Here is a 72,089-nt window from a genome sequence, read left to right on the forward strand (position 1 = left end):
GATATAGTATGATATCAAAAATTAATCATATATTTTTCTCAAAGAAATTAATAAATATGATGGTATGATGATGATAATGATGACAGCTACAGCTCAGTTTGGATGATAGGACCTAAGGCATGATAACAGGTAGCTCATTTTGATTGCATCTCCAGGGAAGAGAGTGAGGGAGATTGAAAGAAGATAATTGTTCAGAGTTCCCTGAATAAATACATTAATGTTCTGAGAAAGAAGTTTTAATATTTCTAAAGTATCATCTGGAAACAAGGAAGACATTCTTTTTCTAGAAAGTAAGTGGTATTAATTTATTTTCTACTGTAGTCCATTGGTTGTAATTTACCTACAGATCCCCCACCCCCATTCCTGTGTGGATAGGTGCACAGCAGAGTAGATCTCAATGCTTCACTGAAAACCTCCAAACAGCTAAAAAGGCACATGAGACACATGTGGAATACCACCACATGAAAATCTCCACTATCACAGCACTGGTGGCAAGAAGACCAAAGGAATGTAGCATTAAATGATGATTTCCTGAGTCACAGTGCAAATATACTTCACATGCTGCATTACTTCTGAAACCCATGCTATTTATTTTCTTTAGCAATAAATACAATTCTTGTATTGTTGCACTCTTTCCCTGCTCTTTAAATGAATGCCATTGCTCACTCAACTCCTTGTGGAAATGCATTGCATTCCTCTTATGAAGATGTTTCTCCCATGTTTGTTTTAATCTTATAGATTTGGGAGATTATATTAAGGTAATAAATAATGTTACTAGATCTCTATTATTACTGTTTTTGAAATATGAACTTTATTTAATTCAATAATGTCTTTCTGGAAGGTATGTTAACGGGAGTAGGAATGGAGCATCTGTCATGATGTGAGTTCCTCACTGTAGCCAACAAATATCTATACATTCAGCTTGGTTCCCATCAGCACTGGAGATAAAGCGTGGTCCTTCCCAAGGCCTTAGAAAGCCAGGCTCCTCAGCAGAGACAGTTCAGCTTTGTCCTGAGCTCTCTCAGCAGGCAGATCTACGTAGGCTTGGGTGTTCCCCATGGCTCAGTGTGGGTGGGTGATGCAATGTTACCACTTCCTAGCATCAGTGATGGGTGTGCAGTGCTATTTGGATTTGTCTTTTTTTTTTTTTCTTTCTCTCTCTCTCTCTCTTTTTTTTTTTTTTTTCTGAACTAAGCTTCTAGGGATAAATTTACACTCATTTCCTACAGGAGGATAGGAAAGGGTGTTTGAAGGAGGAATTTGGACAGTTTTTTGAGAGTATGTAAGGCCATGTAGTGTCATTGTAATGGTTCCCAGAGCTCTGTTGGCTAAATTGCAGGGGGGAAAACCCCTGGCTCCTTTCCAGACCACAAATAGCAACATCCTAACACAGAGGTATGTAGCAGAAGCTTGGACAAGCACAGGATGCAATGGGCTTTTTCTCTGGGACAGTGAGATGGTATGGAATTCCAGGAAACTTCCAAAATTTATCTCAGGTCCTGAGTGGTTTGTAGATTTCTCCAGCCACAAACACTCCAGGTATCTGTGGCATTAGTAAGGGCAGCTAGGAGACTCCTGCATGTCTTTGCCTAACATGGAAAGTCCTTCTCTTCTGAGATGAGTCAGATGAAGAAATGATACAGTGCTTGGTCCACTCTTTGTGAGGCTGGTGTGAGCTGTTGCCAATGTGCCACATAACTGTTGAATTCTGGAATTCTGCCTTACTTGTTCCAGGGTAATAGCAGTAGTTTCCTTTTTCTTGAGGGGCAGAGGGCTCTTTTCTATGGAATTGCATTTCAGGAACCTCTGGTTAGCCATTGTGCTGGGCTGGCAAGCCCTTACTTGATCTGAATATTAGTGACTAACAGGCTCCAGTCCCATTACCCAAGCATGTGATGTGGAGCATGTTGATCACCCCACATTTTCTCATGTCCTCCTCCACAATTACTGATCTGATTTATATCATGATACAATAGTTTCCCCTATTTCAGAATTTCTTCATATAATTGAAACCATAAGGTATATATTTTGTGTCCATGGCATATTTCATTCACAATAAGAGCAAATCCTTTTCATCCATTTATTGCTTATACCAATCATCAGTTCTTTTCTGCTTCTTAGTGGTATGTATATACTGCAATTTATTTACTCAAGCACTTGTCTTGAAAGTAGGAGGCTTTCAATTAGTGGCACCAACCTTGATTAGGAAGCAATGAGCTCTTGTTCTTCCCCTAGTGACCCTCTGCTTACATTTCCAGGATGTGGAAATTATTATTATTATTATCATTATCATTATTATTATCAATTTTGTTTTTTCTGAGACAAGAAGCAAAAGTGGGGGCCACAGTCAAAAGTAAAATTGATTTATATTTTGTAAATTTAAAAAAAACCTCTTCATTTAGGTTTCATTACTTAATTCAGTTATCTCTTGTGTATACAAATATATGTATGCACATGTATGGCAGAGGGAACATCCCCCCCCCCGCCACACATGGAGGAAGAGATAGACATAAACAAACATGTACACACAATCTGTGTTCTCTACTAACTGGTTTATGATAGTCTAATAACTACCTGATAATAATTGACTATTCTAAACATAGACATTGATATATTGAATAAATAATGTATACCTATTCTTATTTAGTACACATTCCATCAAGTATATCTGCAAAGCAAACTGGCCACTTTGGGTTTTGTTCTGGGATAATCAATTGAACATGCATTTATAGAAAGCAGTGACCTCTCTAGGCTTTCCCTTGGAGAGATGATTAATTTTCACTGCACATTTAACAGTATTAATAATTAGTTAGGAGACCAACTGCTTGGTTCCTTAAAGGTTTTGTTTAGGAGAGTATGTTCAACCTGAATATGGATGGTACCATACCATACACTGAGATCTTTGGCTAAATATATACAGAAAGGGAGAAAAAAAGCTGAGCTAGCATTTATCTTTTTGCTTCTGACTACATAGGTGATGGGATCAGCTGCCTCATATTTCTGTCCCCTGCCTTCTTCACCATGATGGATAATGAACCAGAATACCTGTTCCTTAACTTATTTTGTCAGATATATTATGTACAGATTCTGATGTCTTCCAAAATTTTATTTCTTACTTAGCTAATTTCTTCTTCTAAGCACCTCATTTCACTAACAGTCTGAACGTTCTTAATACTTATTGGGGTCCATGTTGATCTACTCTTGAGCATGAGGTAATTGAGCCAGTGCTCCAGGGACTTTTCCTACAATCTCTTGACACCTATAAAGAATTGTGACTTGGAATGAGTGTGTCCTTTTTGTACATTTGCTTGGATGAGGATTAAAATAAAAACAAACAAACAAAAAAACCTGTGTAATTTACAAATATCTAGGTGCATATTCCATTGAGAAATGTTTCTGTGAGAAACATACTACTATGTATTATCTGATTGGTATATTCCAGAAAATGAACCACACATTTTTTTCACTAACTTATGTTTAATGCAATGTGGTTTTTTTTATTGTTAATCTAATATCTTTCTTTTATTCTTTTATTTATTTGAGAGGAGGGTGGAATAGGCAGAGAGAGAGAGAGAGAGAGAGAGAGAATGGGTATTCCAGGGCCTCCAGCCACTGCAAACAAACTCCCAGATACATGCACTACATTGTGCATCTGGCTTACATGGGTCCTGGGGACTCAAATTGAGGTCCTTTGGCTTTGCAGGAAAGCACCTTAACCACTAAGCCATTTCTGCAGCCCTAATGTAATATCTTTACCAAAAAGATTAAAGGTGGCTCCCGCGGGGGCTTCCCCGGGGATGTGGACCCTGGCTCTCAGGGTCCCTAGCGTGACCACCTCCTTCCCGCCCACGCTAGTCACTGCCCACTCTACTGGGCTGCTCTTCCCCGAGGGCCCGAGGCCTGGTTCTGGCTCCAGCATGCCGTGGCGGAGTCCTCACGCTAGTACTCTGTCCCTGTGAAGACCCCAGCGGGGACTGCAGCCCCGCCACCATGAACGGGACCCTGATCCCACACATGCCCATTGCCGTGGACTTCTGAAGCCTGCGCCGGGCCGGCTCCGCGCGGCTCTTCTTCTTGTCCCACATGCACTCGGACCACACGGTGGGCCTGTCCAGCATGTGGGTGCGGCCCCTCTACTGCTCCCCAATCACCGCCCACCTCCTGCACCGTCACCTACAGGTGATTTTCATTACATGCCATCCATGCTGAAGGAGCCAGCCCTGTCAGTGGGGAAACAGATCCACACTTTATACCTGGACAACACCAATTGCAACCCAGCCCACGTTCTTCCTTCCTGACAGGAAGCTGCACAACAAATTATCCATCTCATCCGAAAGTACCCACCACATCACATAAAGATTGGATTCTACAGCCTGGGAAAGGAATCACTACTGGAGAAACTGGCCCTGGAGTTTTGGACCTGGGTGGTATTGAGTCCTCAGCATCTGGAGTTGGTACAGCTCCTGGGCCTGGCAGATGTATTCATGGTGGATGAAAGGGCCGGCCGCATCCATGCTGTGGACCATACCGAGATCTGCCATTCTGCCGTGCTTCATTGGAACCAGACCCACCCTACCATTGCTATCCTTCCCACGAGCCGGAAGATCCGCAGCCCCCACCCTGACGTCCACATCATCCCTTACTCTGATCATTCCTCCTACTCTGAGCTGCGTGCCTTTGTTGCGGGGCTGAGGCCTTGCCAGGTGGTGCCCAGTTATCAGTCGACAGCCCTGTGGAAACTACTCCCAGGACAGCCTGAGTCCTAGGCTGCCTGTCCCCCTCATTCCAGACTCTGTGCAGCAATATATGAGCGCTTCTAGGAAGGCGACCGTGTTCTGGCTGTTAGAAAGGAGGCCAAGGAAGCCAAAGATCCCAGGGGTTGTGTTTGAATCTCCATAGAAAAGTGCTGATAGAGACACAAAGAAGCACAAGAAAGAAAACCTTTTCCCCTGGCCTGGAGACCTTGAGAAGCTCTCCCTCCGTCCTTGTCCTTTGCAGGCCAAGAAGCAGTTACTCCCAGACTTTGGCTGCAAAGAATGGGATGAGCCAGTCTCTTTCTGTGAGTCTCAGGAGGTAGTGACTACCTTGACTTCCCCCTTAGGCTTTTCGGTACAGTTAAAGTCTACAGATGAGGAGTGTATCTCTCCAGAAACCACAGAAGAAATTGGCTTAAAGTCCACTTTGATATCTAGAGATGATGGCTCCCCAGATTTGGGGAACCAAGATGCGCAGGTCAACAAGGATGTCCCCCTATCTCATAGTAGCAAAGCCATTCCTGTTCTAGCTACTGAGTCCAGGGATCTGGCACTCAAATACCTTCTGACTCCAGTGAACTTTTTCCAGGCAGGGTTCTCTTCCCGGAGCTTTGATCTACAAGTAGAACAATTCCATAAACTCTTACTGAAGCACAAACCAGAAAGTGCAACCTGACAGTCATGTTGGATCCAGCATTACATTTTGAAGGCAGTGGCTAGTGGCCAGCGGCAAGAGTTTTACACCTTACATATGTTTACAGAAGTCTCAGAATCACCTTGACCAGAGCTTGTTCATTGGAGTCCTAGTGCCTGTCAGAAATCTTTAGTTCTATAGTTAACTCTGTTTAAGAAACACACTTCGCCAGGAATGGTGGTGCATGCCTTTAATCCCAGCACTTGGGAGGCAGAGGTAGGAGGATCGCCGTGAGTTCAAGGGTACCCTGAGACTACATAGTGAATTCTAGGTCAGCCTGGGCTAGAGTGAGACCCTACCTCAAAAAAAACGAAAAAAAGAAACACACTCCATCACTGCATTATAAATTCCTCGGGGTGCACATTAAAAGGTTCAGGTTCGCGCTTGCTTCTGCAGCACACATACTAAGATCGGAACAATGTGGAGATTAGCATGGCCCCTGTGCAAGGATGACACACGAATTTGTGAAGCATTCCAGATTTTTCATAAGAAAGGCCAAGGTTCTTCCCATTGTTACTCTGTGTGTTGTATGCCATGTCCCACATCCCCTTATTTCTCTCCCCCACATCCTCGGGGAGTTGTTTTCAGTTTTCAAACTGGTGCTGGAGGACAAAGTGATGTCCCAATCTTGAATGTCACTGACTTGCTGTGACCCTATCCAAGTGACTGCCCGTTTCCGCCTCTGGGTGGGAACAGGAAATGATGAAGCAGCCTTGGAACAGTGTTGGAAAAATCCCACCTTCTGCCTCACTGAGCAACTGGGGGGCAGTTGGTGTCACTGGGAGCCCATTTTGAACAAAGCCATGTGAGGGGTTGGGCTCCTCTCACCAAGGCAGTATCTAAACAGATTCTGAACATTAAGGCTTGGAGTGTGACAAGGCTACTGGTTGCTTGAAGGCATTGACTCTTTGGTTAAAATAAAGCTATAAAAGATCAAAAAAAAAAAAAAAAGATTAAAAACCTGTGCCCAAAATTCCGATTTCAAGGTTTAGTCCCTATGAAACAGTACTCCTAGAAGAATGTCTTGAAAAAGAAGAACAGCCTTAGGCAGGGTTTTAGTATAACAATGTTTCCATTCCAAAACTTAAAATAGTTTCATAGAAATACAAGGCCCCGGCACTCTCTGAGCTTTAGGATAGGGCCAAGAGATTAGTGGTTTCAGTTCTCTGAAGTTTAAGTTACTTTTGTGGTTCATACCTCCAAAGGAATGGGTAGTTGGGGTATTCAGTTTCATTTGTGCACATTTTCCTATTTCTTCTTTAAGACTCACTCCCTCCTACTCTGAGCTATTGCAAATGCTAGGGGTAAAATCATTTAATTTTAAGGTAACAATTAGCATAGTCTGAGCTAAGTCTTTATTAGGTAATGAAAACATGCATGCAGATGAGCAGTGGTTATTTCTCAATCTGTATATACACCCTGGAGAAAAGGAAGGTGGAACATGCTTTCAGTTTCAATTGCACCCGATGGTAGGGGAGACAAGCCATGGCTGGTGAGCTGTTTTTCACTTGTAAAAATGCTAGTTCTTAGTGGGGAAATGTTTGGGTGACTGATCTAGAAGTTAGCATGAGGTTTTGATGATGTTTATGTGAAATGAATTGAAGGAAAGAGCATGGCGAGGAAAAGGTACAGAACATTCTTAAGGCCACTACAAAGGAAAAGCTATGGGAAGAAAGGAACTAGATAGGATGTTTTCAGCATCTTGCTGTAATTTTGTAATCTTAACTCAAATGTTCTAGTCAGACAGCAGGACACGGGATAAATAATGAGATCAGAGTGTTGTCTCCAAAGAAAAAAGGCATTAGTATTTCATTATTTTATTATTTGGAGTTGAATGTGCATGGGGCATGAAAAAAAGTGGTTTCTCCTTTTCAGGTTCTAGCAAACAGAAAGTAACTCAGTCTTCAACCACGCCACGTGAAAACATAAGTAATACTGAAGGGAAATATGAAGCAGTGGTAGGAACCAGAAGGGATAAATGAAGAAGGTGAAGAGGGGCACCTTCTTGATTAAATCTAAAAGAGGCCATGCCCTGTGTTTGGCAGGCAAGGCACATGAGGCTGCTTTTCTGACATGAAAAATCCTTGTGCTCTTAACAGACAAAGTCCTGAGGGAGAAGAGGAAGCCATTTATTCACGCGGTGGGCACAGGAACCATAAATGGCTTGCTGGATGAATGCCTAGAAAAAAGAGTACTGAACCAGGAAGAGATGGAGAAAATAAAGGTTGGAAATGCCACAGTCATGGACAAGGCACGAGACTTGATTGACTCGGTCATCCGGAAAGGGCCCCAAGCATGCCAAATTTGTATCACTTACATTTGTGAAGAAGATTGCCACCTAGCAGGGACTCTGGGGCTGCCCTCAGGTAGGAGGCAAAGACTCAAGCAAAATACACACTATGCATTTTTGCCTCAACATCTGATTTCTTTATTAGTTATATTATTTTGCAGATTGATTACTTCTTTGACTCTGGTTTCAGGACCCTATTTCTGTGTCTTCTGCATTATTAGCCTCCTTCCTCTCTCCCTCCCTCTCTTTCTTCCTCCTTCCTTCCCTTCTACATCTCTCCCTTTCTTTCTATTTTTTAAAAATTTTTTTTTTCATTTTTTATTTATTTATTTGAGAGTGACAGAGAAAGAGAGAGAAAGAGGCAGAGAGAGAGAGAGAGAGAGAGAGAGAGAGAGAGAGGGAGAGAGAGGGATTGAGAACGGGTGTACCAGGGCTTCCACCACTGCAAACAAACTACAGATGTGTGCGCCCCCTTGTGCATCTGGCTAACGTGGGTCCTGGGGAACCGAGCCTCGAACCCGGGTCCTTAGGCTTCACAGGCAAGCGCTTAACCGCTAAGCCATCTCTCCAGCCCTATTTTTTTTTTTTTTACAGGATTACATGTGTATGCCAGGCTGACCTCAAACACATTATGTATTCCAGAATGACCTGCTCCTTCTACTTCCAAGTATGGGGATTAGAGACCTGTACCACCACACATGTTTTAGGTAGTAACAGAACTCAAACACAAGGCTTCGTGCACGCTAGGCAAGCACTCTGTCAAATGAGCCACTGGACACCCATTTCCAAGGTTGAGTGTGCAGCCACTCACCTGCTGAAGTTCTTGAGAATATTCTCCAAGGCTTCAAGATATGCTCCATTCTTTAAGACATGACATATTCTTTTTAAAAGTGATCATTAATAATCATTATTATTATGATTTAATTTCTTTTTGTTTCAGACATGCTTAATATACCTATGTGTTTATCAGCAATGGAGACTTAAATTGAATAAACCAATTATTTTTATGAAATTTCTTTAAAAAATGACTTTTTGAGAAGAATAAAACTTATCTGTCTGTTCTGAGAAAATGTTAGATATTCATATAAAAATAAGGGGTTTAAGTGAAAACTTACATTGTATCCTTACATTTTCCTGTGATAAGATTGCTTACTTTCACAAGGGCCTCTCGGGCACCCATCTTGTTCACATTTCCAAGAAAAATGAAATTTGAAACCAAAAGTTTGTTTGCTAACTTTGGGGAAGTCTCTGCCTGTTTAAGCTAACATTACAGATATTTTGCGAATTTCCCATTTCTCTTTCTATTCTTTAGTTTGATATTTTTCTTCATTCTGTAAAAAAACAAACAAACAAACAAAAAAAAAAACCTACATTCGATTATAAGAAGGGCCAGAAATGATAGTAAAGTAGCCCAGGTGTGCTTTTACTGGCTGCATTGCTATCATCCAATGGCTGTGAATCCTAGAGGTACTTGTACCAGTCACTTGGGTCATTCTAGTAACTGAGAACCACCTCTCTAGTGATCAGATGATGTGTTCTCTTCCAAAGTTGTTTCCATGGCCACAGATTATAATATATAGGAGCCATATGAATATGTTCTAATGGTATAACTCTTTCTAGTTCTAAGTTCTTGGAATTAAATTATTGTATAATAAAGCTCACACTAGAAGGTGCAACTGGACAACTGGCTATAAATGTAGGAATCAAGATGGGGAGATGTGATATACTATAGACTGAGTCCTGATGTTTTATGGGACAGCCTATGTCTGACTCCCATTGAGAGCGGGGAAATGGACTACATTTTTCCTATGGAAATATTATCTTCAGTAGGTATAATGAATTGAAGACATGGGACATTCCCCATATGTTAGCTTTTAAAATAAAGTTTTATAAATTTATCTAATAGATAATTTTTCTGTGTTGATATTTCTACAAATATAAATAAAATAAAATAAAATTTTGACCTTGAAATTAAGGATACCACAGACATGGGTAGAAATATTAACAATAGGTTTGAATGATGATTATGTATAACCATGTGGTTTAACCCTGAATTTCCAGTGTTTCCTTGCTCACAGCAGTGCTCATAACCACCAGCAGATTGCATTTACCTGGAATGTTACTGAGAATGTTCTTACTGCTTTTGTTACATACCTGAATGTGCTGTCCCATGTGTGCCTACTGGTGAAACTGATAAGTGACAACAAGCCCATGTTGATGTGATGACAGATTTGTGCTCACAGCCAGGCTCCAGTTCTTTTGTTCTTGAAAGTTAGGAAGTTTCCTTAAGCCTTCTGAAATTATGTGCAAATGGCCCTAACAGCTAATGTTTGTAAAGGGCCAATGTACAAAAAATAACCAAACAACTTAATATTAGTAATTTTATTCCAATGTTTGTCAGATCACAGTGACAAAGTATAGAGAATGAAGGTAAATTATGAACCAAAGAACCCCAAAATATATAGAATAAAGAATTGGGATCCTAGTTTTTACAGTCAAGTTTGTGGAATATTTTTCTGTAACTCTCGCAAGTAGTCTAGTCTCTCTAAACAAAAGACTATTACTAGATCACAAGAGGTAAGATAGTGTAAGTGAGGAATACACTTGTAGCACTTTTCAGAATTTTTTGAGGAAAGTTTATTGACAATGTATAAATATATGTGATTCTGTTGGTAATGACATTTTTATTCATGTTTAAACTACCCTGGAACTGCAAATGTTTTCTGACTACCTGCATACCAAGGAGGTCAATATATTCCCTTGGAACTGATTAATTTACTTTAAGCTAGGATCTCAGATAGGTGTTCTTCTGATGTGGTCAAAGGGCCACCTTACCATTCTATGCAGTGATTGATCATTGTCTGCAAAAGGAGATGCCTAATCACAGACACCTTAAGGTCCTCTATATAACTTAGATCTGAGTGTGTGTGCGTATGTATGTATATGCTCAAGAACTGTACAGTCATTTATGTGTAGAGGATTTGTACTACAGTGATGGTAGGTCTCATGTGAAACCTAACTTGAACGGGGTTAATTGTTAAACAGCCAAGCCTGTGGAATGACTTTTTACACTGACCAAAGTTCTCCACTGTTACTTAATTTCTTTTATCGTTCTGCAGGTACACAAACTGAAAATTACCTTAGCACACAAGATTCCAAAGAAGCACTTCGTTTCTCAGGTACTTTTACTTGCAAAGAAGAATGCTGTTTGAAACCCTGTCATCCTACTCCTTAACTTTGTGGGGTGAGCCCAGGTGAGGGGAGTTATAGCTAACTCCCACATGTTGGTGCTACATCTTTTTCTCTTATTTGTGTAAATACTACTTTCAGAGATGCTGTTCTTGTGGCATCACTATCTATGTTTCAAATCCTGATTTCCCAGTTGGGGGCCACATTTTACCACCCACGTGTCTACTGAACAGACCCACTCACATCTTCCCCAGGCATATGCATCTAAACACTTCCAGAGTTGAACTGGTCATCATTCCCATTTCATATCGCCACTGTTTAATCTCCAATGCCTAGGATGATGATGTCTTCACTACCAGTTGTTCAAACCTGAAATACAAAATGCATTATCACCCTTTACTTTCCACCAACCCCATTTTCAACCCATTGCTCAGTGTTATATATTCCTCACTCAAATCGGAATCAAGCTATACTTCTTTACTTCTACATATTGCAGAGTGCTTAGTCCTAGAATGTCCAGTAATTACCAGCCCTGATTCTCTCCACACCTTTTTGTGTATTGCAAATAAGTTCATCATGTTTCCCCATTGGACTTTATACTTCATGCTGCAATTGGACATGCCTGACACATTTATAGTTGTTGCTCTATTTAATCTTAGTTGGCTTATAGTATGCATGTAGCCAAAATTAATTGCTTTGAGGCCATTTCACTGAATAATATTTATCAAAACTGGCCTAATTTCCTAAAACATTGCAAAAATATTTATTACATCCCAACTGTATTCCATACCTTGTATAGAATATTAGAGAATATTTTCCTGTGCAAATAATGTACCTGGTTATATGGATCATGCGTAAATGCATTTATCATGAATTAATAGGTCTCAAAAATGTCTGCCATCAAATTAAAGCTACCAAAATTTTAGGAATAGAAATGATATGACATAATTCTGTATCAATTGCAATAATATAGATATTATGTAAAATATTTCGTATTCATGAACCATACATAATGGCCATTCTTATTTATTTATTTTATTTTATTTTTTTGTTTTTCAATATAGGGTCTCACTCTAGCCCAGACTGACCTGAAATTCACTAGTCTCAGGCTAGCCTCGAACTCATGGTAATCCTTCACCTCTTTCTCCCAAGTGCTGTGACTAAAGGCATGCACCACCACGCCCAGCCATAATGGTCATTCTTGATCAGAAAGTAGCTTTCTTTCACTTCTTAGCCAAAGTACCTGAACTTCTATCTCAAGTCTCAGAGATAGACAACCAAGGTAACTATGTTCATAGTTGTACAAGTAGAGACATTGAAGAATACATAAAGAATATGTGTGGGAGATCTATATAAACCCAGACCAGATATGCCACACCAAACTTGTGCCTACTTTCCATTGGCTACCATCAGTCACATGAGCTGATCTAACTTCTGGAATGATTAACTATAAGGAATATCTGTGTGATAGACTAAAAAGTAGATGCAATGTAGACTCAGGCTCTGTCACAAAAAAATAAACAGACCAATAAGTAAAAATTTAAAAAGTAGTGCTTCATTTCACACAGTCCTGGGGGACACATGGAACATATTTGTATTTAAGATGGACACATTATATGTTGGTACCATCTTTTCTCTCCTCCCTGCCCCTATTCCACTGAGGGCCTTCCTCAGTGGAATTGCTGGTATACCCCATGGGGTTGTGGGTTATGTGTTGTGAGGCCAACAGTCTCATTTTCTGATGTCTTGTCAATGAATATACAGAAGTTTCTTTAAATTCATTTTTAAATCAAATATAGTTTTTACATCTAATACTGCATTTTATAAATAAACTCTCTCTCTCTCTGTCTCTCTGGCTGGAGAGATGGCTTGGTGGTTAAGGTGTTTGCCTGCAAAGCCAAAGGATCCCAGTTCGATTCTCCAGGACCAATGTAAGCCAGGTGTACAAGGTGTTGCATGCATCTGGAGTTCATTTGCAGTGGCTGGAGGCCTTGGCAAGCCCATTCTCCTTCTCCTTCCCCCCTCAAGTAAATAAATAAAATGTATATTTTTTAAAAATTATATTCTGCAATACACTAAAATATACTAAATTTTATAACAAGTATGTCACATTGTTTGATGATCTTGAACTACTTATGCCATCAGTAGTTAGTGATATGAATCCATCTAGCATGCACATTAAAAATAGTATTTATTCTTCATATTTACTTGAAGTCATATACCCAATGCTGCCACATTTTTTCTTCATATAGTATAAAGTATTCCCAAACGATAGGACAAAGGCTTACTTTGAAATATATACTGCTGATGTCCAGTATTGTGCCTGTTAAACAAATTAATAGATAAACATCTTTTCAAAGCACTTAAGAAGAGTTAATTAAACCTGTTACTCTAACCTCCATGAACTTTTTTCCTAGGTTTTTTAATTATTTTGAAAAATAAACCCATTTTAAATATTTTAAAGCCCAGTGTGGTAGCTGTCACGTTTAAGTCCACCACTTTGTAAGCCAAGAGAATTCCCATGAGTTCAAAGCCCACCGGGGCTACAAAGTGAGTTCCAGGTCAACCTTGGCTATAATGAGACATTGCCTCAAAACAAGCAAAAGAGAAGTTCAATATTTTGTTTCATATTATTATTTTGTGTTTTTATCATGCATACTTTTGTGAATCTACTTTTTGTTCTTCTGTAAGGTATTGTCAAAATACTGATCTTGAGGTAGATTTGCATATAACACAACAGGAAATTCCTGGCTATCAATATGTTCCATGAGCAGTGAATGCAGAATATTGTGTGGATGTCACAAATCTGCTTCTCCACCATGGACAATGTGTGAGGATCTCAAAGTGGAATCCCTAGGAATATAAATTGTCATGATATATTTTGTTTCTTGCAGCACCCAAGGAAGAGCAGAGCAAGAAAAATAGAACAGCCCTGAAACTAGAAGGGAACCTCAAGCTTTGCTCCTTGGATACAGCTAAAAGGATATGGAAGGAAAAGTCATCGGAGGTGCTGAGCTTTCACTATCATGGTAGAGCAGACTGAAACATAAGGCTGTTCCGAAATGCAGTGGTTCTTGGTCATAACCAATTTTATTGATATGTTCTGGACACTCATTGGGCTGTTTTCCTCACATGAGGAATTCTTACCTTCTAGAATCCAGACTTACCCATATTGGTTCAGTTCCCTGAGTAAATAATAATATAAATAACAAAGGTAAAATCGGTAGCTGGCATGATATGCTTACTATCAGCCAGATCTCTAAACATTTTTTTCCATATAATTGAACCTTTAACCATCAAAAAAAAATCCACTTTTAGCCGGGCGTGGTGGCGCATGCCTTTAATCCCAGCACTGGGGAGGCAGAGGTAGGAGGATCACCGTGAGTTCGAGGCCACCCTGAGACTACAAATTGAATTCCAAGTCAGCCTGGGCCAGAGTGAGACCCTACCTCGAAAAGAAAAAAAAAAAAAAAAATCCACTTTTGACATTAGGAAATGGAATTTGGCACTGTAAAATATATTTTTCAGAGTCATGCACTTGGGAACTGGAGGGAATTCAGTGATCTTGACTTCAAAGTCTGTGAATCTTTCAATCCAACCTGTCAGAATTAAAGCCCAATGCTCAATGTCCATATGGGCCTTAATAAACTAAATTCCCACTCTCAGATTAACATTCAACATTCAGTTCCCTTCCCTCTTCCTAATCTGTTTTTGCATGGGATCTAGTTTATTGACGAAACTAAGGGAGGGATTTAGCATTCTTAATAAATGAAATAAATATTGGACTTCAAAGAATTTTGTTGTTCATCCAACTTGCCTTCCACACAGATTTATCCAATCATGGATAAGAATACACGCACCCGTCTTGCCCTCATCATCTGCAACACAGAATTTGACCATCTTCCCCGGAGGGCAGGAGCTGATGTTGATATCAGGGATATGAAGATTCTACTCCAAGATTTAGGATACATAGTGGATGTGAAAGAAAATCTCAATGCTTTGGTAAAGCTTGTCATAATATGGAAACTATGATCATATCTTTCAAACGTATCATCCTCTTAATGTTAGGACACATGTTTCAATGGATGTAAATGTCATCTCTTGCTAGTTTGTAATGGAATATTTCCTTATGCAGTATTGGATGCTGTTCCCTGTCCCCTTCATATACATCAGTCTTTTAGTCAGAGCCTCATGTAATATTAAAAAGTGTTTCTATTAGCTCAATAGTGCCTCTTCTCTCAGCTAGAAATCTCAGGGAAATTTAGTATGCCATCTATTTTTTCAAAAGTTAAAAAAATAGAAATTTTCTTTTACACTTCAGATTTTCATGGAGCCTATTATAGGAAGTCTTTAAGTTTCTCCTTACTGGATTCTCAATATGTGATGACCACGAATAACAAAATCCAAAATCACTGGTCTGGTTTCTTACAGGATATGGCTACAGAAGTGAAGGCATTTGCTGCCCGCCGGGAGCACCTGACCTCTGACAGTACTTTTGTCGTTTTCATGTCTCACGGTATCCGGGAGGGTATATGTGGGATCAAATACTCTGAGGAAGTCACAGATGTATTAGATGTCAACACCATCTTTCAAATGTTGAACACGTACAACTGTCCAAACTTGAAAGATAAGCCCAAGGTGATCATCATTCAGGCCTGTCGTGGTGGTGAGTGTTTATGCTTCAAAACAGATGACATTCACTTACTGATTTATCCTCTGCATACATCCTGCATTTTTCAGTGTCTTTGGGTCTATTTTAAAATATGAAAAGGCACACTTTTTTTCCCCTTCATTTGAATTGTGTTGGCTGGTAAATACTTGTTTCATTTTCAACTAAAATGATTCCATTATTAATACTTAGAGACTGATGTTTTTGGTTGATATTGGAATCTCCTAGAGTTAAGATAGCTAATTGTCCACAGGATCCCGTGGAATAAATATGCATATGTATGTATATGTGAATATGAATGAAAAACAGACTAATAAACTAAGAAATGTAGTTTAAGAGTAAGTTTCAAGGAAGAAATAGTTCTCTTGGAAATTGGTAGTAACAAGAAACCAAATTTTGTCCTTCTAGAAAACCAAGGAGTGGTGTGGTTGAAGGATTCAGTAGGAGACTCTGGAAATAAATTCTCACTGGATCTAGACTTTGAAGATGATGGCATTAAGAAAGCCCACATAGAGAAGGATTTTATTGCATTCTGCTCTTCAACACCAGGTAGTTTTATGTGCCTTTATGAACCTTTGTGACTTTTTCAGTAAGGGATTTCATACCTGAGTGATAGAGTGGATATCTGTATTTCACATTACTTATAATTTCTGAATATCTCCCAAAGATACCCCATTTATCTCCAATAACAAATTAAACCCCCCTCATCCACAGAGACAAAAAAAAAAGATATGTGCATGTTTTTGTACAGTAATTAATAAATTTCTTTGTGGTGTGATGTACAATATTTTTTTTTCCTGGAACTAGCAGTAATAATAGAAAATTAAGTAGGTGAATATTAACAATGAGTAGAATAGAATTATAAAGGTGCATAGTATTGGGATGAAGCAATAGAATATTTTGCCCCATATCCTATATTTACATAATAGTGAGAGCAGAAGGCCAGGTATATATAACTGTGTAACTGTTTTTTTCTCTTACGTTTCTCTAAATATCATCTCTACTTCTATGTGCCACCATATTATATAACTAATATTGTTCTGGTGGGACAATTATTTATATTCCATTAACATCATTTATTGCATAACCTATACTATCTCAGACATGTGATGTATTCCATCTATTCCTCAAAAGATATGATAGATGTTATTATGTTCTTTTTATAGTTGCAGAAACTGTATTTCAAAACATACAATAAACTTAAATCACACTTGTAAGTACAGCCTTTGAGAGGCACACACGGGCATTTCTTCTTTGTATCCCAATCACTACTCATTCTTCCACCCTTTCTACTAGATTTGCAGCTCCCTGAAATTAAGATTAACATTACACAAATATTCATATTTTAAACAGCACTCTTCTTGAGTAGCATAAAAATGCACTCTCTGAAATGTGAATAAAATGGCCAGCAGCATATAGAAAAGAGAATGAAGTCACTAAAATGTCTAGTTGCAGTAGCTGTAGTAGAGCAAGCTGTATCCACCAAGAGACTGTAAGGTTCACAGTGTGTTTTATTTGCAGATAATGTTTCCTGGAGACACCCTGTTCGTGGCTCTCTTTTCATCCTGGAGCTTATCAAGAACATGCGAGAGTATGCCTGGTCCTGTGACCTGGAGGAAATCTTCCGAAAGGTATGGCTGTAGATGTTTCATCAGCTGTGCTTCCCTGAAGTTTGGCTATCCAAACAGAAATTTCAGGTAAAACTCTGAACATGTTTATTTCATGATGACATCATTTCTTCCAAAAATCCTTTGATTTTTTTTTGGTGAGTCAGCAATTCTGAAAATCAGATGTTATATGTTAAGTTCCACAACTCCCACAAAGCAAAAACGTTATCTCCTATCCTACCCTGAGTATTTGTCTGTTTCCATCACACTGTCAAATCTAGAAATTGAACTCAGTGATTTGAAAGGTCAGTCACTCATGCTTAACATACTTACGGTTGTGGGTCTTTGAGATGCAAGGGTGACTTTTCTTCATTTAGTCTCACTCAGTTTATTGTAGTTTTCCATCTCAAATCAATATCCTCTACTCAGAAAAACAAAAATAAATGGTCAGCAGACTTTCACTCCTCTTTTAGGTTCGATTTTCATTTGAACAACCAGAATGTAGGGCACAGATGCCCACTACTGAAAGGGTAACTTTGACAAGATGTTTCTACCTCTTCCCAGGACATTAAGTAAGTTATATCAATGGGAAGATGTGTGTGTAGGGGAATTGGGGGTGGCTGGGTGGTACAGGGAAGACTGTGGGAAAACCAATGAAGACCCCATCCTGGTTCAATTTTCTAGTTCTGATATAATGAATGGAGAGACACTGAAGGAATGCTGTACTTTTCTTTATAATGCCACACATGTCACCCATCCTTAATGCTCAGAATAGTTTGAGGGTCCTTTCTCTGGGTAGATTGCTATAGACCAAGAGATAAAAATAGAATTATAAAAGCTCACCTTACCAGATTTCTGCCTTCCTTTCAGCTCAGTAGGGCAATATTTAAACATAGCTTGGCTTCTTCCTTTTTGTGTGTATATCAACATTGGTGGAATAGCCTTATAACTTGCATATCTTCACAGAACTCATGTTTATCTAATTTCTATTCCCCACAGAAAGCCAGGACTTCTGTCATTTTGCCTGATTTTGGATCTGTTAATTAGAAATACACATTTCTCTAAATGATTTAATAAATCTGGAATAAAAAGAAAAATGTGGACCTGGCTCTTTGTTGTTATTGATATTGTTATTTTATTTTATTTCATTTTCTGCAAGGAAGGCAAGTGATGGTGCTCACTATGTCACCCACACTGGCCTTGAACTCATGGGGATCCTCCTGACCTAGTCTTTTAAATGCTGGGATTACTGGTATAAGCCACCAGAACTTACTTTGGACTTGACTTCTTAGAAGTGAATTGGATAATTGCACCATTCTTTCTTATAACACATCATTTCCTGGTCTTGTTGCTAATGAGATATAGATGCAAACTGGAAACCTTTACAGTAGGTCTCTGAGTTCCAAGAATTTAGAGTTCAGCATGAGAGAAGCAGAAGCATAGCCAGTTCAGTAGATGACTCCTGACCATACCTACCCATTCCTTCCCCTGTTAAATTTTTTCGTGGACCCAAAGCAATGATAATTCAAGCCTCGGTCAGTAGGTTCATTTCACTGAGAAGAAAAGCTATGTGGATAAACTAGCACACATATAGCACAATGCAAATAAATGGTAGGGTGTTTGAAAATTAGTTTGGGATTAATCATTCACTCAGCAATGTTTCCTAGATTTAGAAAAGTTCCATTGGAAGGGTGTTTCTCTTTTAATTCAAACTCCTTAAAACCTTCAAAGTTGAGCAAATCACAGCCTATTTCATTTTCCCTTTTTAGTAAGTGCTCTAAGTTCTCTATCTCCTGGAATGATCTACTAACGCACTATAACCTGAAGATGCAGCAGTGGGCAGTCTTTGTTACAAAGAATATTAAAATGCTGTGATAAATAATCACCCTCACTAAAATTTAAATGTTAAGGCAGTCTTAGTACAAGAAAGGCAGGGCATGGGCTGGGGGAAGGTCAGAAGTATGGTTTTGAATTTGGCTAGTAAAAGACTTATTTTGCAAGCTGATAAAGGAGAAGATACCCATAATGTTTGACATGTTTAAATAGAAAAATAAAACAGATTTAACTGTTACAAGAATTATGATTTTAATGAACAGAGGCCAAAATGGTGAGATATGGGAGGAATGACCAAGAAAGTGGGCCTGTAGGGTCTTGGATAGAGAAATACAGAGAATAAAACCATAAATGAGAAATGACACCCCAGGACATTGTTTTGTCATTTCCAGTTTTGTTCTGGTGGTTGTTTGTCACATCCTCAAAAAAGAAACTAGAGTTCAGGAGCAGGAAGAGGCCAGTATTATGAGTTGTAAGGGACTTCCCAGCAGGCAAACCAGGCTTTCTGAGCAGAAGTGTTGCAATCATATTAGCAGTCTCCGCCCCTCTGCACTAAGGAAATGCCCAGGGACTTTCACTTTGCAGCAAGAGAAGTTCTCTGTAAGGCTGGAAAGAAGTAAGGCTGTTCTCCATGGCTGGTGAGTTGGGGACCCCTTGGGAAGTGGGACTAGGACTTGGGTGTTATAAAGCACTTTATTCAGGTCTGTGAGTGGGAAGAGACACAAAGCAATAGTGTAGAAGCTGAGTGTCCCCCATTCCTGTGATACATTTGTGTGTTAGTAACAGCTATTATAGGACATGGGCTTATGAAGGCTGAAGGAGTGTTATGTTCTCCAGGGATCTTTGAGCTAGACAGAAATTATTCAGGAAGTCAAAAGAGGTTAAAGACAGATTAGCACATATGAAACAACTCTGAAATCTTTCACTTGGTCTTGATTCTGAATTACTCATTTAAGGTCATTCATGCTCTTCTTAGAAGCAGATTGGGGTGTTTGAGTCCTCATCCCTTCCCAGTTTCCTACATTACTAGTACTATTTCACTGTATAAACTTAATCCACCCCCCTTCCCAACCCCCAGCTATCTACTCCTTATAAGAACACATCAGGCACTATTTTACCTGGTTGGGTATCACTGTTTTTATTTTTTATTTTTAATTAATGCTCCCTTTTCCTTATCCTTCTATCCAACAAAGTAATTTCAGGTAATCTGTTTTATATACAAAAGCTGAAAAAGTATGGTACAGGAAGTCATTAGGTGTTTACTCAGCTACTGTCAAACTTGCCATTGCTTCTTTGGCTTCACTGTGCTAGAAAAAGTTTTGGGGCTAGACTGTAGTGATAAACCTTCTAAAGTGACTGAAAAAATCAGTGGTCATGTAAACACTTGGTTTTTGGCTTTCTCCACAAATATAGGTTTATCTCTGTATCTATTAATTATTAATGCAGTTTTCTTACTGTGGAACACATAATGGTGTGTGTGTATGTGTGTGTGTGTGTATGTGTGGTCTCAGGTTAGCCTGGAACTCACTGAGATCCACCTACCTCTGCCTCCTGAGTTCTGGGATTAAAGGTATACACTACCATATCCAAATCCAAATTATTTCATGTAATTGATAAAATTTTGAACACATCTTCAGATTACATTTAGTTTTATTTATTCACAATAAATATTAAATATTAGGACTTTAGAAGAATTCATTTATTCATATTCCATATATTCTAAATATATGAAGTCATCAAGGACTTTAAGAAGAGAGATCTAGTTGCAGGATAGGTTTAAAATAATGGTGATTGAAGAGATGTTGCTTTCAACAAAGTCACTAAATATAGAAAAGAGTACAATTCTGGTTAATTAGTGTGAAAAAAGAAACTTACTGTCTAGGAAAGAGTATAGGCTTTCCTGAGAGTACATACTCTAGGGGAATAATCACCATCCCAGACTATGAGAAAGTAAACAATAAATATTAAATCAGTGAATGGCCAGGAAGTTAGCTTTTGGCATAATGCCACAGAAGGAAGATAAGAATCTACCCAAAATCTTAGAAATGAGTTATTAAACATATTTCATATGGGTTTGAGGGGACACAGTTCTAAATTGCAATGCAAGTGGAATATGGCTTGCCGTGATGTGGCAAAATCAACTTATTTTCATGTGTATTTTTTCTTCCATAGGCTGTGTCTAGAATGAGGGTCATTCTCTTTCAATGTGTGCATTCATAAATTAGTCTTTCTATCTCTGACAGAAAACAAACAACCCCCCAAACCACCACATAAGATGCTGGAGTATCTTGGCAAGGAAACCATAGTTGAATTTATGGATAAAGTTGTAAAAAATGATGTATTTAAATTGGAAGAACATGAAAAGGAAAAGTTTTTCAATGCTGAACGTAGAGACAAGCCTTGGATCTTGATAGACTCTGTGAAAGGGAAACCAAATAAGGCTGGCAAAGTACTTCTCCAATCTATTCTTACTTTGAATAGAAATATTGCCAATTCTAAAGGTAAGATTACAATGACTTCTTGTGACAATTTCAACATTTCCAGAATCTATACAGTTCTCATGCCTCATCTCCTCTTGATTTTACCACAATTTCATCACTCGAGTATTATCTTCAGTGAGGTTCTTTTAGAGGTCACGTTACCTTTTATGGGATGAGAACAAATTTCCAATTAGGTAAAAAGCTGCGTTTCAGGTTTAAAGTTTTTCAAAGACATAGTTGACCATAGAAAAATATTGGAAGAAATAAAATGAAAAAAAGTAGAACAAAATAATCTAGATTCTGTTACCTTGTAAATTTCTTGAATCTGTGCAAGTTTCTTAACTAAGTCTGTCATCAGTCAACATTTAGAAAATTTGTCAAATCTAGCATTTACTCATGTGACTTTGCAGGACTAGGGACAGAATAATACCAGGCACATGGTAATTCCCAAGTTGTTAGTTCCTCAGAAATCTTCTCTGAACACCAGGTTTGGCTATAGCTGCTTACCAATATTTCTGCTCAAATGTTCCACTGACTTCAAACATCTAACATTTAAAATTAAACACTTCTCCCTCCATGAAATCATTGGTACTTCTCTCCCCTTAACATCCCAGGAAACAATATTAAGAGCTAACAATATTCTCTTACCATATCATATCACTTTCATGACCCCCTAAAAAAACCAGCAATTAGTATAGTCAGTGACACATACCAGATATTTAATTAATAAAATATAATAACAAATGAAAGATATACATGGGATAAACAATTCTCAAAATTAGTTTAAAGGTATTCAGGTTTAGAATATCCTAGTACTTCAATTTCTGTGACTTACAAAATGATTAAGAAAACCGTTATAAAAATATGAAACGTTTTTGGATCAATTTTGACTTGAATTGAATGAAGAGTATTATTAAAACCAAATATTTTCAGGCACAAATTCAACAGGTGCTTTCAATTTTTCCACAAAGTTAATGTAAATCACTCACTCGAGCAAGCTAGAACTTTCTACTATCAGTAAGTGACTAATGAACAAAAGACAACAGGTACTATGGAAGCATCACTATAGTGTATGGACCATTTCTTATAAACCAGACTCTAGGAAAAATGGATGCATGTTAGTATGATGCATACCCAACCCTAGGCTGTATTCTTATTCATATTTGAACTGGGTCTTTCCATACACTTGACATGACTTGACATCAGATTTTATTATTAAAATCACATCACAGGTATTACAGCCAATATAATCAAAATTAGAGAACAAGAGGATTCAAAATGGTTTGAGCAGCCTTGGTAATCACAATGAGTATTCAATACTAAGTAGAATGCACTGTCTGCTCACATGGCCTAAGGTGGCACAGACGTACTTGTGGATACTCTCCCACTGTGTTCTGCCACTGTCTTCTGTCTGCACTGGAGTCTCCATGAGACCACAGGAGAGTTGGAGACCAGGCAGACCAGGGAACCACACTGGGATATTAGAATTTCTTCAGGCCATGGCTGGGTATTTGGACATGAATTTAACTCTGAAGATTCTCAGCACATTGCTCAGGGTATGGAACAAGGGATGGGAAGAATACAAACTATATGTTCCATTTGGCAGGCATGTTTATATCTGTGCAACTCACCAGGCACTTTTTCTTTTTTTCGAGGATGGGTCTCACTCTAGCTCAGGCTGACCTGGAATTCACTATGTAGTCTCAGGGTGGCCTCAAACTCACAGTAATCCTCTTACGTTTGCCTCCTAAATGCTGGGATTAAAGGCATGTGCCACCATGCCCGGTTTCACCAGGCACTTTTAGTGAGAGAAATAACCACTTGAACAGGTGTTTCTTAAGGAAGGTGTCTTTTCATTATCTTGTGGGAGTTCTTTCTTTGTTATAGCCACCTAAAGAGACATATGACAATTTCACAAGATGGAGAAGTTTAAATTTTTGTTAAATTCCTAATTATCCATTTCTTTCTGTTTTGTTGAGACACTAAATGGAACTCTCAACTATTTTGTATTTGATAGTAAGTTTTGTTTTCATGCTATTTTTAATGATATAAGGCAAGCTTTTTATATATACATGTGATAGTGATTAGGAAATGTTTGTCAAGTTAGAATTCTCAAGACTTATAATGAAAAAGACAATAAAGAATATGTGTTTGAAATACAATGCCAACTATCTAGGTATTATCCCACAACATTAGTGGTTATCCTGTTCACAGAACGTTCTGCAATGGCAAGTGAGAACATGTATCATTATTGTCCCTATGAGCATAGGTATTAAATAGTCCTATAACTTGTTGAATCTCTAGAACTTATGATGTTAAAATAGTGTCAGAAAGATGTTCATATAAAGCTGATGGAATTAAATGTCTAAAATAGGAAAACATAAAATATGAAAAAGGATTAAAATTTACTGAATAAACATTATTATATTCAATAAGATACAATGTTTGAAACATGTAAATGAGTGAACAGGATGATCTCAATTTTCCATTCCTATTACATAGACAACATGTAATATAAGGCTTGAACAATCTTCTGATCTTTTTAGATGAATTCCTCTTCCTTTCTCCTTCAAGAGAGGGCACTGGAACGTCCCCATCTTTTGCCCAATCTCAGACAATGGCGAATAAGCTAGTAGTATGGCAAACTGAAATGACTTAAAAAACAAATAAACTGCTCACAAAAGAATCCTTTCTTCATGCTTTAAAATGGGTTAATACAAAATACTGCTGGCTGTTCAGTGCTCTCAAGTCAAAACATCCAAAGTGTGTCATCATCTCACACAAAACCACGTAAGAGACAACCAAAAATCCTCTTCCATTGGAAGTAACATTATCATTTTAGTATTCCTGTAACCATCTCAGTTTACACCTCTGTGAAGGATACATGATGATTATTTATTCAAGAAAACTTAGCTTTCTTAAAACAAAAATCTCTCTATAGTACAGGATGCTAGATTCCTAGTATTTAGTCTATGTGTCTATATGTGAGTTATGAGTGGCCTTTTAATAAAAAAATGAAATTTTCACATCTAATACTGTAGCTACTAGCACATGAGAAATTGAATTGTTGTTCAAAACATATGTGAAAATGCCAATATTTCAAATATTTACTGAGTATCTTACTGAAATTAATTTTCACTGTTTATTTTTAGTTTTATTGAATGTAGTATCTGAAAATATACAAAGCATATCAATTCACTCTTTTTTCTTGTTTTTTTGAGGTAGGGTCTCACTCGCTGTAGTCCAGGGCTGGCCTGAAATTCACTATGTAGTCTCAGGATAGCCTCAAACTCACAGTGATCTTCAGACCTGTGCCTCCCAAGTACTGGGATTAAAGGTGTGTGCCAACATACCTGGCTCTCCCTTCATTTTTGACAACTTTTAAATTAATATTTATTACATTCTCACTAAGAGATAATGGAAGTATACATGGTTAAATGAGTAAATACCCTGGAGAAAAACCACTGAAAAATAATAAAGAAAAGTTTTGGTTCTTTTTATATTATTGTTGAATGGTCTTGTTGAAAGGTCAAGTTTGTTTGGAAATTATATATGTATTTTTCCTGGCATTATCAGGTCTATCATTTCATGTTTGGATGGTATGCTTTCTCTACTAAGGGCTTCTATACTTTTCCTAGTCATAGGATAATTCTTTATGGTCAAAGTTAGATTCCACTATTATATCTACATATTAACGTTTTAATCCAGCATTATCTTCTCTATCAGTCTGTACAGATGAAACAGCAACAAAAAATTATATTATATAACATATCTTTATTTATATTTATATTTATATTATATTATATTTACTATATTTATTTTTATATTTATTATATTATACTATTATATTTATATTTATATTATATAACATATCTGTACAGATGAAACAGCAACAAAAAGTTATATTATATAACATATCTTTCAGTTCACCAGGAGCCAGAAGATAGACCAGAAGAATACACTGATACCCTCAAGCTTTGTCCTCCTGAGGAGTTTGTGAGACTGCGGACAGAAAATGCCAGAAATGTACTGTAATATGGCATGACATTAAAGAGAGGGAAACAATTGTTCACCCCAAGGCATATGCTTTTAAATCACTAAGCTCAGGGAATAGGGATATATCTGTCATAAATTATTTGAAGGAAGAGAGCAAGTGGCTTTGAACACACCTTAATTTTCCTTTAAAAGTATGAGAAAATATGCATTGTTCAGTTTGTTCATTTCTTTATTATCATATCTATTTGTTATTTGTGAGAATTTCAACTGTAGTCATAGAATCAGAATACTTATAACATTATAGATGAGAAGTATTTATCTACTGGAAAATTCTACACATGAAAGATATTTTAAAAATATCATTAAAGCTTCCAAATACTGAAGTTAATATGTTAAAATTTTATCAATGCAATAATACCAAATATAAAGGATAATTTTTTATTCATTTTTACTGTATCCAATGATAGAATTTCTTTGTTTATATGATATTTGACCTCAACTTTGAATTATGTGAAATATTTGGATAGGATAGAAAAGGAGAACAGAAGACATTAACTGTTTTATTTTTTTTATGTAGACAGATAGTTATATTATGGTTCTGACTCTGAGTTTTGAAGAGGGATGAAGGCATTACCTTTCAGTACAAGCTAAGGATAGGAAAGCTATGTGATACCTTAGTACAGAGACAGTTATTATTGGTACATGGGCCATCCAAATATCTCAGGTAAATCAAATTCATTGAGTGTCCATTCCCTGCAGATCTATCCAATAAAAGAAAAAGGAATTCGTTCTCGCCAGGCTCTCATCATCTGCAATACAGAGTTTGATTATCTTTCTCGGAGGGATGGGGCTAACTTTGACATCTCAGGAATGGAGGGGCTGCTTAAAGACCTGGGCTACTCTGTATTGGTGAAAGATAAACTTACATCTAAGGTAAAAGCCTAAAAACCACCTACCCACCACAGTTATTTGTAGAGTCAACACATTTCCTGCTAAGAACAAATGAGTTTTATGCTAGGCAACACCCTTGTAACAACCTCAAGACACATGCAGGTAGGTAGGTACGTGTGTGTGTGTGTGTGTGTGTGTGTGTGTGTGTATCAATATAGTCAAAGGAGGTAGGCAAAATCTATGCCTCTTTTAAATCCAAGCATCTTTAATTGCATGCAACATGAAAAAAGGTGACTGGCATGGGTAACTACATAATTCTTACATTCAAAGATAAGGAATTGGGATATGGCCCAGAAAACTACAGATTAAAAATATAATAAAGGAGCACAAATTCAGAAAGGCAGCATTGCTTATGATTTAGTAGAAGGAGCTCTTCCTGTCATAGGGAATAGGTCTATTAGTAAGATTGAAATTTTCTATCTTTTTTTTTTATTTTTTTTAAATATTTTTTTAATTTATTTATTTATTTGAGAGCGACAGACACAGAGAGAAAGACAGATGGAGGGAGAGAGAGAGAATGGGCGTGCCAGGGCTTCCAGCCTCTGCAAATGAACTCCAGACGCGTGTGCCCCCTTGTGCATCTGGCTAACGTGGGACCTGGGGAACCGAGTCTCGAACCGGGGTCCTTAGGCTTCACAGGCAAGCGCTTAACCGCTAAGCCATCTCTCCAGACCTGAAATTTTCTATCTTGTGATTAATTATTTCATTATAGAGATGAATAATCAAACATAAGAAAGCAACCATAGTTCCAAGGATTTGGTGTGTGTGTGTTCACATAAGTGAAAAGCAACAAAAGTAGAAAATAGAAATGGAAATGAAGAAAAAAAACAAAACAGGAAAGTGGGAGGAATGCTTTGGGATGTGGTGTAGAAAAGCTTTTGTGAATATAACTAAAAGGGTCATGTGGCAGAAGAGGCTACCTAGAGGGAGATAAAAGAGGAGGACTTGTGAGGAAAACTGAGAAAAGCCTGCAAGAAGAAAAGGAAGATTGGAGTTTAGAGGAGACAAAAACATACCAGGAAAGGACTGAAAGGACAGACATTTGATTTCATGCTAAAACACAGAGTATTTTAAAGGGAAAGGGTAATGTATCTATCAATACAAGCCTCTCATTATATAATCAGGCACAAAGTACAGGTGCAAACTAGTCATATAAATGGCATGATAGAAATGATACATGAGTAACAGGTTTATAGTACATCAGCAGTTGCAGAAAGTTGGGACCCACTACTCCATTAAGAAGGAAAAATAAAACAGATGTCACTATTGAGTTGCTGCCAGGCACAACTACCAAGGTTGATGCATGTTTCCCATGTTGTATAAACTGAAATCAGGAGTTCTTATTGTCGGTCCACTTTAAGAATGACATTGATCTTTTCCAGGGTATGGAGTCAGTATTGCAGGACTTCGCTGCCCTTCAAGAGCACAAGTCTTCAGACAGTGCATTCGTGGTGCTAATGTCCCATGGCACACTGCACGGCATCTGTGGAACTGCACACAGTAACAAAAATCCAGATGTGCTACATTATGACACCATCTATCAGATCTTGAACAATCGCAAGTGCCCTGGTCTACGAGACAAACCCAAAGTCATCATTGTGCAGGCCTGCAGGGGTGGTGAGTTTTGACATTGAAATGAGTGAGCTGGGGAAATAATATCAGGTACAACGTAGAGGTGCAAACTAGCCATATAAATGGCATGATAGAAATGACACATGAGTAGCAGGTTTATTAGGCTTAAGAACTATGACATATAATATTCTGACTTTAAAATGAATGTGTTCGCACAGGAAGGTTAAGCATGCTTTATATCTATGGGAAATAATATTAGCCCATATGTAGTTCAAATAATTTAATGTAACTATTAGGAAATTCCCTTGGATGTCTTATGAAGGAAATTTACCTTGCTAGTTATGAAACACGTGTATTTTTACTCCAGTAAATGTACAAGAGGAGATCTCATGAATCCCTAAATCAGTTAAACAGAAATATTCAAATTTTAGAACAGTGTCATTGTAATTATTTTATTACTTTTAATGCTTTTTTACATTAGCTGACACAAAAGAATTGTTTTTGATAGTGGGAGAATTCTCCAACACAATAATTATGAGTGACTTTAATATTCCACTCTCATCAACAAATGGACTCTGCAGAAAAAGTCAGTAAAGAAACACAAGTATTAACCTACATTATAAATCAAAAGGACTAATGGGTATCTACAGAACAATGTTTTCAGTAGCTACAGGATATTAAATCATTTTCAGGAGCATGAGAAATTTTCTACAAAATATACTAGTAAGATATAAAGGAAGTCATAATATGTTTATAAAAATATTTAAAAATTTCACATAACAAAGGAATGAAAGTAGAAATAAATCATGAGACTTCCTTCTCTTGTTTCACAAGAGGATGAAAGGGTAGTGCAAGATATGAGAATCAGCACACAAAGTAAAATGAATATGTAGAGATGTGTAAAATCAAAAAATCATCTCAAAAGATATAATAAAGGAACTGATAAAATTGAACATCATGGGCTGGAGAGATGGCTTAGTGGATAAGGAGCTTTTCTGGTAAGCCTAAGGAACAAGGTTTGATTCCCCATTACTCAAATAAACCAGATTCACAAGATGGTGTATGTGTCTGTAGCTTGTTTGCAATGGCTAGCAGCCCTGGTTTGCCTATTCTCTCCTTCCATCGATCCCTATCTCAAATAAAAATAAAATATTATTTAAAAAATAAATAATTCATCAATTCTTCATAATTAAGCATAAAAGGATCATGCCTCAACATACTGAGCACTATGTATGAGAAACCTTTAGCCATCATGATATCATATGCAGAAGGAACAGGACAAGTGTGACAACCAATACAATTCTTCCTCATTATACTACTATGCAAATTAATCAGAGTCATAAGGGAATAGAAAAAAATAGTAAGAGTAAATGAGGAAAGCAGACTGTTTATTGTTTCTATATCTGAAAAATTATACATTAATAGAACTGATCCATGAATTCAGTACAGTAGCAAGTTACAAAACCAGTGCACAAAATCAGTAGTTTATACTCAAATTATGAACTCACTGCTAAGAAATCAGGAAAGCAACCTCATTACCAACACCAAGAAAGAAAAGTTAAGACTGAGCCAGGGAGATGGCCTAGAGGTTAAGGTGTTTGCCAGCAAATTCAAAAGACCCAGGTTCAATTCCATATTACCCATGTAAAGCCATTGACACAAGGTAGCACATGCATCTGGAATTTGTTTATAGTGGCTAGAGGACCTAGCCCACCCGTTCTCATTCTCTCTCTCTCTTTTACCTTCTCTACCTTTTCTCTCTTTCTCATAACTAAATAAATAAATAAAAGATTTTTAAATAAAAGGAAAATTAAGATTGAGAATCTCTACAAAGAAAAGTATTAAGAACCAAAGAAGTAATTTGAAGAAGATCATAGAAGACAGGAAGATGTCCAGTGTTTACTGTTTAGGGAATTTGATAGGGTTGATATGGTCACAACATAAAAATTATATATAAATGCAGTGCAATCCTTATAAAATACTAATAACTTAAAAGAATACAACACTAAAATTCCTATGGAAGGATAAAAGACCCCAAATAACCAAAGCAATACAGAATAATGACAGTAATTTGTGCTTGAGTCATCATAATACCATGTTTCTGATTATACTATATAGCCACAAATGAGTAACAAATTTTATGATATTGGCTTAAAAACTGACTGGTAGATGATAGGAGCAGTGTCATGCATTCAGAAGTCAATTCAATGAAAAAAAATCATTGTATTCTCATTATCAACATCACTCAAAAGGTTATTGAATAAAAAAAGATCTACAACAAATTATCAAACTGATTGTTAGTCATGAATAGAAAATTGAAACATGCCCTCTATCTTTTGTCTTGAACAGACTTCAACACAAAATGATCAAATACAATAATGCAGTATTTGCAACTTTGAAACATAGAAACTCCTTTAAAATAGTCACAAAATGTTGAATAGAGTTCCAAAATTCATGACATGATATCAAGAATTAATGAATTGAATTCCATTAACTCAAAAATATTCTTAGCTGAGCATGAGCATTTATTCATGTAATTCACATTATTAAGGGACCTACCTGAGTAGTATCACAAGGTTAAGGTCTGTCTGGACTGTGAAACAAGTTCAAGGCAAGACTAGGGAACTTACTGATACCCTACCTCAGAATGAAAAAAAAAAAAAAGTGGTAGGGATACAGATCAGTGGTAGAGCATTAGCAAAGCATGCACAAGGCACTGTGTTCAAGTCCCAACAAAAGAAAGAATTTTATGTACAGTAAAATATATAACCACAAAAAATTTAGCAAAATGAAAATACAAGATACAGTTAGAAAATGAGGAAAACCTTTTTAACTTATACCATGTCATAGGAGTCTTATTAGAGGCTTAATATCCAGACAGAATAAAAAATTCAAATCTCTATAAAGGCAACCCAATCAAAAAGAATTTAAATTATTTAAATGGGTAATTTTCAAAGTAAGAATTACAAGTGTCTAATAAATTTAACAAAATTTGCTTATATTTTTAAAGTACACTGGGATTCCATCTGACCCCAGTCAGAATGGCTATTAAATGAATGAAGAAAAAAAAGTAGCATTTTGTGGAGAAAAATAGTACAATTAATAGGAAAATAAATTAGTAATGTAATTCAGGCATGGTGGTGCACACCTTTAATTCCAGCACTTGGGAGGCGGATATAGGAGTATAGCCATGAGTTTGAGGCCAACCTGAGACTACTTAGAGAATCCCAGGTTAGCCTGGGTTAGAGTGAGACCCTACCTTAAAACAAACAAACAAAAAATAATGTAGCTATATAACTCATGAGTACATGTCTAAAGCAACAAAACTCAGCATAGAATAGAGATGCTACAATACATGTGGTAAGAGACTATTTATAATAGCTTAGATACAAAATCAGCCTAGGTGGCCATTAACAGATGAGTACTTAAAGAAAAATGGATTTCATGCATTTGAAATGCTATATAGAGGAATAGAATCCCAACATTTACAGAGAAGGCAGTCAATGGAACTAGAAATCCTCATGTACAGGAATCAGTCAGTTCAGTCACACAAATAACAAATAATATTCCTCCATTTCTTTTATGTGTAAACAAAAGAAAGATATACATTGGGGGCCTGAAAGTAGAAGGGGTGATTCAGGAAAAGGGCAGGGTGTGAGGACTGAGAGAAATAAGATGTGAGTGGAAAGAAAATGAGTGGACATGCACAAGCCAGAGTCTCCACATGTATAACATGTTTCACATTCATTTACATTCATTGGTACAAATGCTAATTATTAATAATTGTTCTAAAAACTGAAAATCAAGTGTGACCAGTATGTAATTATATTCCTGTCTGTCATTTTAAGCACATGTTAATTATACAACATATTGGGTTCCATTATGATAGTCATAGCTATGAAACACATTGATAATATTAAGATATTTCATACCTCTAATGTATTTTGATTATACACTACCACTTATCTATTTCTGTTCAAATCCTATCTTGTTAAACACTTCTACTTTCTTGTCCTTTTAATCTTTTAAACTAGATTCATCATAAATGCAGTTATATGATACAGGTCTTTCTGATTCTGTTCTCTTTTTACGTTTGTTTCTTTGTTTAACCTGAAGATCTTTGGCTCCATCCATTTTCCTTCAAATAACAAAATTCTGTTCTTCTTTATGGCTGAATAATGCTACTCTATATACACATCTCGCATTATCTTGATCCATTCATAACTTGGATACTATGAGTAATGTACAAGAAATATTAGAGTACATGTAGTTACTTTTTACTAACTTTATATTTTCTATTAGTTAGATTGATGTTATTAAGAAATGGTCTTGTTATGTACTCCTTGCTTGTCTCAAAATCAAAGCTATCCTCTTGTCTCAGACTCCTGAAAGCATGAGACAGTTATTTATCTCCATGACTCTCTGCTGACTCTGATTCCTTTGTATCTAAGTGGTGGTAGGGTCTAGTGGAACATTTTATCCCCACACATTACTGGTAGGAAACTTAGGGGCCTTCAGGGTTGATACTCAAGTTATTTCTTTCCCTTGTTATTCTTTACTTCATGTTACCTAGTAGTTATTGGTAGCTACACTTTTTTTTTTTTTTTGAGGTAGGTTCTCACCCTAGCTCAGTATGACATTCTGCAGTCCCAGCTTGCCTCCAATTTACAGAGATCCTACCACCTTTGGCTTCTGAGTTCTGGGATTAAGGGCATACACCACCATGCCTGACAGTAGCTACACTTTTTAAAGCCATAGAAATAGTATCTGCTAAATATGCTGTGAAGAGAATCAGATGAGGTCATCACAATTAGCTGTTTTAACCAAAAGCTTCTCCCAGATTCTTGATACAGTCAGTAGTAGTTTCTGTGTCATGATGGTGGCATTGTTAATTGGAATATTTCTCATGACACTGGTGGAAAAGCATTGTTTTTTCTTTCTCTCTCTATGCTGTGCGTGTGCGTGTGTGTGTGTGTGTGTGTGTGTGTGTGTGTGTGTTTCTAACTAAAAAGGACTGGTAAATCTCTGTTAACATGGACAATTGTAAAAGTCACCATGAACATGGTAAAGCAATGTTGACTCTTGATGTTTCCACAGAGAACTCTGGGGACCTGTTGGTCAGAGACTTTTCAAAACTCCAGGTTGACAGCTTTGCAGATTCACCAAGGAACGTGGAAGCAGATGCTGTTCGCCTAAGCCATGTGGAGAAGGATTTTATTACCTTCCACTCTACAACTCCACGTACGTATCTTTTGTTTCCTAATAGATATGTGGCCCAGAGGACACATTTCAGTGACTCTGGAAATTTGATATAGATCCTATACATAATAAGCACTTTGAGATAAATTGTTAGTGACAGAAATATATATTTTTAACTTTATTTTTATTTTTTTTTATTTATTTGAGAGCGATATATAGGGAGAGAGAGGGGGGTGGGAGGGAGAGAATGGGCATGCCAGGGCCTCCAGCCACTGTAAATGAACTCCAGACATGTGCGCCCCCTTGTGCATCTGGCTAACGTGGGTCCTGGGGAATCGATTCTCGAACCAGGGTCCTTAGGCTTCACAGGAAAGCGCTTAACCACTAAGCCATCTCTCCAGCCCAGAAATCTATTTTTTTTAAGTCTCTTCTCTCCCTCTCTCTCTCTCTGAACAAGAATCTCTCCCCCCGCCCCTGCACACACACATTTAAAAGCTGTGGTTTTATTATAAATATTATACTGTAAAGTCAACAATATTATGTATTTTAAACAAAATTTTATTAGTTAATTCTTCATACCTTCAACCCACCTTCTTTGTATCCTCCCCTCCTCCAATCTCTTGCCATTTTTGACAAGTTTATTTCAACATCTGCCAGATTTTGGTTTCCTTTTGGAAGGAAATGATATACTGCAGAAAATGAGTTAATATAAAGTTGCAAGTGCTTTTCCTAAAACTATAAAGATAACTGAAGCCGGGCGTGGTGGCGCACGCCTTTAATCCCAGCACTCGGGAGGCAGAGGTAGGAGGATCGCTGAGAGTTCGAGGCCACCCTGAGACTACATAGTGAATTCCAGGTCAGCCTGAGCCAGAGTGAGACCCTACCTTGAAAAACCAAAAAAAATAAAAATAAAAAAAAAATAAGATAACTGAAACTTTGCTTTGAAAAAGAAATTTAAAATCATACAATAAAGTTGTGAAAAACAACAGCCAAACTGATTGTTCTGTCTTCACAGATAACAAGTCCTATCGAGACTGTACAACGGGCTCTGTCTTCATCACCAAACTCATTGAATGTTTCAAAAAATATTCCTATTCATGTCACCTAGAAGACATATTTCGGAAGGTACCTCCTGTGTTTGTAAATAATTTAATTATTTGCTCAGAAAGAAGTTATCTGCATGAACTTTCTACATATCAATGACATGGTCATGCAAGTAAAAGTAGAGTCATACTGGTTTCTTTCATTCCCATTTAAAAAATCTAGTCTAGAAAGAATGCCAGACCACAAGCACAGGAGAACAAAGTGAAAAAATAATATTAATCATAATCTTTCTGTTATCTGTATATTTATGATATCTCAAAATTCAGAGATAGAATTTCTTTGAATTAACAAATAAATAAAGTATATATACATAAAGGAAAAGGCTATATTCCTGTGACACTGATGTGTGAACATGATATTCTCCTCACTGTGATCAAATGTCCAAAAGCAACATTTAAATTGAGAGAGATTCATTTTGGCACTCAGTTGCAGAGAATTCATTCCATGACTGTTGGATCTTCTTAACTGAGAACATCAGGAGGGTGGAGGGACAAGATGGAAATTCTTCACCCTATTACTATTACTAACAGGAAGCTGAAAGTAAGTAAAGCACTGGGAACCAGATATGGCCTTTGTAGTCATGCCTCAGTGACACACTTTCTCTCAGTAGCTTCTACTTAGAGTTTCTAGAATGTCTTTAAATAGTGCTGCCTTTTCTGTAGAGTCATAGTGTAAAAATATCCATATGCTTGTTCTCATCAACCCAGGAACACATACCACTCTTGGAATTTTCTATGTCAAAATACAAAATGTTTTGTGAGTTTTTAAAACATTGATCTACATCTACATCTTGCTTTTGGTTTTAGGTACAACAGTCATTTGAAAACCCAGATATTAATGCACAAATGCCCACCATTGATCGTGTAACCCTAACAAGATATTTTTACCTCTTTCCTGGCAATTGAAAATAGTAAGTATCAAATTTTGTTATGAGCTTAAACAAAGAGACAGGGATATTGATTATTTTGTAACAAGGTGTTAGTATGTTGCCCAAATTCTTCTTGAACTTATGATCTTCCTGCCTCAATCTTTCCAGTAGCTGGGATTCCACTTGTGTGCCACCACAGCCAACTTATACTTTATTTGTTCAATACTACAAATATGTATACAACATTTCATATGCCCATGTTCTGACACTCTAATTGTAAAATTGATTCACATATCAGGACAATGTTCAATTCCTCACTTACGTAATAAAATTTTATTTGGACATTGATTTTTTTCCCAAAACATTTATCAAAACACAGCCCCAAAAGTGGGAAAAATATCTCTGCTTCCTATATTTCTGAAAGATGATTAATATCTATAGTATACAGAAAATTTAAAAAATCAATGAACAAAACAATGCAATTGGTAAATGAATTCATATGATGCACAAACTATTCTGAAATTTAATATAAATATCCAAAATATATTAAATGTTGAACATTCTTAGTCATTAGGTTAATGCAAATTAAAACTACATTGACATTTTATCTCACAATCATACTGGTAATATGAAGAAAATGAAAAACAAACTAATGAAGACTTGGGTAAAATGAAACCCTTATACACTGCTGATGGCATTGTAAAGTAGCTCAACTACTAAACAAGTCAGTATGGCAATTCCCCAAAAAGTTAAAATAGGGGTGGAGAGATTGCTTAGTCATTAAGATGTTTGCCTGAAAAGCCTAACAACCAGGTTTGATTCCTTAGTACCCACAAAGAACCAGATGCGCAAAGTAGCACATACATTTGAATTCATTTGCTGTGACTAGTTGTCCTACTGAACCCATCTATTCCTTTCTCTCCCTCTCTATCACTCTCTCCTTGCAAATAAATAAAAACATTTTTAAAATTAAAGATATAAGTAACATAGTACCAGCTACCATGTCTGTGAATTCACAAAAATGATTATAAATTCACTAACATGAGAAATACTGGCACAAATATGTCTATTACAGTAATATCCTTGATAGCTACGGTATGGAATCAGCATAGTTTCTCATTAACAGCTAATCAAAATGTAGAATACACTTAAATAAATTGTCATTTTGAAACTCAGCACTATGTACAATGAATATGTTTGTGTGTGTGTGTGTGTGTGCACAGAATGAATTACTGTGTGCCAGATTGTGTTGTGGATACCTAGAAAATACTGTTGAATAAAATTCATGTAATGATTACTGTCAAAAAGCATCTATATATATATATATATATATATATATATATATATATATATATATATCATGTTAATAATGAGTGAGTTATGTAGAAACATTAAGGAGGAAAACATGGAAGCAACATGATAGGTGGTGTCCTGCTGAGGATGAAATATTCAAGAAGCACATCTTGGAAATGATGAAATTATAGTAAACAATTAATAGACGGTGAGTGAGTCCCAAGCTTCTTGTACAGGATAATGCCCCAACACAGGCAATGATGAAGACAAATGTCCTGAGGCAGACTTGTTCTAAACATTAAACAATAACAAATAAATAAATAAATAAATTATAAGGAAACAAAAATAGGGGAAAATAAGAGTGCAGAAATGACAGAGATGGACTGTGGAATGGAGGCATATTTAAGGGGATTGCTGCGAGTTTGAAGCCACCTTGAGACTACATAGTCTAGGTCAGTCTGAGCTACAGTGAGACCCTACCTTGGAAAAAACAAACTACACACTTTTTTTTTTTTTTAAATGTTGTTCAGGTAAAGTTTCACTCTGGTCCATGCTGATCTTGAATTCACTATATAGTCTCAGGGTGACCTCGAATGTATGGTGATCGTCCTACTTCTGCCTCCCAAGTGCTGGGATTAAAGGCAAGCATCACCATGCCTGGCTTTTCATATATTCATGAATGGAAAGATGACAAAGTATCATTTTTGTTTTACCTAGATCACTTTGAATTCCATTTCACAATGTAGAATAAAGAGGATGCAGGGGAAGGTCAAAGGCAAGAACACTGAGGAGAAAAATATGATGGTGATGAAGGTGATGAAGTCTACAGGAATAACCACCTTCTTCTTATATTCTATCTTCTGCAGAAACTACAGACAATGCAGCTTGCTTTTGTTAACTTCAAGAAATGGCTGTTCTTGGGGTAATGGTGCAGGCCTATAAACTCAGAACTGGTCATGCTGTGGAAAGATATTGTGAGTTTGGGCCAACCTGGTCAACATAGAGTGATCCTGTCATAAATGCTAACATTACTTTCAACAAAACACCACGTGTATTTAACTCTCTTTACATTAATGAAAATTATAAAAAATGAGGGTCTGAAGAGGCTGCTCAGTGATCAAGGTGCTTCCCTGCAAAGACCAAGAACTCATGCTTGATTCTCTGGTACCAATGTAAAGCCAGATGCATGCTCCCCCCACCTGTTTCTCTCTCTCAAATAAATTAATTAATAAAAATTAGAGGAAATGACTTTTTTTCTGTTTGGTTCTTAAATGAAGAATGGAATTAACATCAGTGAAAATAAGAGGGGATAATCTAATCCATATTCTAATCTTGTAGCTCATGTAGTATTTGCCCTTCAACAAAGAAGGATGTTTATGATTCACCGGTAGCAATAATGTAAGTGGGTGGGGCCTAAAATTGCCATAACATTTCACCTTGCACATTAAGATAATAACTATAAAAACATAATATGTTAGCCAGGAAATGTTGTAATTTGGATGTTAGTATACTGTAAGATAGATGCAAAATGATGTAGCCAGTATGCCCACCCCTGTCGTGTATTCTACAGATAATTAACATAATGTCTCAAAAATACTTTTGCATATAACAGCCTATTTATTTACAATAGTTATAGCATAAAAGCAACTCAATGGGCAGTGTTATTGTTACATTGAAAGCATATAACACCCAACCATAAGCAGCTCGTGGTAGAAAGGTATTAATTTCAGATTATAGTTTCAAGGGCAAGTTTCATCATGGAAGGGGAATCATGAAAGAATAAGCTGCTGGGTGTTACATGTCAGAGCGGCAGGAAATAAGTATCAAGAATGAGCTGAAGTATCACTAGCATGGTGGGGATGATTCTAAATTTCCCATACCTGCTCCCAGTTACACAAGTCCACTAGCAAGACTCTACCACCTAAAGGCAGCCCCAACTGTGAATCAAGTATGAAGCTTAATAGTAAACAGAACTACTGAGTTTATGGGTTTTTTTTTTTATATTCAACATGCCAAATTTTACCTCAAAGACTCAAATATATCTCATAGTGAAAAATGCATTTAGGCCAACCTTAAAAGTTCACATACTCTCCATCAGTTCCAGCACAGCTTAAAACATCAAGGTCCCATCCAAGACTCAGGACAGTGTATTGACTATGAGTCCTATAAAAACAAGACACAATTTATATATGTCCAACACATAATACACAAAGTAAACATTCCAACTCCAAGATGATAAAAGTAGACCATAGAGAGGAAAGCCTGATGCAGATCAAATACCAGCAAACCAACTCTGTCCTTCTAGCTGTAAGGTTTGCTTTCCAGGCAGAAAATACCAAAGCCAGCAGCTTTCCTTTATGTCTATCACATTTTCTTGTCATGTTCAAAGACTTGGAGTCTCCCAAAACCTATGATTCACCTACACATAATGGCTTCACAGGGCCTCCCTGCAGGGAAAGAATGACAGATCAGGTAGGAAGGTGTCACATCTTGTCACGAAAGCAGGAAAGAAGCAATTGAAGTGATCTGAGCTAGCACAGGCAAGAGGGGCAGAGGCATAAAATCCAAAATTCTTATCCCAGTGACCCCTACTCCTGTAAAGCTCTTCCTACCAGAGGCTTCTGTAGATAAGAAATAACTATGGAACTTATTTGAAACACTTGGTTTGGGGATATGCAACAGTGGTTAAAGGTGCTTGTTTAGAAACCATAATGGCCCTGGTTTGATTCCTCAGAACCTACGAAAGGCATATTTGCAAAATAGCACAGGCATCTGGAGTTCATTTTCAGTGGCAAGAGGTTCTGTGAAGCCATTGCTTCTCTGTCTTTCTCTCACTCTCCCCTACTACAGTTTAATAAATATTTTTTTTAAATGAGGCTATGGGAGAGCATTTCAAATTTAAACAATCACATCAAGAATCTATCAACTGATGAATAGATAAATAAAATTGAATAACATTCCATTATATATACACATAAGAATATTATCAGCTTTAAAAAAAGAAAATTAATTGTGTGAAAATATGGTGAACCTCATGGATATTTTGCCAGCTTAAATACACAAGCCACAAAGACCAATATTCTACCATTGCAGTTTTATAAGATTACTTGAAGACCAGGCATTATAGCTCATGCCTTTAATGCCAGAACTCAGGAGGCAGAGGTAGGAGGATTATTATGAGTTCAAAGCCTCCCTGAGATTACATAATGAATTCCAGATCAGCCTGGGCTAGAGTGAAACCATACCACAATAAGCCAAAGGGGAAAAAAGAGAGAGAAAGAAAGAGAGAGAGAAAGAGTGAGAGAAAGAAAACTTGTGTATTCCAATTCATAATAGATAGAACAATGGTAGTAGCTCATTAGCTGGAAGTGGAGACTATGTGAGTTACTTTGTGTTACTATAAAAGAATATTCATGTCTAAATACTTTATCAAATAAAGAGGTTTATTTTTGCTCATTATTCTGTAATACAGAAGGTTCATAAAGCATTCTGGTGGGGCTCCTGCAAGACTACTGAATGAGGATGGAAAGTCCATACATTTAAGACACTCTTGTTTATAGCCATCTCTCTGCATGGGACCAGCATTAGTATCTTCCAATGGTGGTTTCCTAATAACCTAATTTCTTTACACTGGGTCACACATTATAAGAATTCGTCTTTGTGAGTCCCAGCCCTTTGTACCATGGTTTCAGCATGTGATCTTTTGAAGGACCTATGCAAACCACAAAAGGAAGTAGTTAATTGACAAGGAGCTGTGTTTTACTCACTGAGGAAAAGAAAGGCCTAGAGTTCAATGATGGTGATTAATTACACTGATTTATACACCTACTGGTGGATGTGTAAATTATGTATTGTATACATTTTGCTACAATAAAAATGTTGAAAAAAGAGGATATGGTTTGAAAGATAAAAGGTAGAGATTAACTGGGGCAAGAAACACCAACCAACTTACAAGAAATAGAGTTGAGTCATTGATTAACATTAATGAAGAGAAAAATGAGAGCTAAATATGTTATTCAACTGAGCATGGGGGTACAGGATATGTGGCTGAGGCAAGAGAATCACAACTTTATGACAAGCCTAGAATTATGATTATGTCTCAAATTTTAATTAAAAACTTGATTAATGCACATAATTAATGAACAAAACAGATGAATATTATGATACCACCAACAGCATACAGATGAGTTACAGAAAGCAAAGTAGGATTCATTTTATGTAAGAAGTGAACAATGGCATTGCTTGAATTCTGTAGATCAGGGGATAGATAAAATAGGCATTCTCCAGTCCATTAAAGATTATCAATATAAAACAAATATGGAAGTTAAGTCTACAACATAGGGCATAAGATAAACTGATGTAGTATATAAGGTATAATATCTATTATAAGATTTTCTATACTACAAGATTAATTAGCTTTTGAAGGCATTAATCTGAAAAAATGCTTTGAAATTATAATCTAACATTTTAATACCAATGCAACCATCCTCAAATAAACTCTTTAAGGGTTTGAATTTTCATATTATTACAGTTTAAATGAAAACAAGCTAATAACCCTAAGTGATAGTAGTATGGTTGTATGTTAATGTTCCTGGGATGGTTAATTTGATTGTCAACTTGATTGAATTAAGAAATTTCTAAAGTTTAGCAGAGTAAACCTTGGATGTATTTGAGGGCATTTCCAGAGAAGATTACCTGAGAAGGGGAGACTCCCCTGCTTTTGGATCCTATGAATTTGGTATCCTAACTAGAAAAGTAAGGGGAAAGGAGAAAGCCAGATGATTGTCAATATTTCTCTTTCCTGGTTTGCCCAGATGTGAGCAAGCAGGCTCACATTCCCCTCATCATGCTGAACTGTATTTCCTAAAAATTTCTTCCTGAGCCAGTCTCCAGACAGCCCATGTAATGCTGTAATGCAACGTGAGCTACTGGGGTAAAGTGGACAACAACCATGTGAGCAAGCAGTGGTATAAGCTACTCAGGAGCGATCAGCCTGATAAGATGCACACATGAGTGCAATGCTAGCACACAGTATTGGTGGGTAACCAAAAGCTTTCTGATTGGGTGAAAGATTCACTCAGTGGAAAGGAACCCACATCTGGAACTGGGAATCACGTCAGAATCCTAATGGAGACAACCATTTTGCCCTCCAGTGTAAAGCTCTCACTAGTCTGGCTAAAAGTGGGGCTACATCCATGAAATTCTCAAATTAATAATGGTTATCCAATTTAACCTATGCTGACTTCACTCTGTGTGAGAGAATATGTCTGTTTGTTTTTAGTTTTTCAGCAGGTAGCAAGATCTGAAGAGATAAACCACCCCTCACTGCCAAGACCCAGCTGAAACTACAGAGGAATTGGGGAGATGGGCAAGATTAATGCTTCCACAAAGAGCTGATAATCAGTATCAGGCTGAAGGAGACAAACCCAGAGGATACTTGACACATACCAGAAAGAAATCCAGAGGCTACTAGGAGCTCAACACTGAAGTAGACTTAAAACAACCTACCAAGGCTCAGGGAAATTTGCAGAAGAGGAGGCAGAAAGATTGTAAGAGCCCCAGGTTGGGACATCATTCCCAGAAGCATTGCCCCCATCCCAATAACTGTTGCTGTCACAACACATAACCCACAACCCCATGGGAATACTAGCAACCCCGATGAAGAGGTCCACCAGCGGAATGGGGGCACAGAGGAGGAGGAGGGTAAAGACGGTACCAACACATGATATATCCATACAAAATGTGTTCTCAATAATAAAATAAAATAATAAAAAATACTGCAAAAAGTTCCTTTTTGTCAGGTGTTTGGACACATTGATGAGAAAATAACTAACATGATTACTATTCAGAATAAAATCTATAGATCAATTTGTGTCTGCCAGTTCTGTATTGCTTAGTCCCAAAATATTGCAGCTTCGGTGGCCTGACACTACAACTATTAACTGGCTGACAGGTAGTCAGTCATCTAGATGAGGCCTCTTATCCCAGCTGGATAATCATTTCTGAGGTCATCTGCACATCAGGTAGGCATGCCACTCAAACAAACTGATACCTTTCTATTTTGGAGCTGCCCCAACTGATCTCTGATGCCCTTGTCTGGTGCACCTGGTCTCTCACTCATGTGATGATTGATGCTTCAGTAAACAAGCCCATGTTATCCCCACAGATATCCAGGTGTCCATATAACTGAAACACACTTTTGAACTGCACATGGTTCTGAGGTAACATTTTGGGCAAATTAACTTTTAAGGCCAATTCAGAGATAAGGCAAAAGATGAGGGTACAAGAAGGCCAATGATAAGGATCACATCAGTATTGTACTCAGTGATATATTAAAGAATAAAACTTTCACAAAGATAATAGCTAGACATGGTATTTTGGTTACTGTACTGAGAAATAGAAAATTAGGTCACAATTTTTATGTTACATAATTTGCAATAATTTAAAGACAATCATGTACATATAAGTTTCCCAGAACTAAAGTATAAGATTTCCTGTGTATTTTTTCTTTTGCTGTTAATGTGCATGTTATATGAGTGTGTGCGTATGCATGTGAATATGTATGTGCATGCATGTGAAGATTGGAGGTCAAACTTGGGTGTTTATCTTTAGTTGGTTTCCACCTTATTTTTGAGACAAGGTCTCAGAATGATTTGGCCAGCCAATCCCCAGGGTTTGGATTATAGATTTGTGCTGCCACATTGAGCTTTAAGATGAATGCTGGAACCTTCAAACTCAGGTCCTTATGCTTATTTGGTAAACACTTCCCATTGAGCAATATCCCCCTTCCTTTGAGAAATGAACAAACAAAAATCTATGCATAAATTTAATGATTAAGCAAATACCTAGTATTGATTGATAAGCATATCAAGAGTGCCAGAGGGAATGGATTGTTCTCATGTTTTTTTTTAAATATTTATTTGTTTATGAGTTGGAAAGAGAGAAAGAGGGAATGAGTGCATCAGAGCTTCTTGTAGGTTCAAACAAACTCCAGACACATGTACCACTCTGTCTGTGTGTTTGGCTTTACCTGAGTACTGGGAATTTAACTCAGGCCACCAAGCTTTGCAAGCAAGCACCATTAAAGTACTCAGAAATCTCTCCAGACCTGTTCTCATGTTTTGAAACAGTAGTACAAGAATCATTATTTGATCTTTCTCCATCAGCCTCTCTCTCTCTCTTGCTCTCTCCTGAAGTCTTCCAAATTTACATATTCTGGGTTGAGCAAGCACCATTGGCCTGTGACAATCCCCCCCTCCCCCCGCAGTGGTGGCACTGGGAAAATAGAAATTTAACTGGATTTAATAACAGTTCTAAATAGAAGTGAAATATGGACACTTACACTTACGTGTGATTATGTACATTTTTATTCTGATAACTTTGTTCTATCAAAGAGAAAAGTAGTACATCAAAGTAGAAGCCTGATCCTATCATGGAAAAGAAGGAGAGAATTTTGGGAGTGGGGGTTTCCCACTAAGGCAACATCAACCCGTGAGTGTTTGCGAAAAGGAAAAGCAGAACATGTAGCAATGCTTTCACTTTCATTGCTATCTGTGCCTGGGGAGCCTGCCCAGCCATGGCTGGTGAGTGGTTCTTTCCTTCGGTATGATTCTTCTGTGGGAGTTCCATCTTGGTGTTAGTGAGAGAAGACGGCAGCGTGAGGGAGTTCACCAACAGAGCTGTGTTGGCATGGGGGTGCGGGGGCTGTGGACGTGTGTGTCACGGCCCTGAGCATGTCAACAGACAAAGTTTCTTAGGCGAGTTTTACAGCTTGTGGAAAGAAAGGAAAATGTAAATGGTGTTTGTTCTGCAGAGTTTTCAGTTTTTTGACAACTAAAGGATTTTTTTTTTTTTTAATTCACACTCATTCCATTGTTATTCTGTTGTGAAGGTAAGAAGCCAGGCTGCTGAAGTATCACTGGCATTGCCTCCTTATTTCTGCTCTCCGTTTGGCCTTTTGTTTTCATTAAGTAAAACAGCTGGATTTTGCTGTCTGTATACAGACAGCCATTTTCCAGCGCTGGCAGTAGATAAACAATACATTATTTTACAGATGTAATGTAGTCATGTTTTACTGCCATATATATTGAACATAATGTCCTTTTAATTAGTTATTAAGAAAAAAATTACAGAAAGTAAAAAGATTATGGCCAACATATAAACAGCCATCAGTAAATGGCTTAATTAATTTTTTTTTTCTTTCCCTTCTCTGACTTCTATTTCTTGGAGAGGGTTGGGCAAGGTAGGTGGTATTTCAAGTACAGTCATTGTAGATGGAAATTTATACACCTATCTTCATCTGTTAATCAGAATTTCTGAAAATTAGGTGGGAGAAGTTTTTATTAAGCTGTTTATAAGATCTTACTCACATTAAAATTTGAGAAGCACTGGTGTTGAATCAGATTCCTGAGTCTCACTCTATGTTTAAAATCTTATTATTCTCACAGCCAAAGGACCACCAGAAGAAAATCCAGTCAGAATGGTAAAGTTGGTTGCCAGGGATATGCTGGATGGCATTTTTGATGACTTAATAGAAAAGAGAGTGTTACATAGAGATGAGTTATACAGAGTAGAGGAAGGCATTGACTACATCATGAATGATACTGAACATCTAGTTGAGGATATCTTTGAAAAAGCAAAAATGTCTGGCAAAATCGTTGCAGACCACATCATCAATTCCAAGCAACAGCTGAGTTTGAGTAAGTAGTTTGGGTCAGAATGCTATTAACTACTCTGTTTTCCTCTGTAGTTTCTGTCCTTTTTTCTTTTTAATTCAATTTAAATTAAAACTAGAGTGCATTGATCATTCAGACATCTATTTTCCCCTCCCTACCTATGTACTTTTTTTAATAGTACAAAATAGTAAAGTACCCCAACTAAGTTTCTACTGGGACATTTTTATTTATTTATTTATTTGAGAGCGACAGACACAGAGAGAAGGACAGATTGAGGGAGAGAGAGAGAATGGGTGCGCCAGGGCTTCCAGCCACTGCAAACGAACTCCAGGCGCGTGAGCCCCCTTGTGCATCTGGCTAACGTGGGACCTGGGGAACCGAGCCTCGAACCGGGGTCCTTAGGCTTCACAGGCAAGCGTTTAACCGCCAAGCCATCTCTCCAGCCCTCTACTGGGACATCTTTAACAAATATCACCTTTAATACCATACAATTTACTTTTTTTTAATCACATTCTTGTCTTTCCCTTTCCTAAAATGCAAATTCCATAAAGCAGGAAACTTGCCTGCTTTATTCAAAAACATACCTGACATCTACCAGATGACAGATGCTCAGAAGATATTTATTAAGCCTATGAATGTTATTGGGGCCATACTGAATTCTGACATAATATTTATAGAAGTCTAAGCTGTGAGTCATTCCCAGATATAGAAGGTATAATAGGGGGAAATTCTACTCCCTTCTGATTAACTGGAAATTAATTCCAAGGAGTAGTGTCTAGGAATCATGATTTCTACTAGTTACAAATAGAACTTGAAGATAAGGGGAAGAGTAATAGCTCTTTAGAATTTTTTTTTTTTTACTTGTTTGCATTCATGAGGGGGAGGGCACCAGGATCTTTTGCTGCCTCTGCAAAAGAATCCCTGTCTGGCTTTATGTAGGTTGATGGGGAATTGAATCTGGGTGGGCAGTATCCTCCAGAAGCTTTAACTGCTAAGACATCTATTCAGGTCCCTGTTATCTCTTAGAAAATGGGGACTATTTTAAGTTTTATGGATCAAATGGTCTTTCTCATTACTTAGATATGCTATTTTGACATGATTTCAGCAATAAATGAAAAATTGAAAAGGAGTGCTGATGCCTTCCAATAATACTGGTACAAAATGACCAGACTGAGTTGGTCTACTGGTTGTAAGTTCACTGAATCCTGTCCAGAGTTTACAAAGTAGTAACATAGAATAGAATATAACCTAATATTTTAGACCATTCCTCATGTTTTTTGATTGTGAATCAGACGTATACAGATACTTTTCTCAGGATAATAGATGATACAGAAATACCATGACTAAATATTATGATCATTACCTTAATTATATAATCATGAAAATAATTGCTTCCTGTATCATAGACACTCTACCTCCCTTTTCACTTGGAAGAGGCTTTTATGCCATTAAAGAAATGTGAAGCTTAGAGAATTGCCCAAATCTGCATGGTCTGTGAGACTAGTGGTCACTTACTTATCAATGTAGTAAAGGAGCTTGAAATGTGTAAGTCCTAGAGATGTAGCTATGGAAACAATTTTTTTCAATATTATTTCAGAATTTGATACTGATGATGATGATGATGAATCTCAGGAAAATTCTGCATCATCTTCCTCTACAACAGGTAAATGCCCTTCATCACAATCACAAGTAGAAACTCTGATACTTCTATGGTAATGTCCCAGGAAAGACTTGGAGACCTTGTGGTGTTAGCAACACTTTATCATTAGCAATGACCTTAAGTTTATGTCAAATCTACCTCAGAATCTGAAGATGTAAGTAGAGAAAATAGAAATGAACAAACAGCTGGAGACTCGTAGGCACTGCCTTTATCTCCAGGAGGTAATAGTCACCAAGATTAGTGTTTCTTGGTGCCCTTCCGCATCACTTGGGGAGAGGAAACATGACAGGTATAATGTATTGCAGTGGAAAATCCACTTCCCTGAGGTTCAGAAACCTGTGCTTTTTTTTTTGTTTGTTTTTTCCTCACAAAGTCTCTCCAAAAGTTAGCACTTATTTTCCTACACTTAACTTTCTCCTCAGAATCCATTGTACAGGAAGGTGAAGAAATGGAGAATGCTGCAGATGCTTATGCTTCAGGTCTGATGCTGACAGATAATTTTCTATTATGGAATATCCACTAACATTATTTGAGATAAGGCAGATTGATTTTACCCATCTCCTTTGCTCCTCTCTTTCATTTTCCCAAACTTAGTTCCCCCTTTTCATTGACTATTTTATCACTTATGATCTATTAGTTTTCACTACTCATTTTCTTTCCCTTTAGGACTCTCTTACCCCCTTGCATGGGTATTTTTCTAGTTTCCTGCACTTGCATGCACACACACACACACACACACACACACACACACACACACATTCTACAGTAAGATCTGCATGTCAGAGAAATAGATGCAGTATTTGTCTTTCTAGGCTTGAGTTACTTCAGTTAATATAATATTTCCCAGTTCCATCCATTTTCCAGAAAAATCATAATTTCATTGTTTATAGATGAATGGAATTTCATTGTGTGTACTTACCATCTTTTCATTATCCAGTCCTCCATTGATGGGCATGTAGACTGATTCCATTTCTTTGTTATTGTGAAGAAAAAAACAATAAATATGAGTAAACCAATTACTTAGTAGAAGGGTATAGTGCCCTTTAGATATATGCTCAGATTTGTATTGCTGGGTCATATAGTAGGTATATCTTTAGCTGTTTGAGAAAACTCAACACTGATTTCCATAGTAGCTTTATCAGTTTACACTTGAGTCAATAATGGAAAGGGGTTTTCTCCATATCCTCACAGTATTTGCTATTATTTGTTTTCTTGATGTCAGCCATTCTGGTAGGGCCAAGTAGAAATCTCAAAATGATTTTCATTTGCATTTCTCTGATGGCTAAGGATGTTAAACATGTTTAAATGTTTTGTTTTGTTTTTGTCATTTGTATTCTTTCTCTTGTTAAGTTCCTTAAATCATGTTTTGATTAAGCTATTTGGCTTTTTTGAGTTATTTGCATATTCTAGACATTAATTTTCTGTCAGATGCATAGCTGACAAATATTTTCTTTCTTTCTATCAGCTCCCCTCTTACTTAGTTAACGGTTTACTTTGCAGTGCAGAAACTTCAATTTCAAGAGGGCTCATTTGTCAATTGTTGATCTTATTTACTTATGTACTTACGTTTGAGCTAAGGTAGATTCCAAAAGGATCTATGGATTACTGGAAAGGGAACCAGAATCATAGCCAAGAAATTTATACAATGAGCCCACCACTAATTACACTAATTCCATGCTTTGCCATCCCATATTGTTAAATAGCATCAAGGTCATCTTTAAATTCAAAAGGCAATAAAGATTTGAGGTGATCTTCATCACAAAACAGGATGTGGTTAAGTATGTTTATATTTAAAAGAATACCTCAGTATGAGTTACACATTATTTGTGGTCACCAAAGAAATGGAAACTTATTGGATAATATTAAAGCATTATATTATCTAGAGGTCATGATACACAGAGACATTGCCTCCTACCCATAACTGATGGCTAACTCCACAATGCCCAACCCATATACCCTGTCAAGGAGGGTCCCTGTGACAGGAAGAAGGCTAACAGGGGTACCAACTTGACTGTATTTACTAAGTATAAAATTAATTTTAAGGGCTGGAGAGATGGCTTAGCGGTTAAGCGCTTGCCTGTGAAGCCTAAGGACCCCGGTTCGAGGCTCGGTTCCCCAGGTCCCACGTTAGCCAGATGCACAAGGGGGCGCACGCGTCTGGAGTTCGTTTGCAGTGGCTGGAAGCCCTGGCACGCCCATTCTCTCTCTCCCTCTACCTGTCTTTCTCTCTCTGTCTGTCGCTCTCAAATAAATAAATAAAAAATTAAAAAAAAATTAATTTTAAAAAGAGGTAGTAATAGTGTTGTTATCTAATTATCATATTTTTAGAAGTGAATAAACTGAAAAATGAAAACTTTATGATCTTTTTTCATGTTGTTTTCTTTTCGAGGTAGGGTCTCACTGTACCTCAGGCTGACCTGGAATTCAATACGTAGTCTCAGGATGGTCTCAAACTCATGATGATTCTCCTCCTACCTCTGCCTCCCAAGTGCTGGGATTAAAGGTGTGCGCCACCATGCCAAGATTTTTTTCATGTTTTTATGCATCTGATTACATTAATTGAAACTCTGACTTGCCCCTCTCAATAAAACAGTAAGAAGTAGATGACAATCTCTCATCACTGAATTTATAATTGAGTGAGGGATGATATATAATCAACATGTAATAAGTATTATGATTTCAGATAACTTGTAAGAAGAAAGAGAATTAGACTAGGAAAAGTGATGAAATCTGCAAGAGTGGGGTGAAGATAGTCTAAAATTGGCAAATGTTCTCACTGTTAAGACCATGCCATTGAGGTCATATGTCTATTTTTTCTTTGTTGTTTTTCAAGATAGGCTTTCACTGTAGCCCAGGCTGACCTAGAATTCACTATGCAGTCTCAGCATGGCCTTGAACTCAAAATGATCCTTCTATTTCTGCCTCACAAGTGCTGGGATTAAAGAAGTGAGCCACCACATCTGACAATATGCCTGTATATTCATGAAAAATAGAAAGGAAATTGTAGTGGAAAGGCCAGGTTATGAGCCCTAGAACAGGAATGATCATATTATACAAGAGGCTTATAGAAAAGGTTAATGTGGCTATAAAATAGAAAATAGAGGGAGTATGAGACTTAAAACTATTAAATTGTTGGGCTGGCAGGATGGCTTTGCATTTAAGGCATTTGCCTGTAAAAACAAAGACCCGGGTTCTATTCCCCAGGACCCACATTAGCCAGATGTTCAAGAGGACACACACATCTAAAGTTTGTTTGCAGTGGCTAGAATCCTTGGTGCACCTATTTTTTTCTCTCTCTCTCTCCCTCTTTATCAAATAAATAAAAATAAAATTAAAAAATAAAATAAATCTATTAAGTTGTTGAATCTGAGATAAACTGCACAAGGTTTTTAGCAAATGAAAAACAATTTGGATTTTGTTTTCTGTAAAGAAACTTAAGAGGAAACATGTGAATGTGTGGTGGTGGTGGTGGTGGTGATGTGTGTGTGTGTGTGTGTGTGTGTGTGTGTGTGTGTAAGAAAACTGCTCTGTTAATGGCAGCCACTCCTTAAAAGTTTTAGGAAACTTGTATACCTTTTGCTTAGCCCAGTCATATATTAAAGTTAATACCCATCACTAAATATATAAATAAGGTATGTATAAGTATTATAAATATCCTTTTATTAACTTTATATTACCTTTTTATACACGTACATTAAGAATTTTAACCATAATCTTCTATGATTAATATGTTTTGTACTTCCCCATAATCTTCCACTGAATTCCTTCTTTTCTCCAACTAGTCTTTCTGTTTTTGTATCTCTGTTTTTTTTTTTTACTTCCTCAAACATCCATGGTAACATGTTGATGGGCCAAATATTGTCCAAGTAGTGACTACTTGCTGTAAAATTATGAATGAAAAGGCCACTTCATATCCTCTTGCTCTGTCACCTGTTCGTCACAGTTCCCTAAGCTGTGGTGGATGTGATGTACATGTCTCATTTAGCACTTAACTATAACTTATACTAATCACTTTAATGGATCTTGGGTCTCCCCATTATTTTCCTCCATCTGCAAAAAGAATCATCTCTGACAAAAAATGCAAGTAAGCTGTGGGCAAAAGCATACATATTAATAGTAGGAGTGTTTATTTAAAAATAAAGACATATAGATAAGCCATATGGAAACCTATGTCTTTGTTAATAATTAAGGAAACAAAATGGAGAGCAATGATGAATAAAACAGGTCCATAACAGTAGTAGCTTATGACCTAAGCCTTTGGCTTTTGGGCAGGTTGCCCATACCAACCCCACTATGAATGCCTTCCCATGAAGCAGGCCTCAATCCAAATCAGAGAACAGTTGTTTACCCCTACCATTGATATACCTTTATTGCACTGGTGGATACATCGTGCCAGGCTAGCTGCTTGTGTCGCTCCCAGGATCTGACACTGATTAAGACTACTAATGAATTTTCTCCCCCAGAAGCCTGCTTAGTACTTTCCTGTGCAATGACAACTATCTAGTAGGCAGGAAGCTTCTAGGTCATTCCCAGTTTGGGTGCTCAGAGTCCTGATACTGAAGCATGTGGTGTCTTCAGCAATATGTTATTACCAACTAGCTCTGGAACATACCCAAGACCAGTGATAATACCCTGTCTTGTTTTGGAGGCCTCATGAGCCCCCCACCCAAATCAAGAACTAACTGGAAGGTATCCATCCCATTGCTTGCACTGGGATTTTCCTATTACCTGTCTTCTAGGCTCAGTATTCTCCACCCCATAACTTTCTCTTAAAATTATTTTAAAGTTATTAGTTGAAATTATCTATTCATTGACAAACAATTGCTTTAAGAATTCTAAATACTGAAAATATAAAAAATGTCAAAGAGTTGATAATCAGTCAATGCAGTTCAATAAATACAATTAAGAAAATACAGTTACTGTTTATTTGCAGCATCCATATGTAAAAATATGAACATAGAGAAGTGCATAATGAAATCAAGAAAGAATTTGTGTGCTTTCATGGGAAAAGGAATCAGAAGTTTTCCTTATTGTCTTCATACCATCAATCCATACCAATACCTACAGGGTATGATACATTTTATAACACAGAGAAGTTCCAAAATGCCTTAGAATGATATAAGCCACTATCATTGAAATGGTCTGAGAGGTAATAAGTTAGGGGGAATGCTGAAAACTCAAATATACAGATAGCAATTTTATTCCAATCAATGAAAATTGGACTTCCTTACTAATTTTAGTTTTTTGTGCTTGTGTGATTCTAATGTGCTGAATCTGAAAGATACACCAATGCCATGAGCACTATTAAACAACACCATAACAATAAAACAAGGTCACTACTAGGCAGAAAGAACTAGACCTTAAGACTTTGCTTCAGTCATTTTTTAAATATTAAATTATTTCCTTATTTAATTATACTTTTGAGGTAACATTAGTAAATATTCCAGAGAAAAGAAAACAAAACCAAGAGATTGTAGGACTGCATGATAATGACTAATACTGCTTCAAAAGCTGTGGTTTGGTTTGGTTTTCTCTTTTAGATCCTCAGCAATCCCAGGCTGCCAAAACCAATGATACACTGACACTTTGCCCTCAGGATCACTTCCATAAACTGAAGACAGAAAAGGCAGAAGAAGTAATGTGCTTTGGGATCAGGTCAAGTGGTAGCCCATTCAGTCAAGACATTGGGGACATACTTTGTATTTAAGTTCTCATTTCAGATGCTTTCAAAAGGGCAATGGATGTTGTCTAATAGAGGGATTCTCACCTTAGATTTCTCAGTTCTTTTCTCACCCTGAAATATGTCCTTAACTCCTCTTAAATGAGTACTTAGGCCTCATAGATGGATTCCATCACAGATTTTGTCGTTTCTTCTTGATGGCACATTCCTATTTACAGACCTTCTGTTCACTTACTTCATAATCATTATTATCCGATTTTTTTTTAATTTTGGAGGTGTGGTGGTTGGAATATGAATGTATATTCCCCATATTCTGACACATTTTTGTTTGTTTGTTTGTTTTGAGGTTGGTTCTCATTCTAGCCCAGGCTTAACTAGATTCACTATGTAATCTCAGACTGGCCTTGAACTCACAGCACTCTTCCTACCTACTTCTGCCTCCTGAGTGCGAGGAGGGAAGGGGTGGTCACCATGCCCAGCCTAGCCTGAGGTATTTTTTAATTAATTATGGACAAAATTAGTATTTATACAGCATGCACTGGTACTATGCTTTCCCTTGTCCCTAAGTTTATTCCACTGGGGCCCCTCCTCAGCGAGATTGCAGGTTTTCCCCATGGGGCTGTGGGTTATGTGTTGGAGGAGCAGCAGTCAGTTATTGGGGAGACACAGTATCTCTGGGCATGATGCCCGAACTTATGGCTCTAACAATCTTTCTGGCCCCTCTTCTACAAAATTCCCTGAGCTTTGGTGTGTGTGTGCTTTTTTAAGTTTGCTTCAGCAATGGGCTCTTAGAGCCTCTGGATCTCTGCTTTAGTAGGTGTTTAGTGTACTTTCAGCATCTGTCTTCTTCACCCTGACTCTGATTGTCAGGTTCACCATGGGTGGCGGTGTGCACTGAGTAAGCTCAGAACCTGCCCAGTCCTACGGTGTGTTCAAGAGCCATTTTGAGGTCTGGAAGTTTGTGTTTCCTGGCTGTTGGTGGTGTCTCTGCTATGCATCTATGGAAGTGAACTAGCATCTTGTACCATGATGATCCTTCCTGAAATAAACCATTTCCTGCCCTAAGCTGTTTTTGTGTTTTTTTTTTGTTTTTTTGTTTTTTTGTTTTTTTTTTTTGGTCCCAGCAATCCAGCAATGAGAAAATAATTGAAACACGAGGCAAAAGGGAGGGTCCTATGACAAATCACTTTATGTATGTTCATTGCAGATATATCCAGTGATGGAGAAAGAAGGCCAGACATGCCTGGCTCTCATTATCTGCAACATAAAGTTCAAATATCTTTTTGATCGAAGTGGTGCTGAGGTTGACCTTTTGAATATGAAAGACCTGCTTCAAAATTTTGGATACTCAGTGGTTGTAAAAGAGAATCTGACAGCCCAGGTAATGGTTACAGATTGGGCCAATCTTCCCTTGCCTTACGCAGCTGTCAACCTTTTCTTGGTAGAACAAGAAGAAAATATGTCACAGTACAGGAATTATATTTGTCCCAGAATAGGATTCCTTTACTGTCTGCCTTTCCAATTCACAATTTCACACAGTCGCAAGTGCATGGTCTGCAAAGCATTCTTTTATTATTAGCATCCTGTCTTTCTGAGACACCTGTCTTAGAGCCTCTAGTACTTTATAGTAAGGGGATACAGCCTCTGGATCCAGAGATGGCCTAACACATACAACAAAAGGTTGAGACAGAGAATGCCAGAATATTGTGTCCAAAGGTAAAGTGTTATGCAAAAACTGTAGTTCTAGATCTGCAAAATGTACCAGGAATGAGTTTAGCCAAAGCATTTTAACCTTAAATTGTGGTGTTTAATATGAAAGAGTTTTGTGTTTCAAGTTTATTTATTTTTTATTTGAAAGAGAGTGAGAGAATGGGTGCACCAGGGCCTCTAGCCTTTGCAAACAAACTCCAGATGTATGTGCCATCTTGTGCATCAGACTTATGTGGGTCATAGGGAATCAAACCTTGGTTCTTTGGTTTTGTAGGCAAGCACTTTAACCACTAAGTCATCTCTCTAGCCCTCAAATTTTAATCAACAACAAAGTGTTTGTCTGCCTGTCTGCATTTTCTTTAAATTATTTTTTGTTTATTTTTATTTATTTATTTATTTGAGAGTGAAAGAGAAAGAGAGAGAGAGAGAGAGAGAGAGAGAGAGAGAATTAACTCCAAATACATGTGCCAACTTGTGCATATGGCTTAATTGGGTCCTGGGGAAATTGAGCCTCAAACTATGGTCCTTGGGCTTCACAGGCAAGTGCTTAACCACTAAGCCATCTCTCCAGCCCCTATACTTTCTTTTAATGAGATCTTATAGGAGCATAATTGTAATTCTGATGAAAACAAAGTGGTCCTATGGGAGACTAGACATCTCATTTGGACTTCACTATATTTTTATCTTTAGCATCTTCAGAAATTCAAGACTGTGTTAATAATACCACCATGCTAGAACTTCTTGTTAAAGTCCACTAACTTTAATACTCTATACATATAAATTTTCTGATTTTTACATAAGAATATTATCTATCTTGCAATTCCAATCAGTCAAAATTACCCTAATCATTAGAGTGAATATTTATTTTGTGAATTCTACTGTTATTTTAGTCTATATTCAAAGCATGCTGATAGTGACTCCGGCATCTCTTCAGGAAATGAAAGTGGAACTAAAACAGTTCGCTCTCCGTCCAGAGCATGAGTCCTCTGACAGCACATTCCTGGTGTTTATGTCACACAGCATCCTTGAAGGAATCTGTGGGACCAAGCACAGAAAACAAGAGCCAGATATTCTTCATGATGACTCCATCTTCACAATCTTTAACAACTGTAACTGCTGGAGTCTGAGAGACAAACGTAAGGTCATCATCATGCAGGCCTGTAGAGGCAGTGAGTCTGAGCCTGGACTTTGCCAGCTGGGGAACTGTACTTTCTTGTGTGAGCCTGTGGCTGAGGGATGCATGAGTGAAACAGCATTTTGCTATCACTGCCGGGTATAAAACAGAAGAAACTGTTTGAAGTCTGTTCTTCTTATTATTCCTCCTCCTCCTCCTGCTCCTCCTCCTCTTCTTCTCCTTCATCTTCATCTTCTGTTTTGGTTTTGTTGAAAGATCTTACTCTGTCCAAGGCTGACCTGGAACTCACACTGTAGGGCAGGCTGGCCTTGAAATCATGGTGATCCTCACCTTCCTACATCAGACTCCTGAGTGCTAGGCTTTAGGCATGACCATCATGTCTAGCCCTGATGGTTTTTAAAGGATGCCATAAGTAGCCTAGAGTGATGATAACTGTCCCAATAATTTGCAGGATTCACAACAGAGCTGTCCTAAACTTAGGTAGATGCTACATACATTATTCTCAATCAACTACTTATTCCAGAAGAAATATAGTTACATTTTTAATAAGACCCATGATGAAATATATAGCACAAAAGATTATAATAACTATACACTCAGATGATGTATGGATTATGTAAATATTCCATTTTCTTTAAAATGTGTTACCTTTTGCAGGAGGCAATGGCATAGTATGGGTATCTACTAGCAGGGGGATAGGCACAGCTGACACAGATGACCGGAACTCATGTTACAACTGGAATGGTGCCATCAAAAAAGCCCATGTGGAGAAGGACTTCATTGCCTTCAAATCTTCCACCCCTCTTAAGTGACTACAAAGAGAAGAATCCCTAAGTCAATGTGTTTCTTTAGTGCACGCTTGGCTGAGACAATACCTTATTGCTGAACATTATTTGTCTAATTCACAATTACAATGACAGTTAGGTGAAGGAGGCTTGACAAGTGGCCATTCAATTTAGGACTTAGAGATCACATGTAACCAGAGGAAAGCTCAATTTTTAATGCTGATATGAGGAATAAGAAGGAGAAGCCACACAGAAGTGAGCAGAAAGGGTTGAAATGGAGATAGTGAGGAGAGACAGATTTGATTCTAAGCAGGAAGAAGAACTTAGAATCTAGATACAAATAAAGCAGCCAATAGTGGACCAGTATCATGCAAGACAAATTTGTGACTTTGACATTGCCTGTTAGGAAAACTGATAAATATTTTGACTGTGAGTCCATGAAGGATTTATGCATTATATGGGAGCCATAGGTTTCAGCTTTATCCAACTTTGGCCTCCCTGTTCACCAAGTCACCCGAATCCTGCTTTGTCCCCAAGCTATGGCTCCAGGAGTTATCTATAATCACATAAATGGCAGTTCTTTCAGCATTTTCATGCATTTATTTTCAGATAACATTTCTTGGAAACTAGGCACAAGTGGTTCTCTCTTCATTTCCCAACTCATCTTCTGCTTCAGAAAATATAGTTGGTGTTATCATTTGGAGGAAATTTTTCGAAAGGTAGGGCTTTTCTTTAATTTTAGAATTTAAACTTTAAGAAAATATAAGGAAAACTTCACAGAACCATTTTCAAACTCTTTTCAAGAATTCTAAATCATCCTGATGCTATTTCTTATAATCCATATTTTTAAAATTAATGTTTCCAAAACTCCACTTAGAATTTTTTTTTTATTTTGATTGTTTGTTTATTTACAAACCTCTGAGTTGTATCCCTTCACTTATCTGGTTACAAATTCATTGGTTCTGTTTATGGTCAAGGCAGAGCTAAAATATATTTTATTTTATCTATTTATTTATTTTTATTTTTTTATTTTTGGTTTTTCAAGGTAGGGTCTCACTGTATCTCAGGCTGACCTGAAATTCACTATGTGGTCTTAGGGTGGCCTCGGACTCATAGTGATTCTCTTACCTCTGCCTCCTGAGTGTTAGGATTAAAGGCTTGTTTCACCATACCTGGCTTAAAATATTTTGTTTACACTTTCTACACAGCTTTAATATACACGCTGATTTCTTTTGCCACCTCTTGAGCACAGTGTCCCAATTTCACTTTTTAGGAAATTGATAAGTATATCTAAGCATTTTTATTTGATTGCTTGTTTATTTGTTTGTTGTATTTTACTATTTCAGGTTCAACATTCATTTGAGACACCAAGTATACTGACACAGATGCCTACTATTGAAAGAGTATCAATGACACGTTATTTCTATCTCTTTCCTGGTAACTAAAAAGCAAGCAAACAAACAGAAAAGAAAAACTAGAGAGCTTGCTTAGTAATTGAGGCCCTTGCCTGTAAACCCAAAGTACCCAGGTTCAACTCCCCAGGGTCCATATAAGACAGTTGCACAAGGTAGCATATGTGTCTGGAGTTCATTTGCAGCAGCTGGAGGACCTGGCACACCCATTTCTCTGTCTTTCTCTCTTCCAAATAAAACAATAAATGAAAATAAAATATGTTGCATATATATGTACATATATAATTTTGTGTTCTATTAATTTGCCACAATATTGATAATTAGGAATAAAATATTTCCTCAATATGGTTATTGATTTTATAAAACATGTGAAGATGATATTATTGTGCTCATGCTTACTGAGCAGGTGTTTGGTGTGGAGTTGAATTACTTCGTCCTTGTCCTTCTTGTCACATAGTGAACACTTGCCTTTGATATAAATCATGACTGTCAAACACACTGACTTATCTTTAAGTGATTTTACCATATTACACTTTTAATTGCAGTTTGATCATCTTGTTCTCACTTTCCTTAGATAGTTCAATTTTGTTATGTGCTCCCAGGTGAAACTCAGAATAAACTCACAAGCCTTCTGAGAAATGTCACAGACTTTTAATGGGAATAACAACATAGAGTGAATTTTATGGAGATATATTTCAGGAATTTATTGTTACATGTACTTTTTGTAAAGCAAAGCTATGTATATTTTTTATTTTGATAACCCTTTCAGGTTTTTGAATAAGGATATTCCTGTGCTATTATAGTTTGCCATTATTTTAATGAGAATTTATTGTTCCTCCACAATTCTCAGCTGAATATGTCTGTGGATATGGTGATAAGAGAGTACTGAGCTCAGATGATTCTTAAATGTACCTAAAAAATGTGCTTCATCATACATTTATTGATTTAGAAATAGTCTTTTAGTTATTTGGGGAGGATCAGATATGGAAAACTTTACCTAACTTTATTGTTTTCTTCATTGCAGATATTCCCACTTTTTATTTCATTTCATAAAGTTTTAGGTTTGCACATTTCTAGGAAAGATAAATGGATGAGAAAGGCACAAGAGCTCACATGTTCACTTGCTATAGCATCCACCAATGCTGATTGACTACTGACCTAATCTGAGTGTAGTCAGGTAGCAACTCTTAGTTGTGGCAAATCTGACAAATAAAGTGCCTGCAATATATTGTAACATGGATAACTAAACACGAAGATTCTACTAGAAAAAAGAAAAAAAATTACTAGAGCTCAACTGGTTGTCTCTATAAGACATTGCTTATTTAGGCTAATTAGTGTGCATTTTTAATTAATGTGTTAGAGTGAACTTTCTTAGGTAATTTAAAGATGTATTAATTTCTCTAGTAGAAATTTCATGATACATATTCCTTAATTTTTTACCTGGTAGTATTACTGGAATAATCTCTTAGCATGTAAACGTCAGTGCTAAAATCATGAAGTTAATATTTCCTGTACAAAGTATTGTTCAACAGCTTGTCCACAGGTACAATGTCCACGAGCAGCACGTGATATAGCTCATCTTCCCCTGTTTTCACCATTGTGATATTTAACCAGTCTTGTTACTTATCAAGTCAAAAATAAAGTTAATTCACTTTTTATTTCTTAGCTTTATTTAATTGTCAGACACCTTTCTTTCTTGTTCTGGTCACTGTGTATATATTTAATCTTGGCTGTCATCTCCTGTGGAATAAATGATCTACATGGCGTTGCTTTAAACTTATTAGCTTGATGCCCGGTTACCTTTCTGGCTCAAGCTCTTCCAAGATGTCTCCCCTTTCTGGACAGTCAGTTCTCATTCCTGAAACTTCTGAATATTTTACCAGAAATATATACATTTCTCATTCCCAATCTGTACACACTGCTACTAATATCCAGTCTATGGTAAATTACTATGAAGTCCATGAGTACTCCTAAAATGAAAGCATATGTCCTCATTTGCTTACATATTATGAGGTTCCATGCTCCTTTCTATTTGTTTTGCCTTGACTACATTAGCACACACCACGTATTTATTTTCTATTTCTACGTCTATATCTTACTACAAGATTGTAAACTTTATGGGGTCACTTTATTTGCTTTGCTATTCATAGTCTTTACACCAGTGCCTAGCATAGAGGAAACCTTCCACAATTCTTTATTAAATAAGAGACTCTATGAGAAAAGCATTACACTATAAAACCAGGACATGCAACACTCTTGCTATACAAAATTAGTGCCCATTTTTATTGATTATTTTCCTTTTTATCAGATATATTTTCATTGATTCTTCTTTGGAACATGTAGTATTATGGGATAATAATTCATGCTTTGTCCCACATCATGACCCCAAATCTCTCATGTAAGAAGCAGTGCTTATATGAATATACTTTGCCTGATTTTTCTAAGATTATTTCTAATGTCACAAAGATAATGAAGATAGGTATGTGCTCTGCTTATATCAAGATATTTAATATAGCTATCTAAAATATATCTTGTTTAAAATAGAATAAAAGATCTTGGTCCAGATCTTTTCCCCTTTCCATATCCACAACAGTTACATCATCACACTCACCATTATCAGATAGATAAGTTGGTTGGTAACTTACTTCTCTTGCTCCCTCTATATTAAACCAACCACCCATCCAACAACTTGATCTCCAAATCCATTCTCTTCTTTCAGTGGCCATCTTTACATTTTCTGTGTGAAAGAGTTCCCTTATCTCTCATCAGAGATAATTTAGAGACTTATCACTGCTCAGCTTAGACATTTCTTCCTCTGATATCCAAAGAGACAACCTCTAGAAAGTTTACATAGAAATGTTTATAAACTACCTATTTGCTCATTCCCCACATATTCAGAAAAACAATACAACACATTCCATAAGTTACAAGTGCCCTATTACCTCACTGCCTTAAGTCTTTCTGATTATGTGCTATTATATAACCAGATACTGAATCTTTTAAACTATGCTTAATATGTCCCTATGTGCTCTCTTAATAAGCCTTGGCATGTGCTAATGTTGATGTTGAGGAATGGATGCAATTTGTGTACACCAAGGACCCTTCTGAGTGACAAGTATATGATTGTTTCACAATAATAATTAAAAAGATAAATCACCTCAACATCAGTAAAAGATGAATAAACATAAGTAAATTATTAATTTCTAACAGTCATTAATATTAGGAGATTCACAAAACATTGCACAAACATTTCCCTATGATATAGTATGGCATCCCAAAAAGAATTTGGGATAATTTCCCTGTAACTATTGGTATCTTTTTCATCATAACTTCCCATGTTTTTGAGATGTAGTATTTATCAGAAAAGGATCATGTAGTACACACCCTGCCCCCTCATAATGGGGAGGATAAAAATGAAATTTAATATAGGGAACAGCTAATCTGATTGTATGAAAAAAAGAAAAGAAATGAGAAAAGAAATATTGACCAGACACCAAGGTACTTGTAGAAAGCATCTATCAGATCTATGTCCAAGAGAAATCAAAAGAAGTAGTTAAGATTATCAAAATGTAAGTATTTTAAAAGGACAATAACCCCCCCCAAAATTAGGCAGGAGATCCATGAGGAAAAGCCATAGTGGTGTTGATACTTTGAAGATTTGGGTACCTTTAATCCTTGACATGAGGCTTTATGACATTGACTCCACTACTCTGGAAGGCTCTACTTACTCATGTGGGTCATTCAACAGAGTATGATGAAGCAGACTCTAGAAGTGTTAAAATAAGTCAGCATATAAAATTAACAATGACTACTGCTGGAAGCATTGCTTGTCCTATGTTGACAAAAATATCAGCTAATAATAAACCAAAATAAAGAAAACAAAATTAGTTCCCCTATAATCTTGTGCTTTCTGATTAAGGAAAACTAGAATTTATGGATTTATAGCTCTATTGTTACAGAACAGAGCATGGACATGTGAATTTTAATGATTAATAACTAAAAATTATAGGCTTGAGGGGAAGCTCAATGATGACAGGGAAAAATAATGTCATGAGTACAGAGGGTGAACATCACTCCCTGGCCAAAATAAGGTGGACAACAGAAACAGGAGAGTGTGCCATATCATTTTACATTCCCACAAAGAGTGGATGAGTTTTCCTACTTCTCCATATCCTCACCAGCATTTATTTTCATTTGATTTTTTTTTGAATTTTTTATTAGTTTTCTATTCAGCAAATACAGGCGTTTGGTACCATTATTAGGTTCATCTGCAACCTACACCTTCCCATTGGCCCCTCCTTATTGAGGTATATGGGTCATTGTGGAGTTAGCCCACAGTTATTGGTACGATAAATGTCTCTGCATATATTGACCCAACCTGTGGCTCTGACATTCTCTCTACCCCCTCTTCCACAAAATTTCCCTTAGCCATGTTGGGTTCATTTTTGGTCTGCTTCAGTGATGAGGTGTTGGGGGCCTCTGAGGCTCTGGCTCTCTGATTTGCTAGGAGTTGATTTTTCTCTGTGTTGGTCTCCTTCCCCCTTGTGCTGGTATCTGGTTCATCAGGAAAACAGCACCCTTGCTTGTTTTGCCAATTTTCCTTAGTTTCAGCTGGGGCCATTTAGAGGTATGATGGGGTGGGTCTCTCCTTAGGATCTGCATCTATCTGAAAAAAAGAAGCAGATTCTCCAATGGAGAGTGAGTTAGCTCCAGGACAAATGAAATAACCCTTACTTTTTTTAAATAAAGAGTTTAATAGGTGTAGGCTCTCTTGTAGCCCCAGATTGATGGTAGCTTGATATTGGAGTGAGGACTTATGTTTGGATATGATTCTGACTTATTTCCCAGCTCCAGCTATGGGCCCCACACCACTGAGGGGATCAGTTAGCCAAATCAAGAGCAATTAGTTCCCCACCATGGCTGTGTGCCACTATAGCACTTGTGTGGGCATCACAGCAGGTTATTTGCTGCTAAGTAGGTTAGACCATGATTTGCTTGGACATATATTGGTCATTTCCCCCAGTCACCCATGTAGCACCTTCTGTCACTACATACGCTGACTGCCTGGGGACTCACCCTAATCATCAGAGAAATGCAAATTAAAACAACTGTGAGATTCCACCTTTCCCCAAAAAGGATATCAAACATCAAAAAAATCAAACAAAAATAAATGCTGGTGAGGATGTGAAGCAGGAACACTTTTCCATTGTTGGTGGGAATGTAGAATGGTACAACCACTTTGGAAAGCAATATGGAGACTCCTGAAAAAGCTGACTATAGAGATACCAACAGACCCAGTTATTCCCTTACTGGGCATCTACTCTAAAACCTTCAAACCACAGGCCAGAGAGATTTGCTCAACCATGATTGTAGCAGCTCAATTCGTAATAGCTAAGACCTGGAATCAATCCAGATGTCTATCAATAGAAGAATGGATAACTAAGATGTAGTATATCTACACAATGGAATTCTACATGGCAGTAAGAAAAAATGACACAAAGAAATTTGAGGAAAAATGGGTGAACCTGGAACAGATCATTCTCAGTGAACTTGCCCAATCACAGAAAAGAAAAATCACCATATAGTCTCACTCATCTACAGCACCTAACCTGAATCTACCCAAGATACCTTATATACCCAGCTAGCATTGCATGGATTAGACACTAGGATGGACGGGGAGGTAGGAGAGGGCATTGAAGGGGTAGGAAACACTAATCTAGACCCAAACAACAATGGTACCATAAAAATCTACTTCATAAAAGGCAGACCAAATGGTTGAATCTTCACCAGGCCCTACCAGGAAACACCTGAACCACAAGACACTGGAGAGGATAGGATCAAGTCTAACCTAAACCATTTAAATTTTCCTTCCCTCCCTCTCCCCCACATTCTCTCCTCTCTAACTCTTGTATATTAGTCATATTTTTTCACATTTTCTTAGTGGGCACTGACCTGTAACTCCCAGTACCAGCATGGGACTATCATCCACAAAGAGCTTTTGATCAGAGAAACCTAAAAGGTTTCCTAAAGGAATAACAGATTTCTGTCAGAGTACTTGATGACCCACCAAAGGTTAGTGGTAAGACCCTATTGCTGAAGAAACCATATGCAGCTGGCACTTATAATGGAATGACATGTCTGGAAGCCAGCTGAGAGTCAGTCCCCAGATAGTCATTTGATTTTTTGATGTTTGCTATCCTTATTGGGGCAAGGTGGAATCTCATAGTTGTTTTAATTTGCATTTCCCTGATGATTTTCTTAAATGTGTGTTTGCCATTTGTATTTCTTCCTCTGTGAACTGCCTGTTCAGCACTTTGCCCCATTTTGTGAGTGAGGTGTTTGACTTATTACTGTTTAGATTTTGAGTTCTTTGTAGATTCTAGAGATTAGGCCTTTATCAGTTGGATAACCTGCAAATATTTTCTCTCATTCTGTGTGCAATCTATTGGCTTTGCTTATTGTATGCTTGTCTGTAAAGAAACCCTTCAGCTTCATATGATCACATTGGTTGAGTGACTGTTTAAGATCGAGATCGAGAGCTACTGGGGTTTTCTTCAGGAAGTTTTTTTTTTTTTTTTCCATTCCTATCTCATGAAAAATACTTCCTAAATTTTCTACCAGTAATATTGGAGTTTCTTGTCTATATTGAGGTCTTTGATCCATTTGAACTTGAGTGTAGTGCATGTCGAAATGTGTGGATCAAGTTTCAGTTTCCTGCATATGGTTATCCAGTTTGTCCCGCACCATTTGTTGAAGATGCTGTCTTTTTTCCAGCCTATATTTTTAGGGCCTTGGTCGAATATCAAGTAGCTATCGTTCCTTGACCCAAGGTCTGGGTCCTCAAGTCTATTCCATTGGTTTATACTCCTGTTTTTATGCCAGTACCATACTGTTTTTGTTACTATGGCTTTGTCATATAGTTTTAGATCAGGTATGGAGATGCCTCCAGAAGTACTTCTTTTGCTTAGGATATGCTTGGATATGCAAGGGCTTCTGCCTTTCCATATGAAATTCGAGATCATTTTTTTTCTATCTCTGTGAAGAACACTGTAGTGATTTTAATTGAAATTGCATTAAATCTGTATATTGCCTTTGGTAGGATAGTCATCTTCACAATGTTAATTCTGTCTATCCAGGAGCATGGGAGGTCTTTCCATTTTCTCAAGTCCTCCTCAATTTCTTTTTTGAGTGTTTTTATGTTTTCATTGTATAGATCTTTCACTTCCTTGGTTAAGGTTATTAAAAGGTATTTTATTTTTTGTTGTTGTTGTTGATATTGAAAATAGGAACATATCCCTTATTTCTTTCTCTGTAACTTTTTCATTTGCATATAGAAAGGCTACTGATTTTTGTGCAGTGATTTTGTATCCTGCTACTTTGCTATAGGAGTTAATCACCTTCAGGAGTTTTGGGATGGAGTCTCTTATATCTCTTACATATACAATCATGTCATCAGAGAATAGAGCTAACTCAATTTCTTCCTTTCCAAATTGTATCCTTTTATTTCCTTCTCCTGTGTTATTGCTTGAGCTTGGACTTCCAGTACTATATTGAAAAGCAGAGGTGAGAAAGGACAACCCTGTCTTGTTCCTGATCTTAATGGGAGTTCCACCAGTCTCTCTCCATTAAGTATTACTTGGGCATTCGGAGCTTTGTATATTGCCTTTATTATGTTAAGATATGTACCAATTATGCCAATTCTCTCCCATGTTTTGATCATGAAGTGATGTTGTATCTTGTCAATGGCCTTTTCTGCATCTATTGAAATGATCATGTGATTTTTGTGTTTAAGCTTGTTTATGTGGTGTATTACATTGACAGATTTCCATATGTTGAACCACCCTTGTGTTCCTGGGATGAATCCTACTTGGCCCAGATGGATGATGCTTTTGATGTGTTGTTGCATTCAGTTTGTGAGGATTTTGTTCAGAATCTTTGCATGTAAGTTCATTTGGGAAATAGGCCTGTAGTTTTCTTTTCTTATGGCATCTCTTCCTGGTTTTGGAATTAGGATGACACTAGCTTCATAAAAGGAGTTGGGTAGCTTTCCCTGTTCTTCAATTGTTGGCACAGTTTTAGTAACATTGGTTTGAGTTCTTACAGGAAGGTTTGGTAGAATTCAGCTGAGAAACCATCTGGTCCTGGACTCTTCTTTTTGGGGAGGTTTTTTATTACTTCTTTAATCTCCATGAGTGTGATGGGTTCATTGAGGTGATTAATCTGCTCTGAGTTTAGCTTTGATAGATGGTATGCATCCAGGGATTTATCCATCTCCCCCACATTATCCAGTTTTGTGGAGTAGAGTTTTTTTGAAATAAGTCCTGATGATTCTTCTAATTTTACTTATGTCTGTTGTGATCTCTCCTTTTTCATTTTGAATTTTGTTAAATTGAAGCTTCTCTTTTTTTGCTTGATCAAATTGGCCAGGGGTTTGTCAAGACCCAGCTCTTTGTTTTGTCAATTGTCTTAATTATTTCCTTGGTTTCCAATTCATTAATTTCTGCTCTGATTTTAATTATTTCTTTCTTCTGGAGCTCTTTGGGTTGAATTTTTCTTGCTTTTCCAGTGCCTTTAGGTGAATGGTTAGGTTATTGATTTGGGATCTCTATTTTTTATGAAAGCATTGAGTGCTTTGAATTTTCCCCTGAGGAACTCCTTCATTGTGTCCCATAAGTTTTGTTACAATGTTTTCTCATTGTCATTCAATTCTAGAAATTTTGCAATTTCATTTTTTATTTCATCCACTATCCATTTATTGTTTAAAAGTGTGCTGTAACTCCAAGTACCAGCATGTGGCTATCATCCACAATTAGCTTTTGATCAGAGAGACTTACAAGGATTCCTAAAAGAAAGACAGATTTCTGTCAAGTACTTGATGACCCACCAAATTTGTGGTAAGACCCTGGTGCTAAAGACACCATATATGGTTGACAGGTAAAGTAGAGTGACATAGCTGGAAGCTAGAAGAGATTCAGTCCCCAGACAGTCAGCACATCTAGTGCCAGAAGGTTCTACATGTGCAACTGGGGGAAATGACCAATATATGTCCAAGCAAATCATGGTCTAATCTACTTAGCAACAAATAACCTGGTGTGATGCCCACACAAGTATAATAGTGGCACACAGCCATGGTGGGGAACCAACTGCCCTTGATTTGGCTAACTGATCCTTTCAGTGGTACAGGACCCATATCTGGAGCTGGGAAACAAGTCAGAACCATATCCAAACATAAGTCCAGTGCCTATTATAAAGATGCAATCAATCGTGGGCTACAAGAGGGCCTACACCTATTAAATTTTCTATTAAAAAAAAAAAGTAAGGGTTATCTCATTTGTCCTGGTGCTAACTTAGTCCCCATTGGAGAATCTGCTTCTCTTTTTAAGATAGATGTAGATCCTAAGTAGAGAGCCACCCATCATACCTCAAAAGGGCCCTGACTGAAACTAAGAACAATGGGCCAAACAAGCAAGGGTGCTGTTTTCCTGGTGAACCAGATACCAGCACAAGGAGGAAGGAGATCAACACAGAGAAAAATGAAATCAGAGAGCCAGAGACCCAGAGGCCCCCAACACCTCATCACTGAAGCCGACCAAAAATGAACCCAACATGGCTCAGGGAAATTTTGCAGAAGAGGGGGAGGAAAGAAAGCCACATATTGGGTCATGATATGCAGAGACATTTATCTTACCTGTAAGTGTGGGCTAACTCCACAATGCATGACCCATACACCTCTACAAGGAGGGGCCAAGGGAAGGGGGTAGGTCACAGATAAGCCTAATAGAGGTACCAAACTGACTGTATTTGTTGAATACAAAACTAATTAATAAAAAAAATTAAAAAGAGAGTGTGCCAAACAGTGGCAAGGGGAAACTGGCTATAATACCCATAAGCCCATCCCCAACAATACACTGGATCTAGGAGACATTAATTCCCAAATCTCTATCAGCTGGGAATCTAGCATTCAGAACACTGAAGTTTATTGGGGACACCTGAATCAAACTGCCACATTCTGCCCCTGGCCCCCATAAACTGATAACTATACATGATATAAAATGGAAAGTATTTGTCTAACTTTAAACACCCCCATAGTTTTTTTTAATAAATTCCACTGATGTTCATACACCCCCATAGTCCAAGATCTTTTAACTGAGCCATAATACCAAAAGTAGTCTCCAAAAACTCATAATGGCACAGAATAAATGGTCACACTGCAAAAGATGGCGTTGTGCATAGCAAAGAAACATTCAACCAATTCAAGATCTAAAACAACCAGTGAAAACATCAAACTCTGTAACTTCAAGTCCAACAACTCTAGCCATTGACAAATCTCCAAGTTTGATAATTTTAATCAGCAAGATTCTCTGATAATCCAATTCCACCACTCTAGCTAGGCTACTCACAGTCCTAGAAACCTTCACACAGGCTGGCAGCTTTCCTTATCAGCCATCTCGTGGTCCCAGCATCTCCAATGGTTCTCTACTGCAAACCATGGTTCATCCTCATGGCCCCATGGGGTCTCCATGCAGCCATCCAATAAACTTACTTCACATGCCCCTGGCCATTACCAAAGCACAAGATCATGTTGCAAACTCAATGACCCTCTCTTTCCTACATTTCTTATACTCTGCAAAACCAGGTAGGTGCCAATTTGTTAATCCAGGGGGAATAAAGCAGACTTTGAAGAACAGGACACTCCTTGAGCACTCTGAAGAACAGGACACTCCTTGAGCACTCAGGCTTCTTCAAAAGAATCTACATTCTTCCTGATGCCCCAGTGCAGATCAGCTGGCCCAATCTCAAAGGTTGTCATCTCTCAAACAATTTGCAGGTGAATGGGCAGCAATTTAGGCCTAAAGATTTCATTTTGTTCTGTGCCATATCCCTCTCCTCACACCAGTTCATTTCTATGCAAAGCAACCCTGAACAACTTCTCAGGACACAGGCATAATAGCAAGCTTCCCACACAAACTGCTAGCCCAGTCCAGGCACAGCTCTTTTTCACCCTCATAAGCCAAACCCCACAGTCCATAGATCTTACTGTATTCAGGCCTTTCTACTCTGACCAGAATGGTCCATCAAGCTCTACTTAGAGCACTGCAAGGTGTCTCTTGGCCAAGGTTTCAAATACTTCCACATTCCTCTTGAAAATAAGTTCCAAAAGGCCAAAGACACACAGTCATGTGTCTATCAGCAATCCCAGTCCTTGGTACCACTTTACTGTTGCAGTCAGGTTCACATTGCTGGTAGAAATCACTCAACCAAGAACAACTTGTGGGAAAAGAGCTTTATTTTGACTTACAGGCTCGAGGGCTAGCTCCATGATGGCAGGGGAAAACAATGGCATGAGCAGAGGTTGGATATCACCCTCTGGCCAACATAAGGAAGACAATGGCAACAAGAGATTGTGCTAAACAGTGGTAAGGGGAAACTGTCTATAACACCCATAAACCTGCCCCCAACAATACACTCCCTCCAGAAGGCATTAATTCCCAAATCTCCATCAGCTGGGAATCTTGCATTCAGAACACCTAAATTTATGGGGGATGCCTGAATCAAACCACCACACTGAGGTTGGAGTATTGCTGTGCGTTTGAAGCCATCCCAGGAAACCATAGTGAATTCCAGTTCACTTGTATGGAACACACAATATAGTTCATGTGTTCATTTAAGAGAAATGGAGGTCTAGGAAGAGGTTGGAGCAGAACCACAAGCATGTGGAGGATAGGATCTAGGAGCTTATGTGGAAAGCTTTAGAAGAAAGATGAACCTGTATGGAAAGCACAGGATCCACCTGGAGGCTCCCCATGCAAGACAGTGAGAGTAAGTGTTGGTGGTTTAAAGAAGAATAGCAAAGACAAAACAGCAAATCAGGGACAAGAAAATTCAGGTGAGAAATGGGTAAGAAGGAGGGTTACACTCATGGTTACCATGAGTTTAGAGAAATTACATAGTTAGCAGGCTCAGATTTCAGAGGAAATACGTGGTAGATCTAGAGTATAAAGGAAATACACATGTGGTAGACTCAGATATCAGAGGAAAATTATACATGCAATTAAGGTAAGAAGTTACCCAAAAGAATAGAGCAGAAGTAAGCAGAAAACTGCTCTTCCCTACCCAGCCATGCTGGGTAGTGTAGATATGTGTTCAGACAGAGATCATAGGTCAGAGAGAGCTAGGAACAGCACTAGCAAGCCTTCATAGTCGATTAAAATAATGTATTATTTTTGGGCATAGTGGCACACCCCTTTAATCCCACCATTCAGAAGGCAGATGTAAGAAGCCTGCTGTGAGTTCGAGGCCAGCCTTGGGCTACAGAATGAGTTCTAGGTCAGCCTGGGCTAGAGTGAGACTTTACCTTGAAAAGAAAAAGAAAAAGAAAATGGATTCTTGCAGGTATGTAAGGAGAAGACCTGATGATTTACAGAGTCAAGCTGCCCACCCCAAAGGCCAGCACACCTGGTTAGTGAATTAGACTGTGGGAGCAGCAGGGGGCACTGCAGCTGTTGTAGGTGAAGCTGGATCAGACAGGACACCAGTTCCATCCTGCCAGTAAGGGGTGACATCTGGTTCTTTGAGTTCTTGTCCCTAACTGAAACTGCTTTTAATAAATTATCCCTTTGTACTGAGTCTCCTTCAAAAAGATCATCATTTTTCTATAATCACCTGGGGCTCTGTGCAGAGCAATCTCCACTCCTGTATAGTCCTTCTGTCTTCTTTCCTTTCTTTCTCCTTCCATCCCTCTCTCCTATCCTCCCTCCTTATGTACCTCCCCTCTTTCTTTCTTTCTTTCTTTCTTTCTTTCTTTCTTTATTTATTTATTTATTTCTCTTTCCTTCTTTAGCTAATGGAGAAATAGATTTCTATATTGTTTGTTCATAATGTCAGTAGTTTTGTCTATTGCTTCCCTGATAATATCCTCCCCTCTCTTGGCTTCCCTGATCCTCTTTGGAACCCCCTCCTCCCCCTGTACCCCTTCCACTGAATTCTGTCTCTCTTTAAGCCCTGTCACTCCCTCTTCTCTCTTGGCTTCTTTTTTAGCCTTCTGTCCTCTATAGTCATCTGCAATATTACAGAAGAGAGGTCGTGGGGTGGGGGCAGAAAACATGTATGGGGGGAGCACTTTGGAAAACTATTCTACAGTATCCAGGGTTAAAGTTAGACAAAAGTTTCACTTAGCAGTTTAATATATGAATATCTCTGGGCTCTATCTCAGAAAACAGGCCATTGGAAATAAATAGTCTTCTAGTCCCTCTATTACTCAGGAAATTTCAAGACTTAGGAGGTTTGTGCTAAGGGAGAGGGACAGAGAACCATGCATATATATTTCTAATTATTCTGCAAACTTCTTTCCCCATCTGAAGAAAACGATGGAAGTTTCCTATGCTTAAGAAACAGGGAGACCAGTTTTCCTGACCTTTACTCTTGAGGTATCAATTGCTCTCTACATAGGTTACAGTAGATGCTGCTGTCCTTTTTTTTCTCTTTTCTCTATCCTTGCCTGCAATCACTTTTCTAGCAATAGACTTGGTGATAAGGAACCAAAATAGAAAAGCTTTAGTGGGATCTTCTGAGTTCTCTAAGTTCATTTTACATTATTTGCCTTCTCTGAAAAACATGTACAGCCAAGCAAATTTTCATGACAGGGTTTTTTCTTACATGCAGTTCCCTCTGAAATACTCTTCCCTTTGCAGTGCTTTGAGTTAACTCAGATGCCTTCTGACTCTTTTTAGCATAAGCCCTCTCATCAAAGATTTTCCTGGCTCCAAATCTAAATTAGATGATCTGTTATTTTTCTGGAGGGAGAGAGGGAGTGAGAGAGGGGTGAGGAAAGAGAGAGAGAGAGAGATTTTTCTGCTTCTTCAAAACACTTGTCTCAAATTCTAATATTATATTAGCCAATGTGGTTTTCTGTGTGTTCTCCATTACAACTGTATGTTCCATTAGTGTAAATATTATGCTTATTTTATTCCCACATGACTAGGACTTACCAAAGTACATGAAGCTGAAATGAAACTCAAGAATATTTGTGAAGTAGGAAGACTTCCCAATTAAGGTGTATCTTCTGAAGAAAAACAAAATTAGATACATCTCAGTAGATATACTGGAGATTAAACTGCATGGGAAAGAAACCAATTCCTTAATAGATAAGAATTTAATCTTCTTTTATGATTTAAGCTCAAAATGTTTTATCTTCATGCCAAAATACTAGAAGTACCTTATTAGATATACAGACTCCATGATACTTTTAAGAGAGTTAAATATTGATCAGGACTTCTAGAATAATAAAAAAGATCTGTGATCTGAGATGCATTCCATCTCTCTTCAAGTCTGTTTGAACATCAGAACCTTTTTCTTTTTTTACTGAATACTACCAGAATGAATTTCAAAGCAAAATTCAGATCCTTCATTTATATTTGAGTCATTAAATAGTCCTATCACCCAGTCCTTTACTGTCAAACTCATGTACTGATAGCAAGTAGACAACGTTCTCTTGACTTACACAGTAGTATGATACAAATCATGTCTGTCTTTG

General features: G+C 37.5%; 3 protein-coding genes, 1 non-coding gene and 1 pseudogene across 7 annotated transcripts; all 5 read left to right on the forward strand.

Moving 5' to 3' along the window:
• The first annotated feature begins 3,990 nt into the window (after positions 1-3,990).
• On the forward strand, positions 3,991-5,493 carry LOC101613777 (annotated as a pseudogene).
• A 335-nt stretch (positions 5,494-5,828) lies between these two features.
• LOC123459707 lies at positions 5,829-5,932 on the forward strand. The gene has a single exon (XR_006636464.1). It is a non-coding gene; the product is annotated as a U6 spliceosomal RNA (small nuclear RNA).
• A 989-nt stretch (positions 5,933-6,921) lies between these two features.
• LOC101613500 (caspase-1) lies at positions 6,922-18,247 on the forward strand. The gene is made up of 10 exons (XM_045145987.1): positions 6,922-6,940; positions 7,548-7,814; positions 10,858-10,917; positions 13,822-13,934; positions 14,756-14,929; positions 15,359-15,593; positions 16,005-16,145; positions 17,118-17,227; positions 17,677-17,775; positions 18,203-18,247. The coding sequence occupies exons 1-9, from the start codon at positions 6,934-6,936 to the stop codon at positions 17,773-17,775; spliced, it is 1,206 nt and encodes a 401-aa protein (XP_045001922.1). The 5' UTR covers positions 6,922-6,933; the 3' UTR covers positions 18,203-18,247.
• A 1,285-nt stretch (positions 18,248-19,532) lies between these two features.
• Positions 19,533-37,747, forward strand: LOC101613218 (caspase-4). Of its 4 annotated transcripts, none has more exons than XM_012947600.2 (9): positions 19,533-19,674; positions 21,280-21,537; positions 25,442-25,542; positions 26,272-26,445; positions 27,846-28,080; positions 33,133-33,276; positions 34,250-34,359; positions 35,145-35,248; positions 37,366-37,747. In XM_012947600.2, exons 1-8 carry the CDS (start codon positions 19,668-19,670, stop codon positions 35,241-35,243), a joined length of 1,128 nt encoding a protein of 375 aa, XP_012803054.2. In that variant the 5' UTR covers positions 19,533-19,667; the 3' UTR covers positions 35,244-35,248; positions 37,366-37,747. The 4 variants fall into 4 exon arrangements, with proteins under 4 accessions (XP_012803054.2, XP_045001656.1, XP_045001657.1 ...); XM_045145721.1 differs by lacking the exon at positions 37,366-37,747 and adding an exon at positions 37,217-37,341; XM_045145722.1 differs by lacking the exon at positions 26,272-26,445.
• A 6,304-nt stretch (positions 37,748-44,051) lies between these two features.
• Positions 44,052-57,676, forward strand: LOC101612928 (caspase-12-like). Its single transcript, XM_012947599.2, has 10 exons — positions 44,052-44,082; positions 44,947-45,198; positions 46,772-46,837; positions 47,257-47,326; positions 52,373-52,469; positions 53,722-53,895; positions 55,159-55,393; positions 56,017-56,163; positions 56,754-56,863; positions 57,491-57,676. Exons 1-10 carry the CDS (start codon positions 44,076-44,078, stop codon positions 57,587-57,589), a joined length of 1,257 nt encoding a protein of 418 aa, XP_012803053.2. The 5' UTR covers positions 44,052-44,075; the 3' UTR covers positions 57,590-57,676.
• The last annotated feature ends 14,413 nt before the right edge of the window (positions 57,677-72,089 follow it).

Source organism: Jaculus jaculus, chromosome 3 (genome assembly GCF_020740685.1).
Source record: "Jaculus jaculus isolate mJacJac1 chromosome 3, mJacJac1.mat.Y.cur, whole genome shotgun sequence".
Taxonomy (NCBI): domain Eukaryota; kingdom Metazoa; phylum Chordata; class Mammalia; order Rodentia; family Dipodidae; genus Jaculus; species Jaculus jaculus.

Excerpts from the sequence above, each read along its gene's own strand:
- LOC101613500 (XM_045145987.1), top strand. Across the intron at positions 7,815-10,857 it reads GACTCTGGGGCTGCCCTCAG|GTACACAAACTGAAAATTAC; the intron begins GTAGGAGGCAAA and ends ATCGTTCTGCAG. Across the intron at positions 10,918-13,821 it reads AGAAGCACTTCGTTTCTCAG|CACCCAAGGAAGAGCAGAGC; the intron begins GTACTTTTACTT and ends TGTTTCTTGCAG.
- LOC101613218 (XM_012947600.2), top strand. Across the intron at positions 21,538-25,441 it reads AAATATTGCCAATTCTAAAG|TTCACCAGGAGCCAGAAGAT; the intron begins GTAAGATTACAA and ends CATATCTTTCAG. Across the intron at positions 25,543-26,271 it reads GGACAGAAAATGCCAGAAAT|ATCTATCCAATAAAAGAAAA; the intron begins GTACTGTAATAT and ends CATTCCCTGCAG.
- LOC101612928 (XM_012947599.2), top strand. Across the intron at positions 45,199-46,771 it reads CAAGCAACAGCTGAGTTTGA|AATTTGATACTGATGATGAT; the intron begins GTAAGTAGTTTG and ends ATATTATTTCAG. Across the intron at positions 47,327-52,372 it reads GCTTCAGGTCTGATGCTGAC|AGATCCTCAGCAATCCCAGG; the intron begins AGATAATTTTCT and ends GTTTTCTCTTTT.